The sequence below is a fragment of the Mustelus asterias genome, unplaced genomic scaffold (assembly GCF_964213995.1).
Source record: "Mustelus asterias unplaced genomic scaffold, sMusAst1.hap1.1 HAP1_SCAFFOLD_124, whole genome shotgun sequence".
Taxonomy (NCBI): Eukaryota; Metazoa; Chordata; class Chondrichthyes; order Carcharhiniformes; family Triakidae; genus Mustelus; species Mustelus asterias.
The window spans coordinates 152,731-224,338 of record NW_027590162.1 but is presented as its reverse complement, the minus strand read 5'-3'; the positions used below and the strand labels follow the sequence as shown (position 1 = coordinate 224,338).

General features: G+C 45.7%; 4 protein-coding genes, 1 long non-coding RNA gene and 3 other non-coding genes across 9 annotated transcripts; 4 read left to right on the top strand and 4 right to left on the bottom strand.

The window, feature by feature from the left end:
* The first annotated feature begins 11,857 nt into the window (after positions 1 to 11,857).
* Positions 11,858 to 11,939, top strand: trnas-uga (transfer RNA serine (anticodon UGA)). The gene has a single exon. It is a non-coding gene; the product is annotated as a tRNA-Ser (tRNA).
* A 26,193-nt stretch (positions 11,940 to 38,132) lies between these two features.
* LOC144484715 (histone H2A-like) lies at positions 38,133 to 38,522 on the top strand. The gene has a single exon (XM_078203154.1). The coding sequence runs from the start codon at positions 38,133 to 38,135 to the stop codon at positions 38,520 to 38,522; it is 390 nt and encodes a 129-aa protein (XP_078059280.1).
* Positions 38,523 to 39,346: 824 nt separating this feature from the next.
* LOC144484736 (histone H3) lies at positions 39,347 to 39,757 on the bottom strand. The gene has a single exon (XM_078203169.1). It carries the CDS (start codon positions 39,755 to 39,757, stop codon positions 39,347 to 39,349), a length of 411 nt encoding a protein of 136 aa, XP_078059295.1.
* Positions 39,758 to 41,104: 1,347 nt separating this feature from the next.
* On the bottom strand, positions 41,105 to 41,416 carry LOC144484700 (histone H4). The gene has a single exon (XM_078203143.1). The coding sequence runs from the start codon at positions 41,414 to 41,416 to the stop codon at positions 41,105 to 41,107; it is 312 nt and encodes a 103-aa protein (XP_078059269.1).
* A 1,262-nt stretch (positions 41,417 to 42,678) lies between these two features.
* On the bottom strand, positions 42,679 to 43,314 carry LOC144484698 (histone H1-like). Its single transcript, XM_078203142.1, has one exon. The coding sequence runs from the start codon at positions 43,312 to 43,314 to the stop codon at positions 42,679 to 42,681; it is 636 nt and encodes a 211-aa protein (XP_078059268.1).
* Positions 43,315 to 44,894: 1,580 nt separating this feature from the next.
* Positions 44,895 to 44,966, top strand: trnag-ucc (transfer RNA glycine (anticodon UCC)). The gene has a single exon. It is a non-coding gene; the product is annotated as a tRNA-Gly (tRNA).
* A 328-nt stretch (positions 44,967 to 45,294) lies between these two features.
* trnas-uga (transfer RNA serine (anticodon UGA)) lies at positions 45,295 to 45,376 on the top strand. The gene has a single exon. It is a non-coding gene; the product is annotated as a tRNA-Ser (tRNA).
* Positions 45,377 to 49,313: 3,937 nt separating this feature from the next.
* Positions 49,314 to 69,659, bottom strand: LOC144484724 (uncharacterized). 2 transcript variants are annotated; one of them, XR_013496108.1, is made up of 3 exons: positions 69,516 to 69,659; positions 68,785 to 68,945; positions 49,314 to 49,915 (listed from the first exon to the last, which is right to left on the bottom strand). It is a non-coding gene; the product is annotated as an uncharacterized LOC144484724 (long non-coding RNA). The 2 variants fall into 2 exon arrangements; XR_013496109.1 differs by lacking the exon at positions 69,516 to 69,659 and adding an exon at positions 69,059 to 69,441.
* Between the last annotated feature and the right edge of the window lie 1,949 nt (positions 69,660 to 71,608).

The following is a 71,608-nucleotide window of genomic DNA, read 5'->3' as shown; positions in this document are numbered from 1 at the left end:
AATTCCACTCCCTCGCCTCACAGCCCCAGAGACCTGGGCTTGCTTCTGCCCTTTGGTGACTGTACAAATTTTGTACATTCTCCCCGTGGGTTTCCTCTGGGTGCTCTGGTTCAAAGATGTGCAGGTTAGGTGGATTGACCATGTTAAATGTTCCTTTAGTTTCCAAAGATGTGTACATTAGGCACTGAATCGGTGCTGTTTTAACACTTATTTTGAATTTTTTCCCCTGCTTCTTGATGAACTCTTGAATCGAACATGAAAAACTCTATTATAGAATCCCTACAGTGCAGAAGGTGGCCATTCGGCCCATTGAGTCTGCACTGATTCTCTGACCTATCCACACAACCTCACATATTTACCCTGTTAATCCTCCTAATCTAAACATACTGGGACATATAAGGGGAAATTTAGCATGGTAAATCCACTTACACTATCAATGGAATGTGGGGGGAAACCAGAACACTCAGAGGAAAGCCATGTGGACACAGAGAAAATGTGGAAAATACGTACAGTCACCCAAGGCCTGAATTGAACCTGGGTCCCTGTCATTCCGCAGCAGCAGTGCGAACCATTGTGCCACCCTTCTTTCTCTTCCATAAGACCATAAGACACAGGAGCAGTATTAGGCCACTTGGCCCATCTGCTCCACCATTCAAACATATATTTTTCTCATCCCATTCTCCTGTCTTTTCCCCATAACACCTGATCCCCTTATTAATCAAGAATCTATCTCTGTATTAAAAACATTCAATGGCCTAGCCTCCACAGCCTTCTGCGGCATAGATTCACCGCTCTCTGGCTGAAGAAATTTCTCCTCATCTCTGTTTTAAAGGATCGTCCCTTTAGTCTGAGGTTGTGCCCTCTGGTACTAGTTATTCCTACTAGTATATATTTTGTCACCAGCTTCCTATTGGTGGAAACATCCTCATAGAAGAATCATAGAAACCCTACAGTGCAGAAGGAGGCCATTCGGCCCATCGAGTCTGCACCGACCACAATCCCACCCAGGCCCTACCCCCACATATTTACCCGCTAATCCCTCTAACCTACGCATTTTTTTAGGATTTCAAGGGGCAATTTTTTTTTTTAACCTGGCCAATCAACCTAACCCGCACATCTTTGGACTGTGGGAGGAAACCGGAGCACCCGGAGGAAACCCACGCAGACACGAGGAGAACGTGCAAACTCCACACAGACAGTGACCCAAGCTGGGAATCGAACCCGGGACCCTGGAGCTGTGAAGCAGCAGTGCTAACCACTGCGCTACCGTGCCGCCATGTCCACGTCCATTCTAGCCAGGCTTCGCAGTATCCTGTAAGTTTCAATAAGATCATCCTTCTAAACTCCAACGTGAACACTCCCAGAGTCCTCAACCATTCTTCATACAACATGCTCTTCATTCCATGGATCATTCTTGTGAACCTCCTCTGGACCCTTTCCATGGCCAGCACATCTTTCCTTAGATATGGGGCCCAAACTGCTCGCAATACTCCAAACGAGATCTGATCAGAGCCTTTGCCAGCCTCAGAAGTACATCTGTGCTCTTGTATTCTAGCCCTCTCGACATTGCATTTAGCTTCCTAACTGCCGACTGAACTTGTACGTTAACCTTAAGAGACTCTTGAACAATGACTCCCAAGTCCCTTTGTTCTTCTGATTTTCTAAGCATTTCACAATTTAGAAAGTAGTCTATATCTCCATTCCTCCTTCCAAAGTGCATAACTTCGCAGTTTTCCACATTGTATTCCATCTGCCACTTCTCTGCCCACTCTCCAGACCTGTCTAAGCCCTTCTGCAGAACACCTGCTTCCTCAATGCTACCTGTCCCTCTTCAGTTCCGCTCAGACTCCTTTCCCAAAAGAAAAATACCCAAGCTCTCAATTCTATCTTCATAGCTACAAATCTTTATCAATAGAATCATTCATGTGAATATCCTTTGCACTGTCTCCAATGCCTTTGCAACCTTCTTCAAGTATGGTGTCCAGAACTGGATGCAGTGCTCCAGGTGAGGCCTATCTCGTGTATTTAAAAGCTCAACATGACCTTCTTACTCATGTATTCAATCCTCCAATAAAACATAGGATGCCATTTGCTTTATTACTTGCTTTCTCAACATGCCCAACCACCTTCAATGACCTTTGTACTTAGAAACTGAGATCCCTCTGTTCCTGACTTTCCTTAAGAGTTTCTCCCTTTATTTCTCCACACTCTCAAAATGAATCAACTCACACTTCTCTGCATTGAACTTCATCTAGTTAGGTGCATTGATCCGAACAGGCGCCGGAGTGTGGCGACTAGGGGAATTTCACAGTAACTTCATTGCAGTGTTAATGTAAGCCTTACTTGTGACTAATAAACTTTACTTTAACTTTACTTTACTTTTACACTCGTCTGCCCAGAGGACAGCAATGGAATCATTCACTCAGCGTCTATACATTCTTCTGAACTCCAGGGTCTCTCAGCCTAATTCACTCAGCCTCTCATCATAGAACAACTTCCTCATTCTGGGGGGCAATCTAGTGAACCTGGTCTGTACTGCCTCCAACTCAAGTTCTATTCTTTCTCAAATGTGGAGACAATAGCTGTACACAGTATTGCAGATGTGGTCTCCATAAAATCCTGTACAATTGCAGCAAGACATCTTTCTTCATCTACTCCAATCCACTTGCAATAAAAACAAACATGCCATTTGCTTTTCTAATTGCTTTAATGGATAATCCCGATTGTGCTCCGAATTCTCTTCAGCATTTTAAAATCCGTCACATTTCAACCTCTCTTCAGCTCTGAAGAAGAGTCCTGCAGACTCGAATTATTAACTCTGTTTCTCTCTCGATAGATGTCGCCAGACCTGCTGAAGTTTCTAGCATTTTCTGTTTTTATTTCAGATTTCGTCCCTCTGCCATCCTCACATCCTTTTCGACACATATTTGTTTTTTTTTTAACTCGCTCGTTAGACTTCTGATTCCCCACCAACTCTCTTGCCATTTAATCATTGCTGCACTTCTCCTTGTTTAGAAATGACAAGAGAACAGTTCCCACTCGATTCAGTGATGAGTGATGAATGAGAAGTTGTGACAGAAAATGAACATCTCCGCCTTCTCCCTGTAACCCTGCACATTCTTCCTTTTCAGATAACAGTCTAATTCCTTTGGAACGTTTCAATTGAATCTGCCTCCGCCACATTCTCCGGCAATGAATTCCACACATTAAGCACTCACTGTGTGAAAAATGTTTTCCTCGTGTTCCTATTCCTTCCCTTGTTCATGATGTTCAAACTGTTCTCTCTCATTCTTCATCATTCCATGAGTGGGAACAGTTTGTCCCTGTTCACGCTGTCCAGACGTCTCATGACATTTAATACCTATAAGTGGAACCCCTGATGGGGTGGTAAGATTGTTAAACCAGTGGACATTAAGGCACTGATAAAACTCGCATTCACTTAAATGACTTTTAAATACGTTTATGAACAAGAAGCAATGTGAGATGCAGTAATTGATTCAAATGAGTAATTATGATTGTAAAACACATATGCTGATATTTTGAATGGATTATTATTGACTTTGAGGAAGTTACCAGTTGGCAGTAAACCAGCCCAGATGACACTTTGTCAAAGGGTCATCTGGACTCGAAACATGAGCTCATTTCACTCCTTACAGATGCTGCCAGACCGGCAGAGATTTTCCAACATTTTCTCTTTTGGTTTCAGATGACAGCATCCGCAGTAATTTGGTGTTATTTTAGAGTTGTACTGTTGCACCTCATTTAGAGTTGTAGGACTGAGAAACCTCACTAATGAAATGGATTAGATACTTTGGAACTGTTTCCCTTTTACTTTTCATTGTCTCTCTATAATCTTCCTACCAGAATGAATCACTTCACAATTCTCAGCTTTGAATTTCATCTGTAACTTGTCCACTCATTCCGTCAACTTGTCTAGATCCTTTTCTGAAGTTTTACACTCCCCTCCTCACAGTTCACAATGCTTCCAAGTTTCACATGGTCCACAAATTCTGAAATTGTGCCCTGTGCACCATTACCTCGGTCAGTAATATATCCTGGCGCATGTTCACAGTATCTACAGCTTGTGTGCATAGCAAACTGGTTTGAGGCTTATAACAGGGAAGACGAGCCGATGCAAATACCTGCCTGCATATTCCACGTAAATGTTGCAGAATTGTCGTTAAGTGAGTTTGTTATCATTGTTGATAGGAAGTAGCAGAGAATGGTTTCAACCCATCGACCTCTGAGCTATGGGCCCAGCACCCTTCCCCTGCGCTACTCTGCTACAGAAAGCCAGCACTCATTGCCAATCCCTAACTGAACTTAAGAAGATGGTGGTTCGCTGCTTTCATCAACTGCAGCAGTCCCTTGGTGTCGGTACAGCCACAGTGCTGTTAGCCTAACAGTCTTTCAGGATTTTGCCACTGCGACAGTGAAGAAGCTATGATGTATTTCCAAGTCAGGACGTTGAGTGGCTTGGAGCGGGGTGGGAGGGAAGGGGGGTGTTTGCAATGCTGGTGCTCCCATGTATCTGCTGCCGCTGTCCTTCGAGACGGTAGAGCTGGTGGCTTTGTGGGTGCAGCCTAAGAAGAGTAGATGAAGAAATATTGCTCCCATTGCCAGAGGAAATAAGGATGGTTTTTAATGCGCTGAGTGTTTAGGACCTGGAATGCGCTGCCTGAGAGGGTGGCAGAGGCAGCATCAAATCAGGGCTGTCAAAGGGGAATGGGATCAGCACCTGAAGTGAAAGGATTTGCAGGGTTCTGAGACAAGGACTGGGAAAGGCATGAACTGAGTTGTTCTTGCACAGACCAGCACACAGACAAAGGGCCGAATGGTCTCCCTCTCTCTGTTGTATCCATTCTAAGATTCTATGGGTAGGAGTGTTGGACTCTTTCTGTATTGCTCTGTATCTGGTGTGACAAATGTGTGTGATATTCATTATAAATCTATCTGAGAGACTTCGAAAATCTGTACACATTCTACATGGAAGATACCTAATTGAAACCGGGCCATTTGTAGTAATTAGTACATGATTTCACACGATCCTCTACTCAAAATCTTCAATGTAACATCATCTGCTTATCTCTGAAATTCATTCTCCATCGTCTCATTTCCGAGATTTCCCTTTAGTTCATCGATGCTAGTCGACTCAACTGCTCCAGGTAATAGAAAACTCCAAGTTATACTGACTACATGGGAAAGTACATTAATATTGATTTCTCTCTGGGATTTAATACTGACATCCAATCATTAATTCCTGTTTGATCTGTCTCTGCAACAGCGACAGTTAATGTGCGTTTTTCCGCTGTACTGCGATTCTGTATTGCGACCAGTAGATGTCAGCACACTCTGGTAGACTGAAGTTTAGATACAACAGACAAGAATTTTTCACATTATATTGAACCTGGACGGAGGAATTTAGAAATACTAAATCTGTTGACCATATCATTTTGAAATCTACCAGTACGCTGCTTCCCTCTGTATTCATCATTTAAATCCTGATACATCAGCAAGGCGAGGCTTTTTAAGTGAAAGTATCAGTGCCGGGAGGCATTTTATTTTGAACCAAGTGGCATTTTGAATCATTGTTGTTTAGCATCGTTAGAATTTCATGAAGCAACAGTTTAACTATTAGTACAAATCTATTAAAGCATATATTACACAAAGTTTTACCCTATTTATGATTGGGGACGGTATATAGAGAGAAACTTGCTTTCCTTGCTATATATTACTGACCTATATCTGGGTGCACAGGTTTCAATCTCAAAATTTGCCAGTGGTGCAAAACTTGAAAATATTATGAACTTTAGTGAGGAGGATATTGATAATCTTCAAGAATATATAGACAAGCTGGTGGAATGAGTAGACACGTGACAGATGCATTTTAATTAATGTAAGGAAGTGTGAAGTGATACAGTTTGGTCCGAAGATCGAGGAGAGGTGAAATAAAATAAAGGGTTCACCTTTACCCTTCCTAATCCCTATTGCACCTTTACCGTGCGAAGATTCCACAGTCTATTTACCCATTTCAGAACCCATTCAATATCCAGCCTGCAGTCTGCATTGCACCTTCGACTTGTACAGTGATCATTAAACATTTAGCACTCCCACTTTCTTATGTACCTTCACCTTGCAATGTCTCCCTGCTCCGTCTCACAAGCCAGTCAACTTCTCACCTCCACTTTGTCCATTGCCCATGGTAGGCTTATCCTGATGTCGAGATGCCGGCGTTGGACTAGGGTAAACACAGTAAGAAGTCTCACAACACCAGGTTAAAGTCCAACAGGTTTATTTGGTAGCACAAGCCACTAGCTTTCGGAGCGCTGCCCCTTCATCAGTTAAGTGGGAGTTCTGTTCACAAACAGGGTTATCCTGCCCAGTCCCCAATGTGTTTCACTTTGTTCAGTTGTATTGCCCAGATTGCATAATGTTCCAACTTTTCTATTCTCCATTAATAATACATGAATAAACAGAACCATCCCTTGATTAAACACTGTCACCTTTCAATGTTTAGCGGGTGAGTTTCATGACGTGCTGTGTGTGATTTCCGCCTTCATGCTCCGGTACAAATTTAGTCAAAGGAAAGTTATCCAAATGTATCCTCAATTCCCCTTCTCATTCACAAAGAACTGAGCGGGTGATGGATACAGTTTCAATAGTCGCTTTAAAAGATAGAGAATGGATTTACAAATTTAAAATCCAAGGGTGACATCAATGCCTGAAGTGGTTTTCAGGCTGTGGCGACGAGAATAACAATGCAGATGATCAATCTGAATTGTTCAAAATCATAGAATGGAGCATCCATTGTGGATGAAGGGAAACTTTAAACTGTGCAGCTGTGCTGTGCTTCAGAATCTTGTTTTACAGAAATCTCCATTAATCAAAAGTTGTGCCTCAGCTACTGAGCATTTCCAGCATTTTCTGTTTGTGTTTCAGATTTCCAGATTCCAGCTTTGTGTTGTGTTCTGTGCAGGTGTTTAACTGGAGCAGGGAACGGGTTCTGATCAGCCCTGTGACAGGTAGAGTAGAATGTGTCTCCCGACTATCAAACCTGCGAGATTTGACTCCAAGCTGTACAGGAGAATAAGAAAGAGAGAGAGGGAGGATCATTCTGTGATGGACAGATTTCCTGTATAGAGGACAAAAACAGCTGCTTCAACAGACACAACATGTCTCAACATGACTTGCAATCAATAAAGTCGCTCTTAACAGTCCTTGACATTTGAACTATGAGATTGTTGAACTGACCAATAGTTTCCACATTGTCAAAAATCCATATATGGACAAGTAAAGTGAACTTCCAGCACACGGCTCTGTGACTCAATGGATAGCACGTTGGACCTCGAAATAATGGCAAGTCAGCCATTCAAAGGTTGTGGGATTGAGAGCCAACAGAGTCGGATTTTGGATCAGGTTAGTCGCAAACAGTTTGCTGCTTCATTGATGTGATTCAGCTTCGGCACCGACATTTCCTGCTCTGCCATCTCTCCATGCTGCTTCTGTTTACTCGGCTCCCAGGGAAACCACTGACTCGAAAATAAAGCGCAAGTCCCAGGGCCTTTCTTAAAGTTCGACACAACATTCGCTGGTTGGGTTAGAAATAGTAACATGTTTTTCAATTAGATATTTCGCTTCTTTTGGAAGATAAAGATTTTAAAGTACACACAGACACAACAACAACTTATAAATAACTACAATCTATAAATAAATATCAGTGCCCTGCAACCTGGTGGTGTTAGTCTGATGTGTCTGCTGCGCTTGTACTTCTGGGCTGTAGTGGTCGTGGGTTTGGAAGGTGCTGGCAAAGGAGTCTTGCTGAGTTGCTGCAGTGCATCTTGTCTATGGTGCACACTGCTGCCATTGTGCGTCGGTTGTGGAGGGAGTGATTTTTTATGCATGGGAAGCGAATGAATTGGGATGCTTTGTCCTGGATGGTGCCAAACGCCTGTAGTGCTGTTCAAGCTGCATTCACCCAGGCAAGTTATCTCAGGAAACCAGATGCTCCGGTTTCCTCTCATAGTGCAAAGGTGAGCAGGTCATGCTAGATTGCCCCTTGGTCCCCAAGGTGTTCGTATTAGCAGAGTGGGTGTGTGGTGCAGCAGGGATAGGTCCTGTGTGCGATTCTCTGTCGGAGAGTCAGGACAGACTCGATGGGCAGAATGGTCTCCTTCAGCACTGTCGGGATTGTGTGATTCTAAGGCCATTTGACTGTGTTAGAAATTTCCTGAGAAAAAAATGGAAAACTAGAATTTACAGCATTGGGTTTATTGCAGATTAAATGTTTTTTGCTGCAAGATGATAAAAATACTTAGGTATTGTAACTTGCGCTGTTGCAAATATCACTAGAAAGGAATATAAGGCCCTGCTGGGATTTGAACCAAGGATCGAGTCTTTTTAGGAGGCAGGCACTTTTAACCAACTAAGCCACAGAGCCTGATACTGCTACTCCTGCCAGAGCGGAATACTGCAAATACGTGCCAGACCTGGTCATATTTGTGAAAAAAGCGATACCACCAGATCTGGAACGTATCTGTGAAAATAGAGATAGTTCACATTTCAGATGCAGACCTTTCACGGGAATGACCGGTTCTCTCTCCACAGATCGATTCATGAAAGAAAAATAACTGAATCCCACAGTGGCCCATCAAGACTGCACCGATTTCCCTGGAAACCTTTCAAATCCGCCTTTCCCCGACACCCGCCCACCAGGGTCTCAGGGGAAGTGTTCCTCAGGAATTCACAAAAGAAAGCACATCAGACGGAATCACACACATCACTCTTCCACTCAACATTGAGTGGTTTATCGTGAGCTGGTTCCACTTACTGTTTTCAGGCACGCATCTGGTATAAAATTAGCCGTGTTCAGGATGTGATTCATACACACAGTTTTCTGCTCTGAAGGCAGATGTGCTCCTTCTGTGGCACGAGGTGATTTTTTAAAAAATACTTCATTCATACGGGATATGTGTGCCGCTGGCCCGAGAAGCATTTATTCTCCAAATTACTTATCTTTGAGTAATTGGCGATGAATTCAGACTTGAGCCACTGCAATCCATGTGTTGTATGTGCACATATACTCCTGTGAGGGAGGGAGTTCCAGGATTGTGAGCCAGCCATGGGAACGGCGATATGTTTCCAAGTTCCATGTGGGGGTAGGGCCTGGGTGGGATTGTGGTCGGTGCAGACTCGATGGGCCGAATGGCCTCCTTCTGCACTGTAGGGTTTCTATGATTTCTATGAAGTCAGGATGGTGTGCGTCTCGGAGTGGAACTTCCAGGTGGTCGTTGTTCCTCAGCATCTGCTGCTCTTGTGCTGCTCGGTGAGAGATTTCTTGGGTTTGGATGGTGCCTCCCGAAGGAAAACAATCACCGTCAGAAGTGGGATGGGAACTCACAACACCAGGGAAGACTGCAACCTGTACGCAGTACCTTAGACCGCCCGGCCATCCTGACTACATTGACAAAACCTCTGCACAAACTGATTTGAATTCCATCTTCATTGCCATTACATTTAAAACTCGATGTGTTTTTTTCCATTTTTAAACCCCAGCCTGGATCTGAGTTCCATCCTTCCCCAAACTGAGGAGCTTCTCATTGCTGCATTGCTCTGTTTGCTCAAATTAACAAAGACCCAATCCCCGCCCCACCTGTTCCTTACACAAAGGTGTTGAGATTGTAACATCTGAGCAACGTGGAGTATCCAATAGGAGAGTTACATCCTGGCGACAGGAATATCTCTCCGCAGCAGCTTTCGGAGCCGCTGAATATTTCCAGCATTTCCTCTTTCTGATTTTGTGCATTTATTACAGGAGTTCATTTACTGACAACACAAAACTTGTCTCTTGGACGCAACGCATAACACAGGTTTTCTGTGATCTTCACACAGACAAGTTCACTCTTCACTTTCCAACACACATGCTTTAAAATCGGCTGTTTCCACACTCAGCACCCTGCGGCATTGCCTTCAACCCTCACCCCACCCTCCACCCGACCACCAGGGTCTCAGAGGTACAAGTGCTTCTCAGGAATTCACAAAAACAAGGGGATCACAGTGTTTCTGAGGGAATATAAAGGGTTAATCCACACTCACAAACAGACTGATTATGTGAGAACCTCCCTCTCTCTCTCTCTCCCTCACACACACACACACCACCACCACCACGGCAAGTGGTGAAATTTAATAAAAATAAAATTCAATAAAAACATCTGGAATTAAAAGTCTGATTACCATGAATCAATTGTCTTAAAAGCACACAACTGCTTCAGTAATGTCCCTTCAGGAATGAATTTTTACCTGGTTTGGACCTGAATGTGTCCCCCGACCCTCAGCAACTTTGGTGACTCTAAGCTGCCCTCTGCGGTGACCTATCAAGCCGCTCAGTTCAAGGGCAATTTAGATGGGCAATAATTACGGCCCAGCCAGCGACACCCACATCCCAGGAATGAATAAACAAAATAAATCGGTGATTCACAATGAGGGGATACAGAAAGTCAGTTGCAGTATCAAAGATTGACAGATGCAGAATTAATTTACAAACTATGTTTCAGTTCCGGAAGCTGACAGTCGGAACAAGTCACTTCTCCAGGCACAGTTCAACTGATCAAATCAGAAAGATCCCAATCCTCATTGAGCAGCAGATAATGCAAAACACAGTCTGAATACAGACAGATGCACCTGAGAAAGCATTCCTTCTGGTTGCCTCACAGCTTGGTCTGGCTCCTGCTCTGTCCAAGACCGCAAAAAATCTACAAAGTGTCATAAACAAAGCCAGTTCATCACGCAAGCCAGCCCCCCATCCATTGACACTTCCCACTGCCTTGGAAAAGCAGCCAGTTTAATCAAGCAGCGACACATCCTGGACATATTGTCTTCCACCGGCTTCCGTCGAGAAAAAGGTACAAAAGTCTGAGGACAGGCACTAACCAACTAAAGAACAGTTTCTTCCCTGCTGCCATCAGAATTTTGATTGGACCTATCTCGTATTAATTTGATCTTTCTCTACAAGTTGCTATGACTGTAACACTACATTGTGCACTCTCTCCTTTCCTTCTCTATGTATGGTATGCTTCGTCTGCATAGCATGCAAGAAACAATACTTTTCACTGTGTACTAATGCATGTGACAATAATAAATCAAATCAAATAAAATCAAAGAGTATGACACAGATATAAAGGTAAAGTCGCTGTAGTCGCAAATGACCAGAGGCTGCTCCTCCTCTCAAAGGGGAGAGCTTACTGGTGGTGATTTAGCCTAAGGATTACCACACCTCAGGCGAGGGGCAAGGTTGAGAATTTCCAATGTGCTATCTAATAGCACATCTGCATTTTCTTTGCAATAAATTTGCATCAACGTCTTGATTTCGTTTTAAATCCGAGGATACTGTGCGGTTCTCACAGGCTATCCTGTCACCTTCAATTATTTCAACACATGTTCACACATTTCCCGCTGTTCCTGCACCCACTTTTGGCATTATACGCTTCATTTTATATTGACACTACGGTCTTCCCACCAAAACGCGTCACCTCATTCTCCATCTGCCACATGTCATCCCATTCCACCAAGCTGTCTGTGTCCTTTTCGAGTTTTTTTCTGTAACTCTTTTCACACCCACAGGACGCCCCAAAATATTTCACTGACAACAAAGTATTTTTGAAATATAGTCAATGTCCCAATGCTGAACTTTTGATGTGTCTGTTCGACAACGTCAGAAATTCCCATATGGGGATGGGAAGTAACTGATGTAGGTGTGGCTCTGTGACGCAACGGAGAGCGTCTCATTGTTTGGTAAAACATTCAACGGTAAAGCTTGAGGGAATCAGCTATTAATAAGCTGGTAAGTGAGCTGGTGGCTACAGCTGCGATGGCCGAGTGGTTATGGCGTTGGACTTGAAATCCAATGGGGTTTCCCTGCGGAGGTTCGAACCCTGCTCGCAGCGAGTGTGTTAAAAGCTGTTTCTTCTCTTCAGCCATTTCTTGAAAACTGGTTGCCATTCCTATTGGATTTCGTGAAGGCATCGACAAAATATTGAGTGAAGTGATGGAAAAGAAAACAATAAGAATAGCAGTTTTATTTTTGTATTTTGGGAGCGGATCGTGGCTCTGGGAGGTGTAGGGTGTGAGGACATGAATAGGACACGATTCACCGCCCAGTTAAACGCCGAGGGAGCGGGTGGAGGCATCCTGGATTCAGGAAGTTGGAGTCCATGTCAGGAGTGCCGTTTTGGAAAGAGGAATCAGGGAAACAGTTGTGACTGAGGTGAAGAAACTAGGAGAATGGGGATGGGGTCCTTACAGGGAGCGGGGTATCAGGATCTGCACTCAACAAAGAACAAAGAACAATACAGCACAGGAACAGGCCCTTCGGCCCTCCAAGCCCGCGCCGCTCCCTGGTCCAAACTAGACCATTCTTTTCTATCCCTCCATTCCCACTCCGTTCATGTGGCTATCTAGATAAGTCTTAAACGTTCCCAGTGTGTCCACCTCCACCACCTTGCCCGGCAGCACATTCCAGGCCCCCACCACCCTCTGTGTAAAATACGTCCTTCTGATATCCGTGTTAAACCTCCCTGCCCCCTCACGCCCCCCCTCCCCCCACACGCCCCCCGCCCCTCACTTTGAACCTATGACACCTCGTGAAAGTCACCACCGATCTGGGAAGAAGCTTCCCACCGTTCACTCTATCTATGCCTTTCATAATTTTATACACCTCTATTAAGCCTCCCCTCATCCTCCGTCTTTCCAGGGAGAACAACCCCAGTTTACCCAATCTCTCCTCATAGCTAAGACCCTCCATACCAGGCAACATCCTGGTAAACCTCCTCTGCACTCTCTCTAAAGCCTCCACGTCCTTCTGGTAGTGTGGCGAACAGGACTGGGCGCAATGTTGCAAATGCGGCCGAAGCAACGTTCTATACAATCGCAACATCAGACCCCAACTTTTATACTCTATGCCCCGTCCTATAAAGGCAAGCATGCCATATGCCTTATTCACTACCTTCTCCACCTGTGACGTCACCTTCAAGGATCTGTGGACTTGCACACCCAGGTCCCTCTGCGTATCTACACCCTTTATGGTTCTGCCATTTATCGTATAGCTCCCCCGTACGTTAGTTCTACCAAAATGCATCACTTCGCATTCATCTGGATCGAACTCCATCTGCCATTTCTTTGCCCAAATTTCCAGCCTATCTATATCCTTCTGACGTTACTCGACGTGTGAGTCGGTGGGGTTTTAATTACTGGCGGTCAGTCTATCTAGAATTGGAGACAGAGAGGTCAAGGAAGGTTAGAGAAGTGTCGGAGATGGACCATGTGAAGGAGCGAGGGTGGAAATTGGAAGCAAAAGTTCCAGCTGTAGACGAGAGCAGGAAGCGGCACCGATACAGTCGAAGATGTAACAGAAAAAGAGGTGCGGGAGAGGGGCCTGAACAGGACTGGAACAAGGGATATTCCACATGCTCCATCAAAGTGACTGTGGCCTAACGGATGAGGTGTCTAATTTCCAGTGCTTTCAGTGCTGCTACCTGAAAATTACGGGTTCAAGCCCGGTCGCTTTATACAGAAATCTGGTGGAATCTCCTGGAAACCGAGCTCTCGCCCGTTAACTGCAATCCACTGTTCCTTCCAAACATTGCAAGGAGCTTTCTCAGATTCCTTTCCTTGTAACTTTGTTCATTTAATTCTCACTCATCTTAGTATTTTTAAATTCGAACTGTTCCACAATATCTGTTTGATCTGGATAAATTATTGATGTTCCCAACGAGAACAAAATGCTTTGTATCAATCGGCTAATTGAAATTCTGTGGCGGGAATTCAAATCTCCTCAGGAAGAGGTTTAATAATGAACTGAATGAACTGCTTTTGTTTACAGGGGTGAAAGGTTTGGTCACTGGGCACTAATATTTGGGGATAGGGAGTAAATCCCACCACGGCAGCTGGTGAAATTAAATTCACTGATTTAAGACATAGAAATATGGATAGAAAACAGAAACAGGAGTAGACCATTCAGTCTAAATAAACCTGGAATTGAAAGCAAGTTTCAGTAATGGCGGCCTTGAAATTCCCGTCGATTGCTTTCCCACAGAAAACATCTTCACAGAACAACAGAGAACATTTCACACCACAGGCAACACCTTTACAGAACAGAGGAAACTTCTGCTTAAGACTGATCATATTTACACAACCGAGAACACATTTACACAACAGGGAAGAATTTGACAAGAACCACAGTGAAGATCTGTCAACGGCAGAGTCCCAGTTCCGCAGCGGAGAGAACAGTCACAGGAAATGCATTTCAAACCAGGGCCTATCTTTGTATAAAAGAAAACACATTTTCATAAATAATTAGTATCTTGCTGCTTTTCTCGGCTCCTTTTCTGTCTGTTATTGTGTGTGTGCCCTGAGAGCCTCTTACTGCTTTTCTGTGTGTCTTTCTCTATCTGTTACATTCGAGGTGATGTTACGTGTTATTCGCCCGCCAGGGTGAGCTTCTTAATTTCAACCAATAGTTGTCTGGCTCCCGCGCAATAGTAATAGGCAGGAAGCGACCGCGCTTCGGAGCAGAGTGGCACAGCGGGAGCGTGCTGTGCTAATAACTGAGAAGTTGCTGGATCGAAACCATCCTTTGCTATTGTATTCTCACTCGTATCAAAAAGACGTATTCCGCTGCTGTCCAATTGCATATCAGGGTTTTCTTGACAGTAAATTTGCTTCGTCATCTTGATTTGTCTTACCGTGGGTGATACAGCGCATTTGTCACAGGTTCAGCTCAGTTGGCTGGATAGCAGATTCAACCAACAGCTCTGGATCAATTCCCGTATCGGTTGAGATTATTGATACAGGCCCCGCCTTCTCAGCCTTGCTCCCCGCCTGAGCTGTGAATCCTCAGGTTAAATCATCACCATTTCGCTGTCCACTTTGTTGACACCGAGAATCATCTCGGACCATGGGCTTGCTTTAAGGTTGCAAAATGCTAAAATATGATCTGTGCGTGGAAACCGGAAGTATACCTAAAAAATCATTTTATCATAATTTGAAATTTATAATTTCGGACACAATTGTAAACAATCAATTTCCCAGAGACAAAATCCAAAGACCAACTGTAGTAAAGCGCCGTGAGCCTGATGTGATTTGAACACGCAACCATCGGATCTGGGGTCAGCCGAGCTACCGTTGTGCCACAAGCTCGCGCTAACGGCTTTTTTTCGACATCTGGCTCATTTTCTGTGAATTGACAATCAAACAGGTATCAGAGAGGATAACTCTCTCTCTCTTTACTTTCTGTGGATTTGAATCGAATGGAAGCGAACCGAGATTAACGAGAGGGCAGAAACACAACATTATCCTGCGGGAGAAATGCGTTCTTTCTAACGGGTGTTAAGAACAGGACTGTCAGGAGGCACAGACAAAGGAGAATGGACCCACTGATCATTTGTGTAAAGTGTTCATGAAAAGATCAGCCATGATCTTATTGAATGGCGGTGCAGGCTCGAGGTGACAAATGGCCGACTGATGCTCCACACTTTTATAATCTCATATTCTTCTTTGGATCCAATACTATTTAATTATTTTGTAAGACATGATTGGGCCACTTTCCAGTTATGTTTACGTGCCAGAAAGGAATGTATAACTCTTTCATTACATACAACTATGCCTTAAATATGAAACATTAAATATTAGCCATTGCCTATCGACCGTTATGCCATTTTATGAATCTATTGATCCGTAATCTATTTTAGCAAACTCACCTCTCATAACTTCCTAGTTTACTTTATTTAGGTTTGGGATTCTCGTTCAGGATTGGATCTGAGTCATGCTTCTGGACTGATGGGAGATGTTCCACAAAGCAGTCATTCAATCTACCAATGCAGAGCACATCATTAGCAGTGAAATTTTAGAAAAAATATAATGTTGCAAAAGCTAATTCTCCTGCATATAGACACTGAACTGTGAGGAAAGATAATGCGGCCTTCCATTCAGGAACTTCTGATAGTTCTTCCCTTTCCTCAACCAATCCTCTCACCGCTCTGTGGTTGGCAGGGTTCTCAAGTGTGTCGCTCCCATGTCCCACACGTGGAGCATTTCCAATCAGTTCACAATGATGATGAATTTCTGATAAAAGTTTCTAGTCACCTGCCATTTTCATTCTGCATCTCACTCTCACATGGATCATTCTGTCCTGGGTCTTTCCTGGTGTTCAGAGCACCTCTCCTCCATTCAGATTTTTCTTACTTTATGTATCTGGTGATTATCCCTTTCACTGTGTAACTAATTCTTATTATTTAATGCATCTGTGCACGTCACAGATATTCCATTTCATTCTTTTTCACATGAGCCCCTCTCCTCTCCATTTGCCTGTAATGTATTACATTTCTAACTTCAGACAGTTCTGATGGGCAGATGTTGATCTGAAATATTTGCTATTAACTGTTTGTCTCTGCAGCAGCTCACTTGTTATGTAATTACAGAACTTCGAAACTAAATTCATACTTCCTGCATTCATACCGTTTGAAGTCAGTACGAAGGTTGAGAGGAGTTTTCAGAGAGGTGAGTAAAGTCGTGATCAGTTTCAATGGAGTAAATTGAAAGAAAATGTTTCTGTGAACCACTGGCACGGGTTCATTGTGAATGATATAAAAGAACAAAGAAAACCGTCAGGGAACACATTTGTCGTTACATTGGGCAGCAAATTGCTGTGATCTTGAATATGATGCCTGTAATAGAAGCCAATTAGAATGAAAAGTAAATTCAAAATGTCATTGGACAAATAAGGATAGGAATACATTTTGAGGCTGTATTTTAGATAAGAGGAAGTATTGCACGAAAGGGCGAGGAAATCTCTTTCGGAATGCTGATGGGTTTAAATTTAATTCCTTGTGCTGTTTTATTCAATGTAATGGTGGCCTGTGTAACTAATTAAGAAGTCTCACAACACCAGGTTAAAGTCCAACAGGTTTATTTGGTAGCAAATACCATAAGCTTTCAGAGCTTGCTGCTCCTTCGTCAGATGGAGTGGTCTCTGTTCTCCAACAGTGCACAGACACAGAAATCAAGTTACAGAATACTAATTAGAATGCAAATCTCTACAGCCAGCCAGGTCTTAAAAGGTACAGATAATGTGGTTGGAGGGAACATTAAACACAGGTTAATGAGATGTGTATTGTCTCCAGACAGAACAGCTGGTGAGATTATGCAAGACCAGGGGCAAGCTGTGGGGGTTACTGATGATATGACATAAATCCAACATCCCGGTTTAGGCCGTTCTCATGTGTGCGGAACTTGGCTATCAGTGTAACTAACCCAGGAAGAGTTTTAATAACACCAGGTTAGAGTCCAACAGGTTTATTTGGCAGCAAATACCATTAGCTTTCAGCGCTCCGAAAGCTAATGGCATTTGTGACCAAATAAACCTGTTGGACTTTAACCTGGTGTTGTTAAAACTCTTACTGTATTTACCCCAGTCCAACGCCGGCATTCCACATCATAATTAACCCAGGATGCAGCGCGCGGGTGAATACGGTCTATCTCATTCAGAATGGTCCGCACGGCGCAGCTGCCGTTCGGCCGCGTCCACGGAAACCGTCTGTCTGCGCGGAGCATGCGCGGTGCGGTTCCCGGAAGTTCAGCGGGGTCGCGCGTGGACGCAGTAATTCCGAGTCAGAGGTCGGAGCAGAGGCGCCCGGGTCCGGCGGACGTGCGGCGAGGGACCCGGGGGAGCGGCACCATGAAGCGGATGGTGCAGCGAGGCCATCCTCACCGCCCCATATGGAACAGTGTGAGTGAGAGGAAACCGAGAGCAGTGGTTAATGGTTGTTTCTCAGACTGGAGGAAGGTTTCCAGTGGAGTTCCCCAGGGCTCGGTGTTAGGAGCCCTGCTCTTCCTGATATATATTAATGACACACACCTTGGTGTACAGGACACAAGCTCAACATTTCCACACGCCACCAAACTTGGAGGCATTGGCAACTGTGAGGAGGAAAGTGGGAAACTTCAAAAGGACACAGGCAGCTTGGTGGAATGGGAGACAAGTGGCAGTGGGGAAAGTTCCAGCACCGATTGCCCCGCGGCTGCCCCTGGGGAGCGTGCCCACTCTCAGTGCCTGGGCAAGTCAGTGTGTTGGATAGAGCGCTTTCTGGGTGCAGAGAATTGTTTTCATTCATGTGATGTGTTCATCACTGGCTTGGCCAGCATTTATTGCACTAATTTCCCTTGAACTGAGTGGTTTGTTAGGCCATTTCAGAGGGCATTAAAGAGTCAAAAACATACTGTGGGTCTGGAGTCACAGGTCGGCCAGAACAGGTCATGTGGGTGGATTTCCTTTCCTAAAGGGGTATCAGTGAACCAAATGGGTTTTTACAACATGGCCATCATTAGACCTTTAATTCCAGATTTTAATTGAGCTCAAATTGCACACTGTGCTGAGGTGATAATCAGTTCCCATTGAATTGCACTGGACCTCTGGGTCACTCATCCAGTGACAATACCACTACACCATTACCTCCTCATGTGGGAACTGTGACCGCCACGAGCAGATATCAGCAAGTAGTTTATTGTAGGCTGATTGTCAGTGAGCTGAAACATGAACTCTGTTTCTCTCTTCACAGATGCTGCCTGACCTGTTGTGTATTCCAGAATTTTCACCTTGTTTCAGATGTCCAGCGTCCACATGATTTCACCTGTGAATTATTGCAGCTGTTGCTCAGAAAACTGAGGCCTGAAATAGACAAATTAAGAGCGATTTTGAATCAAGCTGGATGTTGGTTTTGGAATTCGGCCCCTCAGTTTCTGTGAAGGTATGTTTTTGTTTGGGTGACTTTGGTCTGTAGAAGCAGGAGAAAGTGATGGGTTTAATTCTGAGTAAATTTGAGAGCAGTAGGGTCAAAACACTTCTGATCAAAGATCATTAACTGTGTCTTGTACAGTTAAAGAAACATTGCACACTCACATACAATAAGTGTTGGACAGAGAATCAATTCCACATTGAAATGCAGGATCAGACTGAGTTAATTCCACACTGAAAACTGTAACAGAGACTGAGAAAAGGAGTTAGTCCCACACACACACTACCAGAACATAAGAAAAAGGAGCAGGAGAAGGCCATTCAGCCCATCAGGCCTGTTCTGCCATTCAGTAAGATCATGGCTGATCTGATTGTGGCCTCAACTCCACTTCAGTACCTGTCCCCATAACCCTTGATTCTCTTGTAGCTCAAAAATCTGTCTAACTCAAGATTGAATCTATTCAATAACAAAAATTAAGGTTCCCTTAAAATAAGTAATTCCTCCTAATCTCCATCTTAAATTGGAGATGCTTGATCTTTAAACGGTGCCTCTAGTTCCAGTTTCCCCCTACACATTGCAACATCCCAGTCAGCATCTACACTGTCAAGCCCTTGAGAATCTTATATGTTTTAGTACGATCCTTGCTCATTCTTCTCCACTGAAAATTGGCCAGACTTGTTTAACTTTTCCTCATAAGGGAACTCCTTCATCTCAGGAATCAGCCTCCACTCGCTACAGTTTGCTAAGCTGACAGTGACCCACTTCCATACACTAACAGACACTGACACAGACATTATTATCAATTGATTGAGTCAATTCCACATCTACACACAGTAATAGTGTGACAGAGTGTTAATGCCACACTGCAGTAAAGGATAAAGAATGGAGAAGAGTTAATTCCAGCTTCATGTCCAAATCAGAGATGAACAGTGTTAATGCCCCATTCACATACAGTAATAGAGAATAACAGATAGAGAATTAATTCTATATTCACATACGCTAACAAAGATGGACAGAAAGGTAATGGCTAAATTCAGCACAGTCCCAGATGATCATCGGCTGCTCTCTCCTTTCATGAATATCCTCAGCTGGTACAGGAATATGAACCCACGCTGTTGGGGTTGCTCTGCATCACGGTCCCGCTGTCCAGCCAACTGAGCAAATCAACCCCCAGGGTAGGACAGAGAACAAAGAAAATTACAGCACAGGAACAGGCCCTTCGCCCTCCAAGCCTGCACCGACCATGCTGCCCAATTTAACTAAAACCCCCTACGCTTCCGGGGACCATATCCCTCTATTCCCATCTCATTCATGTACTTGTCAAGATGCCCCATGAGAGGTAATTGCAAACTGAAACACAGGAACAGAGACTGGCGAATCAATTTAATGCCACACTCACTTGCACTAATACAGGCTTATTATTAATCATATTATTAATAATTATTAATAATAATATTAATAATTTATGAGATGGGAATAGAGGGATATGGTACCCAGAAGCGTAGGGGGTTTTAGTTAAATCGGGCAGCATGGTCGGTGCAGACTTGGAGGGCCGAAGTGCCTGTTTCTGTGCTGTAATTTTCTTTGTTCTTTGTTCTCTGTCCTACCCTGGGGGTTGATTTGCTCAGTTGGCTGGACAGCGGGACCGTGATGCAGAGCAACCCCAACCGCGTGGGTTCATATTCCGGTACCAGCTGAGGATATTCATGAAAGGAGAGAGCAGCCTATGATCATCTGGGACTGTGTTGAATTTAGCCATTACCTTTCTGTCCATCCTTGTTAGCGTCTGTGAATATAGAATTAATTCTCTATCTGTTATTCTCTATTACTATATGTGAATGGGGCATTAACAATCAGAGAATTAATCCATCCTCAAATAAACTGACAGGAAGAAACTCACTGTAGTTCTTCCCTGAAATACAGTAACAGAGACTGACAGAGTGAATCGTGCTCTCATGTACAGATTGACAGATAGCGGGAATGAGTTAACTCCACATTCTCATACAGTAACAGAGATGGACAGATAGAGTGTGAATTCCACACTCTAATGGTTCTCACTTGAAGAATTCTTCTGACATGCATAGAGTCATAGAGGTTTACAACATGGAAACAGGCCCTTCGGCCAAACTTGTCCATGCCGCCCATTTTTTAAAAAAAACTCAAGGTAATCCCAATTGCTCGCATTTGGCCCATATCCCTCTATACCCATTGTACCCATGTAACTATCTAAATGCTTTTTAAAAGACAAAATTGTACCCGCCTCTACTACTACCTCTGGCAGCTTGTTCCAGACACTCACCACCCTCTGTGTGAAAAAATTGCCCCTCTGGACACTTTTGTATCTCTCCACTCTCACCTTAAATATATGCCCTCTAGTTTTAGACTCCCCTACCTTTGGGAAAAGATATAGACTATCTAGCTGATCCGGGCCCCTCATTATTTTATAGACCTCTATAAGATCACCTCCTACGCTCCAGAGGAAAAAGTCCCAGTCTATCCAGCCTCTCCTTATAACTCAATCCATCAAGTCCTGGTAGCATCCTAGTAAATATTTTTTGCTCTCTTTCGAGTTTAATAATATCCTTCCTATAATAGGGTGACCAGAATTGCACACAGTATTCCAAGTGTGGCCTTACCAATGTTTTGTACAACTTCAACAAGACATTCCAAGTCCTGTATTCAGTGTTCTGACCAATGAAACCAAGCATGCCGAATGCCTTCTTCACCACTCTGTCCACCTGTGACTCCACTTTCAAGGAGCTATGAACATGTACCCCTAAATCTCTTTGTTCTGTAACTTTCCCCAATGCCCTACTATTAACTGAGTCAGTCCTGCCCTGGTTCAATCTACCAAAATGCATCACCTCACATTTGTGTAAATTAAACTCCATCTGCCATTCATCAGCCCACTGGCCCAATTGATCAAGATCCCCTTGCAACTGGAGATAACTTTCTTCACTGTCCACTCTGCCACCAATCGTAGTGTCATCTGCAAACTTACTAACCATTCCTCATATATTCTCATCAAATCATTAATATAAATGACAAATAACAGTGGACCCAGCACAGATCCCTGAGGCACATCCCTGGTCACAGGCCTCCAGTTTGAAAAACAACTCTCTACAACCACTGTCTGGCTTCTGTCAAGAAGTCAATTTTGTATCCAATTAGATACCTCACCCTGGATCCTGTGAGATTTAACCTTATGCAACAACCTACCATGCGGTACCTTGTCAAAGGCCTTGCGAAAGTCCATGTAGACAACATCAACTGCACTGCCCTCATCTACCTTCGTGGTTACCCCTTCAAAAAACTCAATCAAATGGCCTCTTCATTGTTTCATTATACTTTCTATCTTCCTCATCCTCCAAGGAGCCCTGGCTTTGGTTCCCCTCCCTTTCACCCTGATTGGAATGTACCGAGTCTGTACCTGAAACATCTCCTGAAAGATCACCCATTGTTCTGTTACAGTTTTTCCTGTCAGATTTTGGCTCCAGTTTACTCTGGCTCAATTCCAGCTCCTCCCATTGAGGTTAGTCCTCTTCCCATTCAGAAGTGCTCCTTTAGATTGTTCCTTGCTAATATCAAGCTTGTGACATAATGATCACTGTTACTCAAGTGACCACCTCCAGACACTTGGATCATGTGGTCAACCTTCCTGTCAGTCTGTGTGAGAATGGAATTAATTCTGTATCTACAATGAATGATCTGCCGATAGATTTGCTGCTCTATTTCCTTCTCACCACACCTACCTTTTACCCTTCTCTCTATTCTGTTCACATTGTATTGAATAGTAATCGCCCGGTTCTCTCCATTCCCAGACCGCATTTTCAACATTGACACTCTCTTGTGTTCCTGTGTGGCTATTTGTGCTTCTAACTCACCAACCTTATTCACCACACTGTCCACTATGTTACCAAGATTGCTGGCATAGTGGACAGTGAAGAAGGTTATCTAGGATTGCAACAGGATTGTGATCAATTGGGCCAGTGGGCTGACGAATGGCAGATGGAGTTTAATTTAGACAAATGCAAGGTGATGCATTTTGGTCGATCGAACCAGGGCAGGATTTACTCTGTTAATAGTAGGTCGTTGGGGAGAGTTATAGAACAAAGAGATCTCGGGGTACAGGTTCATAGCTCCTTGAAAGTGAAGACACAGGTGGACAGAATGGTGAAGAAGACATTCAGCATGCTTCGTTTCATTGGTCAGAATATTGAATACAGGAGTTGGGACGTCTTGTTGAAGTTGTACAAGACATTGATCAGGCCACACTTGGAATACTGTGTACAGTTCTGGTCACATTATAGAAAGGATATTATTAAATAAGAAAGAGTGCAGAAAAGATTTACAGGATGCTACCGGGACTTGATGGTTTGAGTTATAAGGAGAGGCTGGATAGACTGGGACTTTTTTCTCTGAAGCGTACGAGGCGGAGGGGTGATGTTATAGAGTGTTATAAAATAATGCGGGGCAAAGAGCAGCTAGATAGTCGATATCTTTTCCCAAATGTAGGGGAGTCTAAAACGAGAGGGCAGAGGTTTAAGGTGAGAGGGGAGAGATATAAAAGGGTACAGAGGGGCAATTTTTTCACCCAGAGGGTGGTAAGTGTCTGGAACAAGCTGCCAGAAGTAGTAGTAGAGGTGGGTTCAATTTTGTCTGTTAAGAAGTGTTTAGACAGTTACATGGGTAAGATGGGTATAGAGGGATATGGGCCAAATGCAGGCAATTGGGACTAGATTAGGGGTTAAAAAACGGGGTGGCATGGGCCAGTTGGGCCAAAGGGCCTGTTTCCATGCTGTAAACCTCTGACTCGATGACACTTTGTGTGATTACACACATGCTTTCCAAACCTATCCTTGTATTCCACTGAGATTCCTTCTTCATCTACTCCTACCTTATATGATTTGATTTATTATTTTCACGTGTATGAGTATACAGTGAAAATGACTGTTTCTTGCGCACTATATAGACAAAGCATACCTTTCATAGAGAAGGAAAGGAGAGAGTGCAGAATGTAGTCATAGCTAGGGTGTAGAGAAAGATCAACTTAATGCAAGGTAGGTCCATTCAAAAGTCTGGCAGCAGCAGGGAAGAAACTGTTCTTGAGTCAGTTGGTCCGTGACCTCAGACTTTTCTATCTTTTTCCCAATGGAAGAAGGTGGAAGAGATAATGTCCGGGGTGAGTGGGGTCCTGAAATCTGCTGGCTGGCAGCAGGAAGTGTATAAATGTGAGGTGATTCATTTTGATAGGACTAATTTAAATGTGGATTACAGGGTCAAAGGTAGGGTTCTGAAGACTGTGGAGGAACAGAGAGATCTTGGGGTCCATATCCCAGATCTCTAAAGGTTGCCACTCAAGTGGATAGAGCAGTGAAGAAGGCCTATAGTGTGTTAGCTTTTATTAACAGGGGGTTGGAGTTTAAGAGCCGTGGGGTTATGCTGCAACTGTACAGGACCTTGGTGAGACCACATTTGGAATATTGTGTGCAGTTCTGGTCACCTCACTATAAGAAGGATGTGGAAGCGCTGGAAAGAGTGCAGAGGAGATTTACCAGGATTCTGCCTGGTTTGGAGGGTAGGTCTTATGAGGAAAGGTTGAGGGAGCTAGGGCTGTTCTCTCTGGAGCGGAGGAGGCTGAGGGGAGACTTAATAGAGGTTTATAAAATGATGAAGGGGATAGATAGAGTGAACGTTCAAAGACTATTTCCTCGGGTGGATGGAGCTATTACAAAGGGGCATATCTATAGGGTTCGTGGTGGGAGATACAGGAAGGATATCAGAGGTAGGTTCTTTACGCAGAGAGTGGTTGGGGTGTGGAATGGACTGCCTGCAGTGATAGTGGAGTCAGACACTTTGGGAACATTTAAGCGGTTATTGGATAGGCACATGGAGCACACCAGGATGATAGGGAGTGGGATAGCTTGATCTTGGTTTCAGATAAAGCTCAGCACAACATCGTGGGCCGAAGGGCCTGTTCTGTGCTGTACTGTTCTATGTTCTATACAGAGTCAATGGATGGGAGGCTGGTTTGCGTGATGGATTGGGCTACATTCACGACATTTTGTAGTTTCTTGCAGTCTTGGGCAGAGCAGGAGCCAAACCAAGTTGCGATACAACCAGAAATAATGCTTTCTGTGGTGCATCTGTAACAGTTGGTGAGAGTCGTAGCTGATGTGCTAAATTTCTTTAGTCTTCTGAGAAAGTAGAGGCGTTGGTGGGGCTTTCTTAACTATAGTGTCGGCATGGGGGGGACCAGGACAGGTTGTTGGTGATCTGGACACCTAAAAACATGAAGCTCTTGACCATTTCCACTTCGTCCCCGTTAATGTAGACAGGGGCATGTTCTCTCTTATGGTTCCTGAAGTAGATGACAATCTCCTTCATTTTGTTGACATTGGGGGACAGATTATTGTCACCGCACCAGTTCACCAGATTCTCTATCTCGTTCCTGAACTCTCTCATCATTGTTTGCGATCCGGCCCACTGCGATGGTGTCGTCAGCTAACTTGAAAATCGAATTGGAGGGAAATTTGGCCACACAGTCACAGGTGTCTCAGGAGTATAGTAGGGGGCTGAGAACGCAGCCTTGTGGGGCACCAGTGTTGGGGATGATCGTGGAGGAGGTGTTGTTGCTTATTCTTTCTGATTGTGGTCTGTGGGTTAGGAAGTTCAGTATCCAGTCGCAGAGAGAGGAGCCGAGGTCCAGGCCACGGGGCTTGGAGATGAGTTTTGTAGGAATAATGGTGTTGAAGGCTGAGCTGTAGTCAATAAATAGAAGTCTGCTGTAAGTGTCTTTGTTATCTAGGTGTTCCAGGGCTGAGTGCAGGGGCAGGGAGATGGCGTCTGCTGTGTACTGTTGCGCTGGTAGGCGAACTGTAGTGGATCCAGATAGTCTGGGAGGCTGGAATTGATTTGTGCCATGTCTAATCTTTCGATGCGCTTCCTAATGATGGATGTCTGAGCCACTGGATAATGGTCATTGAGGCACGCTGCTGAGCTTTTCTTTGGTACTGGGATGATCCTCGTCGTCTTGAAGCAGATAGGGACCTGAGATTGTTGTAAAAAGAGGTTGAAGATGTCTGCGAATGCCCCTGCCAGCTGATCCATGCAGGATCTGAGTGCTCGTCCGGGTACCCCATCCGAGGCAGTCACTTTCCTTGGGTTGACCTCTGAGAAAGCTGCTCTGACATTTGCAATGGTGACCTCAGATACAGATTCATCTCAGGCTTCCAGGGTGGAGGGCGTGCTCTCGCTGACCTCTTGCTCAGAGCGGGCACAGAATGCATTGAGCTCATCAGGGAGGCGTGCGTTGGAGCCGGTGATTTTCTTTTTCTTTCTCCAGATATTCCTCTTTTCCACTTCTATATAATGGTGCCCATCCTCCTGCCAGTTTAGTTCAAACCCTCCTCGTCCACATGAGTGACCCTCTCCATGAGGACACAGGCATTGAGTACAGAACCATGCAAGTTATGCTGAGCCTTTAGAAAACTCTGATTGGATCACAGCTGAAGCATTGAGTCCAGTTCTGCTCAGCACACTTGAGGAAACATGTGACGGTGGTTCAGCGGGTGCAGAGGAGATTGACCAGAATGGTTTCAGCAATGAGGGGTTTTAGCCACAAAGTTAGGTTGCAGAAGCTGGGGTTGATCTTTTTGGAGCAAAGCAGATTGAGAGAGAGATCTGATCGAGGTGGACAGGATTATGGCTGGTGTGGTTCAGGTAGACAAAGAAAAGCTGATTCCATTCACTGATAGTATAAGGAGCAGGGGGCACAAGTTGAAGGTTTTGGAAGAGACAGAAAGGAGAACTTCTCATGCAGCGAGTGACAACCTGGAAGTTGCTGTCTCTGAGGTTGGAAGCCGAGATGATGAATTATTTCACAGAGGAATTTGGATGGACATTTGAGGGAAATAAACTTGTCGGCTATGGGGATAGAGCAGGAGAATGGGACTGACTGGATTGCTCCACGGAGAACCAGCATGGACTGGATGTGGCGAATGGCCTCCTTCCATACGGTAATGACTCTAGTTCCAGTCTCCCCTGGTTTGCTGTGATTGGACAGTGAAGATTGGAAGCAGAGGCAGACAGTCAGGATGTGGGGAGTTAGACAAAGAGCAGCTCTTGCAGGCACCAGGTGAGAAGGAGGATGGACACATTTTAAACAGAGACTGTTTGGTTTTGATTACGATCTGGTTAATCACACGGGAGCAATGAATGGAAACATGAACATTACAAATGTCCCTGCTCCATCCGGTTATCCCATTCATGGAGCAGTGCAGGGTTTCAGTTCTATCTGAATGTCATTGAATTGCTGTAGCGCCTACCGCCACTGATCATGCATCTCGTACACAGACACTGAGGACTGCAGTCACACATTGACAATGTTTGTATCACTGGGGTTCCTTTGTGGCTGTTCATTATGATTATGTAGTGAGATTTATAAATTACTAAAACTGCTCTTTTAAATTTATTTGCAAGACCAGAGATCCTCTGACCTCGGAAGGAAGACCCCGACCTGGCAGTGACCCGGAGAATCCGAACACGTGGACCCAGCCGTGACCCCAAAGACCCCATCCACTAACCGGCCTTCAACCCGTCCACGCCCGGAGTGTGGTGTGAACACCCTCCAAACTCAAACCGCAGCCCGACAGCGACCCAGAACTCCCAACCGCTCAGACCCGACTGCCGACGCAGGAACCGTGACCATGGCAACAAATCCTCCACCCACACACCAACCAAAGCAGAAACAGGGTACAGCTACACCCTTGATCCCACAAACTAAACACCGTCTCACAGGCTCGACAGGAAGCAGCCACCCCAGGAAGCGTGGGAAACGCGCAGGCTTGCAGGTGAGACTGAAACAATGTGGTTCCAAGGCCCCTCTCCCCAGCTTACTCCTGGCAAATGTTCAATCTCTGGAACACAATCTAGATGAACTTAAAACCAGACTCACTTTTCAAAGGGAACTGAGAGACTGCTGTGTGCTCTGTTTCACGGAGACACAGACCACACCTGCTTCACCGGACAGTGCCCTACAACCTCAGGGCTTCTCCATCCACCGAATGGACCGTACAGCGGCCTCAGATAAGGCTTGCGCAGGTGGCGTCTGCCTTCTAATCAACAACTCTTGGTGCTCCGGTGTCACAACACTGGCGAGTTTCTGCTCCTCGGACCTAGAATACCTGACGCTGAAATGCTGCCCCGACAACCTTCCACGGGAGTTCACCTCTGTTATCCTGACAGCAGTTTACATTCCACCCCAGGCAGACATGAAGGTCGCGCTGGATGAAATATCTACCACCACAAACAGCCTTGAGACAAAATATCCCGAGGCCTTGTTCATCGAGGCCGGGGACTTCAACCAGGCCAATCTCAAGAGTGTCCTACCAAGGTACTACCAACATGTCACCTGTCCCACCAGAGGCCCAAACATCCTCGACCACTGTTACACAAAAATCAAACATGCCTATCGTTCTATCACCCGCCCAAACTTTGGCAAATCAGATCACAAGGCTGTGCTCCTGCTCCCAGCTTACAAGCAAAAAACTGAAGCAGGAGAATCCGATTAAAGAAAGTCACGCATTGTTGGTCTGAGGAATCGGTGATCTCCTACGTGACTGCTTCGAGTCAATGCACTGGTCAATATTTAAAAACTCTGCAAGCACCCTGAATGAGTACGTCACTACAGTAACTGACTTCATTAGTAATTGCAGAGAAGACTGAGCCAATGAAGCAAATCCATGTTTTTCCCAACCGGAAAGCATGGATGAACAGGGATATCCACTGCTTCCTGAAGTCCAGGTCCGAGGGGTTCCAGTCAGGGGACCCTGAACTGTAAAGAAATCCAGATGTGATCTACAGAGAACCATCAAAGATGCCAAGTGCCAGTACCGGACCAAGCTAGAGTCCTCGGCTCGCCACATGGACTCCCACCGTTTATAGTAAGGTCTGAAAGACATAACAGGCTACCAGATGAAGGATGGAGAATTGCCAGCGACAATGCCCCTCTCCCTGATGAGCTCAATGCATTCTATGTCTGTTTTGAGGAAGAGCGAGGATGCCCTCCACTCTGAAAGCCTTGGCCGAACCTGTATCCGAGGTCACCATCACAGACTTCAGATCAGCCTTCTTGAAAGTCAACCCACGGAAAGCGACTGGCCTGGATGGGGTACGGGGACAGGCACTCGGATCCTGCGTGGACCAGCTGGCAGGGGTATTCGCAGACATCTTTAACCTCTCCTTCCACCAATCTGAGGTCCCTCTCTGCTTCAAGAAGATGACATCATCCCTGTACCAAAGAAAAGCCAGGCATCGTGCCTTCATGACTATTGCCTGGTAGCTCTGACATCCATCATTATGAAGTGCTTCGAAAGATTAGTCATGGCACGGATCAACTCCAGCCTCCCAGATTGCCTGAATCCACTACAGTTCACCTACTGCCGCAACAGGTCCACTGTCGATGCCATCTTCCTGACCGTACACTCAACCCTGGAACACCTGGATAATAAAGACTCATGTCAGATTCCCATTTATTGACTACAGCTCAGCCTTCAACACCATTATTCCCACAAAACCCATCTTCAAACTCCATGGCTCGGGTTTGGCTCCTCCCTCTGTGACTGGATCCTAGACTTCCTAACCCACAGACCGCAATTAGTAAAGATAAGCAACGACACCTCCTCCACGATTATCCTCAACACCAGTGCCCCACAAGGCTGTATCCTCAACCCCTTACGATGCTCCTTCTCCCCTTATGACTGTGTGGCCAAATTCCGCTTCAAATCTATTTTCAAGTTTGCTGATACCACCATAGTGGATCGGAGCTCAGACAATGATGAGACGGACTACAGGAATGAGACAGAGAATCTGGTAAATTAGTGTGACGGCAATAATCTCTCCCTCAATGTCAACAGACAAAGGGGATTGTCATTAACTTCAGGAAGCAGAGTGGAGGACATGCCCCTGTCTACATCAATGGGGATGAAATGGAAATTGTTGAGAGCTTCAGGTTTCTGGGTGTCGAGATCACCAATAACTTGTCCTGGTCCTTCCACCCTGACACTATAGTTAAGTAAGACCTCTAATTTCTCAGGAGGCTAAGGAAATTCAGCATTTCCGCTATGACTCTCACCAAGTTTTACAGATGCACCATAGAAAATACCCTTTCCAGATGTATCACAGCTTGGTATGGCTCCTGCTCTTACCAAGACCGCGTTAAACTATGAACAGTTCTTATAGTAGCGCAGTCCATCACACAAACCACCCTCCCATCCATTGACTCCGTCTGCACTTCCCATCACATCAGAAAAGCAGTCAGCATCATCAAAGACCCCCACGCACCCCGGACATACTCTCTTCCACCTTCTTCCAACAGGAAAAAGATACAAACGTCTGAGATCATGTACCAACCAACTCAAGAACCGCATCTTCCCTGCTGCCATCAGACTTTTGAATGGACCTGCCTTATATTGATCTTTCGCTGCAGACTAGTTATGAATGTAACACTACATTCTGCACTCTGTCATTTCTTTCTCCCCATGTACTCTATGAATGGTATGCTTTGCTTGTATAGCGCACAAGAAAAAATACTTTTCACAGTATGCCAATACATGTGACAACAGTAAATCAAATTGAAAAAGGGCTGTGTATTATTCCCTCACCTGTAATTGGGTTACAATGAGTAAATTATTCCTGACAGGCAAATCATTGAATCAATCAAGGTTAGTTTGAAGTTTCCTCACCTGAGTCGCAATGAACAGTGCAGTGAGCTCCTCACACACACTATGTCTGTTCTCTCAGAGTGCATCAATTCCACAGTCTCAGGCAGCAGAACCGGTTGCAGAGACACATTTTCAATCCAACAATCAATCAGAGCAGGAGAGACAGACATTGTTTCCATGTCATCCCAAGTCAGTACCACTGACAGGTAGATACATAAATCCCAGTCCAAATTCTCACCCGCTATCAGATTGTCAGTGTGTCAGTCCTACAATATTGTAGCATTAGTTGCAATTCAATTGAATACCAGATAGAACTGAATGATAGTATAATCTGAGACACACACTGATTATTGTAATAAGGATACATATAAATTGGTGCAAACTGAGATACAGATCACATACCTGACTTATACGCGGAGGGTAGAAATTGTAATAATTCTCTCAGTCAAACTGAGTTCAACATTCAAGTATAAAGTTCTCCCAAACAGAGTGAATGATGAAGGCATCAATTTGATGATTAAAATGTGAATTACACTTACCTTTACTTAACAATGGCGTGTTAGATGAAAAGATGCATGATCCTCCACAATTATGCTGACACAGAAAGTGATTTAATACAAGGCAAAAATTAGAATTAAAAAAAAAACCTGCAGCATCAATGGCCTGTTTCTGTGCTGAAATTTCAATGTGGAATGAATCCAGACTGTTAAACTGTCCCAGAGCCTGCGGTTATGTAATGAATCCCACACTCAGAGTAACAGTGACTGACAGATTCAGAATCAGTCTCCAGCACATGTCCATTACCAGACACTGACAGATACAGACTGTTACTGAACTCACTGACAGCACCTGAGCCTGATCCTGAATGACACGAATCAGTCTGACACACAGATATGGTACTACTGATAGAGTCCAGAAATCATCACAAACCCACATAGACTGATGAATGTGCCCAGACGACACACCCCATATTAAACAAAGGGAGTTACAGACCCACATTTTCTTACAGATTTTCCACATTCCCATAGAGAATCACTGAATTTTACTAAAATAATCCTACACTCATATCCAGCATGAGGTCCTGGCAAACACAGAATGAGTTCCATATTCGCATCCAGCACCAGTATCTGACATAGGTAGTCAACGCAGTCAAACAGCCCTCTTCACCCACCAACCCCCCCACACACCCCACACACACACACTATTTGCACAACTGAAAGAAGCCACTTGGCCTGTCAAATCTGTACTGACTCTCCAAGTGAGTAATGCACCTTGTTCCATCCATCCACCTTCTCCCCACATTTCTGCACATTCTTCCTTTTCAGGAAATAATCCAATTCTTTCTTGAATGCCTTGATTGAAGCTGCCTCTAGCGCACTGTCAGGCCCCACATCCCAGATCATAACCACTCGCTGCATGAAAAAGTTTCTCCTCATTAATCTATTCCTTCTTTTCCCAATTTCCTTAAATCTGTTCCCTCTGCTTCTCGATCCTTCCCACAATGGGAACAGTTTCTTCTCGACCTACTCTGTCCAGATTCCACCTTATTCTGAATATTGTTATTAAATCTCTTTTCAACCTTCTCAGCTCCAAGGAAAGTGGTTCCAACTTTACTAGTTGATCTCAGGAACTGAAGTTCTTCATCCTTCACAATGTGTCTCATTTACACATGCTCGAGGCTACACACATTCATATGGAGGGCCCTGTTCTCCACAGGCAAAAGGAACGTGTCCAGGCATTGTGCCTATGTTGAATTGAACAGAAATATACAGGGCTAAGTTTTCTTTGTGCCCTCCCCATGACAACGTCTTGACCAATTAGAGTTCACTTGTCAACGCTCAGCATCCTTTTTTTCCAGCACTTGTTCCTCCCTTTGACATTTGGCATTCTTGCATTTGTTCTTATGAGTGCAAAATCAGAAGCTTCAACAGGCTGTCTCTTTTTTGTTTGGCAGTTATAGAATGGGTAAAGCACACAAAGAGACCAGTCTGCCCATTGATCTGTACCTACTCTATTCAAAAGCAACTCAGCTACTCCCACTCACCCATCACGTCCTTAGAGCCTTGTTTTTATTTCTCTTTTCTGTTAATTTCTCCTTTTTCTGTGTCTCTCGTGCCCATCGAACTAAAATAATCGATCCACACGGAAAGAATGTATTCCCTTCATAAACACCAATCATATCCCCTCAAAATCAATGCTTCGCAGGGTTCAATGTCTGAGGCAGTGCTGCTGACAGCTTGTTTCAAGAACAATATTGATAACTCGACATCAGCTTCATTCAGCAACACTGTTACAAAGCAGCTTTAATCAATCCTCAGTTGTATCTTAGGATCTATCCCACTGTAGTCAGCTCCAATTCTCTTCTTCATTACCCTTTCCATTCTCAGATTTAGTTGTCCTGAGCTGTCTGGTCCCCAATCCAATTCTCCTATTGAAATATAAGTGTTTTCATTTGATTCAACTTCTGAAATGAGCAATTAACTAGTTTGGTTTCAGCTTCCTTCTTTTAATTCTGAGGAGCTGCTGTGGTTTGCTTGGATTCAAACATCATTTTCCAAATTCAGGATGTAAATCCTGGACAAACATCCAGAGGGTCAGTGATCACTGGTGGCTGCAGGAGATGAGTTTTTTTATTAATTCACAGGAATAGGGCCCAGTTCTAATTACACTCTCACAGACACCACCATTAACTAACAGAATTAATCCCGCTCTCACAGACAGCACCACCGACTGACAGAATTAATCCCACTCTCGCACACAGCACCACCGATTTACAGAATTAATCCCACTCTCACACACAGCACCACCGACTGACAGAATTAATCCCAATGTCACATACAGCACCACCATGTGAAATTATGAATCCCACTCTCACATAGAGTATCACCAATTGACAGAATTAATCCCACTCTCAGAAAGAGTACCACCGACTGACAGATTGAATCCCACTCTCCCAGACAGCACAGAGGATAATCAGATGCAGAATTGGTTTGAAAGATTCCAAGGTACTGAGAATGATAAAATAAATCGCACAGACACCATCAGAGAGTGAGTAAATCCCACACAAACACACTGAATCAGAGTGAGTAAATCTCACACTCTCACATTGTGTCAGAGAGTGACTAGATCCCACACACACATGCTGTATCAGAGTGAGTAAATGCCACACACACACTGTATCAGAGAGTGAGTAAATCCCACACAAACACACTGCATCAGAGAGTGAGTAAATCCCACACTCACACACTGTCAGAGAGTGACTAAATCCCACACACACACACTGTATCAGAGAGTGAGTAAATCCCACACTCACACTGTATCAGAGAGTGAGTAAATCCCACACTCACACTGTATCAGAGAGTGAGTAAATCCCACACTCACACACTGTATCAGAGAGTGAGTAAATCCCACACACACTGTATCAGAGAGTGAGTAAATCCCACACTTTCACACTGTATCAGAGAGTGAGTAAATCCCACACTCACACTGTATCAGAGAGTGAGTAAATCCCACACTCACACACTGTATCAGAGAGTGAGTAAATCCCACACACACTGTATCAGAGAGTGAGTAAATCCCACACTCTCACACTGTATCAGAGAGTGAGTAAATCCCACACACACTGTATCAGAGAGTGAGTAAATCCCACACTCACACACTGTAACAGAGAGTGAGTAAATCCCACACACACACACACTGTATCAGAGAGTGAGTAAATCCCACACACACTGTATCAGAGAGTGAGTAAATCCCACACTCTCACACTGTATCAGAGAGTGAGTAAATCCCACACACACTGTATTAGAGAGTGAGTAAATCCCACACACACACACTGTATCAGAGAGTGAGTAAATCCCACACTCACACACTGTATCAGAGAGTGAGTAAATCCCACACTCACACACTGTATCAGAGAGTGAGTAAATCACACACTCACACTGTATCAGAGAGTGAGTAAATCCCACACACACACACTGTATCAGAGAGTGAGTAAATCCCACACTCACACACTGTATCAGAGAGTGAGTAAATCCCACACTCACACACTGTATCAGAGAGTGAGTAAATCCCACACACACACACACTGTATCAGTGAGTAAATCCCACACTCACACACTGTATCAGAGAGTGAGTAAATCCCACACACACACACTGTATCAGAGAGTGAGTAAATCCCACACTCACACACTGTATCAGAGAGTGAGTAAATCCCACACTCACACACTGTATCAGAGAGTGAGTAAATCCCACACACACACACTGTATCAGAGAGTGAGTAAATCCCACACACACACACACACACTGTATCAGAGAGTGAGTAAATCCCACACACACACACACTGTATCAGAGTGAGTAAATCCCATACTCTCACACTGTATCAGAGTGAGTAAATCCCACACTCACACACGGTATCAGAGAGTGAGTAAATCCCACGCTCACACACTGTATCAGAGAGTGAGTAAATCCCACACACACACACTGTATCAGAGAGTGAGTAAATCCCACACTCTCACACCGTATCAGAGAGTGAGTAAATCCCACACTCACACACTGTATCAGAGAGTGAGTAAATCCCACACTCTCACACTGTATGAGAGAGTGAGTAAATCCCACACACACACACTGTATCAGAGAGTGAGTAAATCCCACACTCACACACTGTATCAGAGAGTGTGTAAATCCCACACACACACGCACTGTATCAGAGTGAGTAAATCCCACACTCACACACTGTATCAGAGAGTGAGTAAATCCCACACACACACACTGTATCAGAGAGTGAGTAAATCCCACACACACACTGTATCAGAGAGTGAGTAAATCCCACACACACACACTGTATCAGAGAGTGAGTAAATGCCACACACACACACACTGTATCAGAGTGAGTAAATCCCACACACACACACTGTATCAGAGAGTGAGTAAATCCCACACACACACACTGTATCAGAGAGTGAGTAAATCCCACACACACACACACTGTATCAGAGTGAGTAAATCCCACACTCACACACGGTATCAGAGAGTGAGTAAATCCCACGCTCACACACTGTATCAGAGAGTGAGTAAATCCCACACTGACACTGTATCAGAGACTGAGTAAATCCCACACACACTGTATCAGAGAGTGAGTAAATCCCACACTCACACACTGTATCAGAGAGTGAGTAAATCCCACACTCACACACTGTATCAGAGAGTGAGTAAATCCCACACACACACACTGTATCAGAGAGTGAGTAAATCCCATACTCTTACACCGAATCAGAGAGTGAGTAAATCCCACACTCTCACACTGTATCAGAGAGTGAGTAAATCCCACACTCACACTGTATCAGAGAGTGAGTAAATCCTACACTCACACACTGCATCATCGAGTGAGTAAATCCCACACTCACACACATTCCCAGAGATTCACTGTTCCGGAAGGAACCCACACTCCCGCACAGTCCCTCTGAGGAGAAGGGTCCCTCACACCGACAGCCAGGCGACATTTCCCGGTGCATCTGAAATACTGGTCCTGGAGAGATTCTTTGTCAAATGTATTTCCTGATTGTAGTAAGGAGGCTTGTGATTGGCGGAAAGGCTTCAATCTGATTGGTCTATTGACATATTCACTCAAATGAACCCCTGATAAGTGAGTTTAATAACTTTCAAAATGTCCAATCACAATCATTGCTTTCCCAATTCCTCATTAGCATAGATCTGTGGGACTGTCTATTTACAGTAAGAAGTTTAACAACACCAGGTTAAAGTCCAACAGGTTTATTTGGTAGCAAAAGCCACACAAGCTTTCGAGGCTCTGAGCCCCTTCTTCAGGTGAGTGGGAATTCTGTTCACAAACAGAACTTATAAGACACAGACTCAATTTACATGAATAATGGTTGGAATGCGAATACTTACAACTAATCCAGTCTTTAAGAAACAAAACAATGGGAGTGGAGAGAGCATCAAGACAGGCTAAAAAGATGTGTATTGTCTCCAGACAAGACAGCCAGTGAAACTCTGCAGGTCCACGCAACTGTGGGAGTTACAAATAGTGTGACATAAATTCTGATTCTAGGATCGCATGATAAAGACTCAGGAGGAAAAAAGCAGAAATATTTATGTGAAATAGTGTGACATAAACCCAATATCCCGGTTGAGGCCGTCCTTGTGTGTGCGGAACCTGGCTATCAGTTTCTGCTCAGCGACTCTGCGCTGTCGTGTGTCGCGAAGGCCGCCTTGGAGAACGCTTACCCGAATATCAGAGGCCGAATGCCCGTGACCGCTGAAGTGCTCCCCAACAGGAAGAGAACAGTCTATTTAATCAGCGCTCGGAAGGGGTTTGCTTTATTTCTGTGTGAAATTGAAGATGGCTGATGAGAAGAAACCAACATCGAAAGCAGCTCCGAAGAAGGGGGCGAAGAAAGTGATTAAGAAACTGGGAACAAAGGGCGGCAAGAAGCGGCGAAAGTCGAGGAAGGAGAGTTACTCCATCTACATCTACAAAGTGATGAAGCAGGTTCACCCCGACACCGGCATCTCCTCCAAGGCCATGAGCATCATGAACTCGTTCGTGAACGATATTTTCGAGCGCATCGCGGGTGAGGCTTCCCGCCTGGCCCATTACAACAAGCGCAGCACCATCAGCTCCCGGGAGATCCAGACCGCCGTGCGCCTGCTGCTGCCCGGGGAACTGGCCAAGCACGCCATGTCGGAAGGGACAAAGGCAGTGACCAAGTACACCAGCTCCAAGTAAAACTCCCCATGGACTGAAAAAACATCCCAAACACAACGGCTCTTTTAAGAGCCACCCACAATCTCTGTGAAAAAGCTGGACCTGGCTCCTTCCTGTTCGATGATAAGAATGGAAAATAGAATAACTTCCACTGGTGTTTGTGTCTCCTGTCCTGTAATCCAAACACTGACCCAGAATTCACTCACTGCCTTCGCTTTGTGCTGAAAGCTGTTATTATTCTGTTATTTTCACAGCTCCTAAATGACCTCATTAGGGACTGTTTTTCGCGGTAACGGTCCCTTCTCTAAATTCCTGAAATGTCCATTGATTCATCATTTTATTCACAGTAATTCTCCGCAGGGTAACAGTCCGGAGTGGGATTATTACAGAGCGGAATAAGGACAGTGTGAGGACTCGATCCGGCTCCCTGTTTTCAGTGAAGGACACTGGGTTCTGATTGAAGACTAAACGGAGTGTTTTCCTTCTGGGAATGCTGTGAACAGGGATTGATTCCCGCCCGGGACAGTTAGAAAGCGATAGGAGAATGAAGCACATTGAAAGAAAATGTTAAAGCCGCGCCTCCGATTGGTGACGGGAAGAGCTGAATAAAAGCAAATCAATAGAAGGGATTTGAAATCTCTGACTGAGGGCGACATTGATTTGAATTCGCTCCTTTCCCACAATGAAATTGGCGGCTTTTGGAAATGGACAAATTCTCTGCTTCTGCCGGTTGTTGTGGGGAAATCCCGTCCTCTTCTGATTCCAGTGAGCTGATTGGTGAAGAATATAGGCAAATGAGGTGAATAGAGCAGCGGCCAATCAGAGGAGCTGTCAGTTTATAAGAACAGTCAATGCTGGAGAAATTGCTGATTCTTTGTGAAAGTGTTTGTGAGATTGTGCAAATGTCTGGAAGAGGAAAGAGCGGCGGGAAAGCTCGGGCCAAGGCCAAGTCTCGCTCCTCCCGGGCTGGACTGCAGTTCCCGGTGGGCCGTGTTCACAGGCTCCTGAGAAAGGGCAACTATGCTGAGCGTGTGGGTGCCGGAGCCCCGGTCTATCTGGCTGCTGTGCTCGAGTATCTGACCGCTGAAATCCTGGAGCTGGCCGGGAACGCGGCCCGGGACAACAAGAAGACCCGCATCATCCCCAGACACCTGCAGCTGGCCGTCCGCAACGACGAGGAGCTCAACAAGCTGCTGGGAGGGGTGACCATCGCTCAGGGCGGGGTGCTGCCTAATATCCAGGCCGTGCTGCTGCCCAAGAAAAGCAGCGCTGGGACCGCGAAGAGCAAGTGAAGCGGCCATTCTTGAATCTGATAACCCAAAGGCTCTTTTCAGAGCCACTCATTTTACCTGAAAAAGGGCGACCTGGTGTCTATCGGTCAGTTTCTGCACTGCTATTCACAGCACAGCTGTTTCCCGCTTTGTTCTATCAATCCGTACTATTGACGCATACAGTATTTTAATACAAGTTGCTGTTGTTTATCGGGGAAACCATCCCAGTGAACTGAAATGATCCTAATTCCAATATAATTGCTTTAAAATGTGATAGTCGCATAGACATTCACAGAGACAATAATTAACATTTTTCCAGATCCAGTGACTGACTTTGAAAACCGATGAATGTCCTCACAAAGTCAGTCACTGGATCTGGAAAAGTGTTAATTATTGTCTATGCGAATGTGCAAGCGTTCCTGCAATGGTTATATCTGTGTGAGTGGGTTACTGTTTGAGACATGCTTCATATTCTGAACTTAATTGACACAATTTTCAACACTCTCGCTGCGACTCGAAACACGTGCGGAGAAAGTGGATTTGCGGAATTATTGCTCGGAAACTGAAATGATCGCAGGTTTAATAAATACTTTAAAATTAAATTGTGGTAAAATTGTTAACGGCATCGCTTTTACTCCAACCATCAAAGGATTGGAGATATGAATGACCTCAATGCAACGGAGAGTTAATTGTAACATTGAGAGGTGTCAGTATTGGAGTCCTGGGAATATTCTGTCCTGGGAATTCAAACACTAGAATCGTTAACAGGAGATCGCAGCTCTTTCATTTGTCGAGTTGGTGGCTCTTAAAAGAGCCGTTGTTGTTCTTGGTGCCGAGGTCGGGTTTTAGGCGCGTTCCCCGCGGATGCGGCGGGCCAGCTGGATGTCTTTGGGCATGATGGTGACTCGCTTGGCGTGGATGGCGCACAGGTTGGTGTCCTCAAAGAGCCCCACCAGGTAAGCCTCGCTGGCCTCCTGCAGGGCCATGACGGCCGAGCTCTGGAAGCGCAGGTCTGTCTTGAAGTCCTGAGCGATCTCTCGCACCAGGCGCTGGAAGGGCAGTTTGCGGATCAGCAGCTCGGTGGATTTCTGGTAGCGGCGGATCTCCCTCAGAGCCACAGTGCCGGGTCTGTAGCGATGAGGCTTCTTCACTCCGCCCGTGGCTGGAGCGCTCTTCCGGGCAGCTTTGGTAGCCAGCTGTTTGCGAGGAGCTTTCCCTCCGGTCGATTTGCGCGCTGTCTGCTTGGTCCTGGCCATTTTCTGAGCGGATTCAGCACAATCTGAGAGAAGAAGACTATTACTACAGAGTCTGCGCTGCATCCGCCTTTTTACACTCTGTGAGGAACCGCCCCCAGCAGGAATTGGCCCAGGAAGTTTCAATCAAACTGTGACCAGGGAATTAATATCTGTAACTCAGGTTCTAATTGGTTCAGTGGTTTCCTTAACCGCCCCTTTCAGAAATTGGGCCGTTTTCGATGCAAGAAATAACCGTCTGTTTCAAAGAAGACTTTATTCCGTCCTTATTAATATAACCATTACCAGAAACATTGAAGATTTGAAGTCCATCTCCCTCCACTTAGTGCTTTAGACCCTTTCCCCGCTCTCTGGGCTGTTCATTCCCAGAATCTCCCGCTGTTCCACTCGATCCCTGTCCCTCTACTCTCCAGCCCATTCAGATTTCCCCTCCCCTGTCGTTTGTGACATTCGCCGCCGCTTTCAGCGGAAAGGATCAGAAATCTGTCGCTTCTCTGTGTCCCCCTGAAGCCGGTGTGAAAGGGGTTGAGTCTGTTGTTTGTTACAGAGAGTGACTTCATATTTGTCCCGTTTGACATTACTGAATAGAGCCGTTTGCTTCCCGTGGCGGACAAATGAAACCTTTTGTAAAATAATCTTACAGCAGAATATTAATTGAGAATCTATTTTTAATAAGTTAAGAATTTGTCTCAATTCCCTTTCCCGCGCTGAAATTGGCGGCATTTTCCCCAATTCAAAATTTCTGCCGGTTGACAGTTGAAGCCAATGATTGGCTCAATCTTCACATTCGATGCTCTGCGATTGGTTCAGAGCTGCGAATGCGGAGAGGATGGCCAATCAGAAGCAGGCTGGGGTTGGAGCGGCTCAAGCTGCGGGAATTGCGGGTTTGTGAATGACTGAGCGGAAACTGATCAGTTTCACAAAGCGTCAGTTTCAGTGCAGGAAACAACCGTCTGGGGGCAAATAGCATCACAACTGGGACTGGTTCCAGTGAACGATTCACCGGCTGCTGCTACTAAACTCCGCTATTCCAGAGAAAGCTTTTATAAACTCTATCCAAACACTGAGTGATTAAACAGGAGTGATGTGGCGTTTCACTGAGGGCACATGTCAACTGGGGGCTGCTCCGACAATCCACTTAAAAATTTCAAAAACAATCCGCATGGCTGCTCCAAATGAAATGTTAAATTCGGTGATTCCCGCACTGTAACCTAAACAAAACAAACATGCATCTCAAACACTGAACAGCCTGTCCCAGCCCCCGTCCCCAGGTCACTGCTCTCTTTGTGAAGCGGTGAGTGGCTCTGAAAAGAGCCTTTGTTGTGTGTTCCGTAGGAAGGTTGCAGTTGTTCAGCCGCCGAATCCATAGAGAGTGCGGCCCTGGCGTTTCAGAGCGTACACCACATCCATGGCAGTGACCGTCTTGCGCTTGGCGTGTTCAGTGTAGGTGACCGCATCCCTGATCACATTCTCCAGGAAAACCTTCAGCACCCCGCGAGTCTCCTCATAGATCAAACCCGAGATCCGCTTGACACCGCCACGGCGAGCCAGGCGGCGGATTGCTGGCTTGGTGATGCCCTGGATATTATCACGAAGCACTTTGCGGTGCCGCTTTGCGCCGCCTTTACCCAGTCCTTTGCCCCCTTTCCCTCTGCCAGACATGATGATTCTTCACTCAGATCTCTGCACAATATGAGAGAGGAACTCTTTCAGGCTCCTTTTATACAGCCCGCACCGACCTGACTGAGAAAGGCGGAGTGAGAGCAGAGAGGGGAGGAGACAGAGTGAAGATTAAACACAGAGCGGGAGGGAGGAGAGAGCCGGACTGACACACACACACAGAACGGCCCCTGATCTTTCAGCTCCACCTCCAGTTTCTGCAACCGCCAATTTCAACCCGTTTATTCACAATGGAAGCGAAACACAGCTCCCCACACAAACCCTTCCAGAGCCGCCCTTCACACACAAGAGTTTCTACAAACCCGGAGCTTTGAAATATGGAATCAAAACAGAAAATGCTGCAAATAATCAGCAGCTCCGGCAGCTTTTGTGAAGAGAGAGAGAGACAGAGTTAACGTTTCGGGTCGTGACTTTGTTCTTTTGTGTTTTTAAACCTGGCCCCGTCATAATTCCCAGTCAGTCATATTCCGACCTAAACACAGTCGATTCTATAGCAAGAATCTTCCTCCGGAACATCCTCACACACATCTGCTTCTCGCTGTTTGCAAACACTTTATTGAAGCTGTTTGGGGCAATCTCCTGTGTTAAAATTAAGGGAGTCAGGATGGCCGAGCGGTCTAAGGCCGCAGTCTCCTTGGAGGCGTGGGTTCAAATCCCACTCCTGACAGTGACTTTTGGCTAAGAATTGCCGTCTCAGAGCCCCAGGCACCTGGGTTCGATTCCCGGCTGAGGTCTCTGTCTGTGTGGAGTTTGCACATTCTCCCCGGGCTTCCTCCGGGTGCTCCGGTTTCCTCCCGCACACCAAAGTGCCTGTCAGGTTGATTGGCCATGCTAAATTGTCCCGGAATGTCCGGTCAATAAATAGGGTAATGGGAATCCGACCTGGGTGGGATTGAGGTCGGTTCAGACTCGATGGGACGATTGGCCTCCTTCTGCACTGCAGGGATTCGATTAAAAATTAGGCTGCAATGCGGTGTTTAGCCGCCAGTGTTACTGTCTCACACTGAATCTACCAGACATCTTTATTATGAGAGAAAGTGGCGATTGAACAAATGTGAAATTCAAATGAAATTCAGCCTCTGCTGTGTTTTGCTTTAGTCTGAATTTGAAATGATCTCTATTGAGAATGAGCCGGGCCGCGGGACAGGAATCATTTTCTTGCGGGATCAGCTCTTTCCTGAGAGATGTGGGTGGCTCTGAGAAGAGCCTTTGGGTTCAGAGGTTTACAATTTGCTCGGGTTGTTTCACTTCTTTCCTGACGCTTTCTTCGCTTTTGCTGCTTTCACTTTGGGTTTGGCCTTCGATTTAGTCACTTTTTTGACAGACTTTCCGCCCGTCACCTTCTTCACAGGAGACTTTTTCTTCAGGGCTGCTTTCTTCACCGCCTTTTTTGGAGTTGCCGCCTTCTTGCTGCTTGTTTTCTTCACTGTTGATTTCTTCACTGGAGTTTTCTTTGCTGCGGGTTTCTTGGCTGCGGGTTTCTTGGCTGCTGCTTTCTTTACTAAAGGTTTCTTGGCTGTTGGTTTCTTCGCCTTCTTTCCCATTTTCCCCGGGCTTTCCTTCTTAGCGAGTTTGAAGGAGCCGGAGGCGCCCTGTCCCTTTGTCTGCACCAGAGACCCTGTCTCCACCTTCCTCTTGATAGTTAACCTGATCTGGGAGCCGCGCTTCCCCACATCCACTCCGCTGCCAGCCAAAGCTTTCTTTATCGCGGCCAGGGACATCCCATTGCGATCGCTGCAACCCGCCACAACATTGAGGATCTGCTCGCCTAACTTGGGACCGGCTGCCGCAGGTCGGGGAGCCGCCTTCTTCTTCCTGGGAGACTTCACTTGAGCGGGAGCGGCTGGAGGAGCCGTTTCGGCGGCTGCAGTTTCAGTCATATCCGAGAGTGTGTGGAAAATCTGTGTGAGTCAGAACTGGATCCGAAATGAACCCAGTGGTGGCGGCACAGAGCAACTTAAAGGCAGAGAGCGGACGGAGCAGAGACAAGCTGCTGTCAGCTCCCGGCTCCTCCAACCTCTCTGTGTTTCTCTCTCCTCACAAACTCTCCCATTGCAATGAAATTCCGCCACTCCAGAGATCCAGCTCACATCCTTCATGTCTCTGACACACGAATGTTTGCTGTTGAAAAGGTTTCACTCGAACTGAGGACTCCATTTTCCACTGAAACCCGTTTTACTGCTGCACTGATCGCGCTCTCACGCGATAGCTGACATGTTCTCGACTTTGCCACTGAAATCTTCAATTTAGCGAAACAATTGCTTTGAAATCTCACTTTGGGGCTCAGCAGCGGGTTTAGCGGGAATCTTTGATTGAAAAATTGTTTTATTTTACACAAGAGAGACTCGGAGATCTCATGATCAGAACAGACACACAAACACAGTTGGATTAGTCTGACCCGCCCGCTCCTTTCATACACTCTCTCTTCCACAATATTCACATCTACACATTCACAGGACAAAACTTTCACCAACTGTAAGGTCCCAGGGCGGAATTTCTCCTCCTTCCGGCCTTTGCTCCGGATTCCAGGGGGTGAGTTAGTTTTTCACCTCAGTAACTGTTAAACACTCTGAGGCCCGCTCCCCACAGATTGTCTTTGAATTCATTCATGGAATGTGAGTGTCGCTGTCTGGGTCAGCATTTATTGCCCATCCCTAATTGCCCTTGGGAAGGTGGTGATGAGCTGCTTCTGGAACCGCTGCAGTCCATGTGGTGTAGGACCACATCTGTTAACCAGATTCCGTGGCCAGAGCCAATCATATCTGTTTTTTCCTTCCAGTTATTACAGTGATTGCTGAGATCACTGTGTTTGTTTACGATGAAAATACAAATTATCTGCTCTTGGAGTCTCTAGATTTCCTGTTTTATTTGTTTCTCCTGCACTGACAGGTAACAATAAACCAGAACATCAACAACCAGTGACTGCCAGTTAAATAATCATCCCCCACTCGCTGATAATGGAGTTTCTGACAGTGGCAGACAGTTCCTGACCATCCTCCGATTGGACCTGGAGGGAACCAGATTCATTGTCAGAGCTGGACTTTCTTACTGAGGGAGTGGCACAGTCAGGTGAACGATGGAGGTGGAGTGGTGACTGGGAGAGCGTTTGACCAAACGTCAGTTCCTGACCATCACAGTGGTGATTTATTTAATTCGCTATCGCATGTCACAACAGTAGGTGGGCACTCCGAAAATAAAATTCACTGAAGATTTCTAATGGAAAATCAAGCTTCAATTTGCTTTCAGTTGTTTAAATGAAAGGACAGGCCTCAAAATTAAACAATGAGTTCCCAGTCAGAAACAACAGTAAAAAGATAAATTGAACTGTCCAGAAAAACGAGACAAGCCAAGTTCAGTTTCCAAACTGTGCTATGGACACACCTGGTGCGGAATGAAATCAGCAACTCAGGTAGTTCCGTAATTATAACTGATTAAAATAACGATTCCTTGAGCAGAGTGAGCGATGGTGGTATAGTGGTGAGCATAGCTGCCTTCCAAGCAATTGACCCGGGTTCGATTCCCGGCCATCGCATCCGTAATTTGTTTTAGAACCTTATCCGCGAATATTATTTTAAACCGAGTGGACAAAAACAGGGCGAACGCAACATTTGACAATAGTGAATTAAAATAGACCTATCAGTTTTTATTTTTTTCTATTCGGACGTCATTCGTTTCTCATGAAAAAATATTGAAATAGGAAAACAAATCTGACATCAAATGAGTTCTCCGTTCGTGACAAAGATACAAAGTAACGGGAGAGGAACACATTTCAGCTCACACACTGTGCTCTGCACAATCCCGGTACTTGATAGAAGTTAATATGAACATTACTGAGGTTACATTATTTATAGAAATGCGCAGCTGTGATGGCCGAGTGGTTAAGGCGTTGGACTTGAAATCCAATGGGGTTTCCCCGCGCAGGTTCGAGCCCCGCTCGCAGCGGTTATGATTGTGATACTTCCGCTATTTCAGACAACCAAAAAACCTGCTGATTTTTTGGTATGAAGTATTTCGATCGCCATCATGCTTTCAGCTGCATGGTTCCGGGCCGGGTGCAGGAAGGTGAGCTTGGAAAGGGGGGCCTCGGACTGGCATGGACAAGATCGGCCGAATGGGTTCCGAGTCAGAGAGGTTTACAGCATACAGGCCCTTCGGCCTAACTTGTCCATGCCGCCCTTTTTTTAAACCACTAAGCTAATCCCATTTGCCTGCATTTGGCCCACATCCCTGCGTTTGGCCCATATCCCTCTACACCCATCTTACCCATGTAACTGTCGAAATGCATTTTAAAAGACAAAATTGTACCCACCTACTACCTCTGGCAGCTTGTTCCAGACACTCACCACCCTCTGTGTAGAAAAAAGTCATGATGTGGAGATGCCGGCGTTGGACTGGGGTAAACACAGTAAGAAGTTTAACAACAGCAGGTTAAAGTCCAACAGGTTTATTTGGTAGCAAAAGCCACACATGTGGCTTTTGTCCCTCTGGACACTTTTGTATCTCTCCCCTCTCACCTTAAACCTGTGCACTCGAGCTTTCGACTCCCCAACCTTTGGGAAAAGATATTAACTATTCTAGCTGATCTGTGTCCCTCATTATTTTATAGATCTCTATAAGATCACCCCTCAGCCTCCTACGTCCAGAGAAAAAGATCCCAGTCTATCCAGCCTCGCCTTAAAACTCAAACCATCAAGTCCCGGTAGCATCCTAGTAAATCTTTTCTGCATGCTCTCTCGTTTAATGATATCCTTTCTATAATAGTGACTAGGACTGTACACAGTATTCCAAGTGTGGCCTTACCAGTGACTTGTATGACTTCAACAGGACGTCCCAACTCCTGTATTCAATGTTCTGACCGATGAAACCAAGCATGCCAAATGCCTTCTTCACCACTCTGTCCACCTGTGACTCCACTTTCAATGAGCTTTGAACATGTACCCCGAGATCTCTTTGTTCTGCATCTCTCCCCAATGCTCTGCCATTAACTTGGTAAGTCTGCCCTGGTTCAATCTACCAAAATGCATCACCTTGCATTTGTCTGAATTAAACTCCGTCTGTCATTCGGCAGCCCACTGGCCCAATTGATCAAGATCCCTTTACAATTGGAGATAACTTTCCTCACTGTCCACGATGCCACCAATCTTGGTGTCATCTGCACACTTACTAACCATGCCTCCTATATTCTCATCCAAATCATTAAAATAAATGACAAATAACAGTGGACCCAGCACTGATCCCTGAGGCACACCCCTCGGGACTCCAGTTTGAAAAACAACCCACTACAACCACCCTCTGGCTTCTGTCAAGAAGCCAATTTTGTATTCATTAAGATACCTCACCCTGGATCCCGTGAGATTTAACCTTATGCAACAACCTATCTTGCGGTACCTTGTTAAGGTGCCACATGGTACCCTTTGTTTCCCAAATGTATCAGTTAGGGGGATTAGCAGGATAAATATGTGGGGTGACTGAGACAGGTTCTGGGTGGGATGGTGTCTCAGAGTCGGTGCAGACTCAATGGGCCAAATGGCCTCCATCTGCACTGGAGGGATTCTATTGCAGTTCAGGCTGAGATAGACACATTTTGGTTTCTTTGGGAATCAAGGGAGTGAGGAGTAAACTGGAGTTGAACCCAAGATCTGAAACTCTATAAGAAGCTGGTATGCCCACATCTGGAGACTGCACCCATACTTTGGAACCCACACTTTCAAAGAGATATTCAGCTGACAGAGAGAGTGCAATGATATGTAACCAGGAAAATGGAAAGCATGAGGGGAATACCCGATGAAGGATTAAGGATTCTTGAATTGCAATCTTTAGAGAAGGCCGATTTATGGTTTAGTTCAATATTATAAATTGATACATGGCCTTATTACCTAAGCGTCAAAAGATCTTTATTCGCATCTACTGTATTTTGGGTGGGCATCAGTATAAAGTGCAGAAATTTGGTTCATGCGACGATATTCACAATTTGTTTTCCCCACATAGAATTGTTGATATTTCAAATGCTTTACCTGATTTTGATGGTGAATACTGAAAATGTAGTGACTTTTGGAAAACTTGTCAGAAATATGTATGATTTCTATCTTTGTATTGTCTGATGCTGTTGCTGTTGTTTTAATGCTGTGCCTCTGTGCTTCGCACTGTATGGCACTAAAGACACATAACTCATCATTGTATTGAATCATACAATCCCTACAGTGCAGAATGAGGCCATTCAACCCATCAAGCCCTATTCCCGTCACCGCACATATTTACCCTGCTAATCCCCTGACACTAAGAGTCAATTTAGCATGGCCAATCAACCTAACCCCCACAGACAAGGGGAGAATGTGCAAACCCCACACAGTGAACTGGGACTGCAATTGAACCCAGTTCCCTGATGCTGTGAGGCAGCAGTGCTATCCACTGTGCCATCATGCTGCCCTCGAATGGAGGAACATTATTGATGAGCCATGTGGCCAATGTCTGCTCTTATTTCCTGTGTTCTTGTGACTGGAAGAGACGGATCCATGGATACTGAGGGAAATAGGGTGGAAATTGCAGAGGCATTGGCCAAAAGTTTCCTATACTTGCTAGTTATATGTGTGGTGCCAGAGGACTGGAGAATTGCAAATGGTAAACACACTTTTTCAGAAAAGGCTGTGAGGATAAGCCAACTCAATCCAATCAGTTTCACCTCAGCAATGTGGGATATTCTCCAAACAATAACTGCAGATAAAATTAACACTCACTTGTGCTAATGTGCATTAATTAAGGAAAACACATACATAATTATTAAAGGGGAATCATATTTAACTTGCTCGAGATTTTCATGAGGGTAACAGAAAAGGTTGATGAGGGTAATGTGGTTAATGTGAACATGGACTGGCAAAAAGCATTTTATAAATAAAGGGGCACACAGCAACCTTGTGGTAACATTTGGAGCTGATAGAATAAAAGGGACAGCAGCAAAATGGATAGGAATCTGACAGTGACAGGAAACACAGTGGGAAGTATTTTTATTTGGATTGGAGGTCGGTTAAAGTGGGATTCCAGGAGAGTTGGTGTTAGGAATTCTGCTCTTCCTGATACATATTAGAGACATCGGCAATGCTGTACAGAACACACATTCAAACTGTGGTAATTACATAATATGTGACAGCATTGTGAACAGTGAGGAGGTAGTGTTGAAGCTCACAGTTTCTTAGACAGCTCGTGGATTGGCCAAACAAGACCAATTTAAAGCAGAGAAGTGTGAAATGATTTATTTCAGTGGGAAGAAAAGGGAGAGACAAAAGAAAAGAAATGGTACAATTGTAAAGACATGCAGGAACAAGGGACCTGTGGTCAAATGTGACACTAATAATTGCTGTTTAGGTGGCAGGTTGAGAGTGTGGTTACTCAGGCATTTGGGATTGTGAGCTTTATACGTCGGGGCATAGCGAACAAGAGGAAGCAAGTTGTGGGAAACCTGTATCAAACCCTGGTTTGGCCTCAATTGGAGTATTGCACTCTGATCTGGACAGCAGTGTTTAGAAAGGGTGTGAATGCATTAGCGAGGGTGTAATAAATCTCTGGGCGTGAGTCCAGGGATGAGGAAGTTCAGTTACATCGGTAGATTGGAGAATTTGGGTCTTTAGTGAAGAGAAGATTGAGAGGAGATTTGATAGAGGTGTTCAGAATTATGGAGGGAATTGGAAGGAGCTGATAGGGAGAAGCTGTCATGTCCCAGTCTTCCTCTGTCAGGAAGTATTCCCCAAACTGAATGAACAGGGCATTGTTCCCAGTTACACTTCTCCAGCAATGCTAAAAATTCTGAGTATTTGTTTAATGTGAAACATTTATGATAATTATACAAACACAATAAGTTATTTAGAGTAAAGAAGAAACATTAAAGGTGAAAATACATGTTGACGTCCCTCTGCTGGGCTTTTAGTCTTTCCGGTATGGGCCAGTGGTCTGATTAATCCGATGGTGCTTTTCCCAGTCACCTGCGTAACGTGGCTCGAATCCCAGACTTCTAGTTTTTGAACTGCACAACGGAGCATTTAAGAAAGTATTGGGGCTGAATGGCCTCGTCTGTGCTCTCGGTCTCCTTCCACCTGGTGAGCTGATCTGACACCCACCCCAGTGGAGTCGCTGCACATATTGCCTTAAAAATGGTCTCTAAGATAACGGAGTGACTGTGAATCTCGTCACCACTTCCATCCTGACTAATTTCCTCCACTTCAAACCATCCAACAATGTCAGAAGGAGTGAGAACTGGAGTAGGAGACTCCATCAATGAATGAGGTCCCATTTTGACCACTCGAGAATCTGGCCTTGCTCACTCCATCTCTGTTCTCCAGCAGCGGTGACATTCCAGGGTCTTGGCTACTCTGAATGGCCTGTTCGAGGATCGCCTTGCTCCAAAGCAGCTGAATTTTGATGTTTGTCAGCAAGTTGTTGAGATTTGGCTCCTCTTCACCTCCAACTTCAGACCAATCGGGGCTTCCAGGGCTGGTTGAGCAGAAACAACAATAATTGAGGATTTTGCAGTGTTGTTATATTCGAGCAGATTTCCACATGGGGCATTTCATTAAACACCGGCTTTTTCACTTCATAAACAACTGTCGGAATGGCAATGCAATGTATTGGCCCATTTATCCTCACATAGGATTTCGCATGTCATGTTGAAGTTGCACAAGACATTGGTAAGGCCACACTAGGAATACCGTGTGCAGTTCTGGTCACCCTATTATAGAAAGAATATTATTAAATTTGAAAGAGTGCAAAAAAGATTTACTAGGATGCTACCGGGACTTGATGGTTTGAGTTATGAGAGGCTGAATAGACTGGGACTTTTTCCCTGGAGTGCAGGAGGCTTAGGGATTATCTTATAGAGATCTATAAAATAATGAGGGCTATAGATCAGCTCGAAAGTCAATGTCTTTTCTCAAAGATCGGGGAGTTTAAAAGTGGAGGGCATAGATTTAAGATGAGAGGGGAGAAACACAAAAGGGTCCAGAGGGGCAATTTTTGCACAGACGGTGGTGAGTGTCTGGAACGAGCTGCCAGAGGTAGTAGTCGAGGTGGTTACAATTTTGCCTTTTAAAAAGCATTTAGATAGTTACATGGGTAAGATTGGTATGGAGGAATATGGGGCAAACGCAGGCACCTGGACTAGTTTAATGGCAAAATCTGGGCAGCATGGATGAGTTGGGCTGAAGGGCCTGTTTCCAGCTGTAAATCTCTGTCACTCTATGACTCTAGTCCCAATAGGAAATGATGCAGGTTGTCACTGTCATTGCTGTAAGTGGGAGGTGGACAATGCTCACTCACAGCATCTGTATTCCATATGAACAGCTGGCAGGTCGACCACCAAACCGATGGTAAACATTCTGCCAACATCCAGTGAAACTGGGTAACTATGGTAACGGGTCGGTACATTGACAACACAGGACTCTGTGACAATAGCTTCATTCCCAACAGGGTGATGTCACCAGGATCCACAATTCCCCCAGTTTGGAGATTCCTGTCAGGAAGCAAGGAGCAAAGTGTAAGACACCAGAGAAAATACAAGAGATCTTTATTTCTATCGAACCAATCTTTATCTCAGGAGTTCCCAAATGAATGACTTCTTTAAGAGGTCAGAGAGTCATCGAATTTTGCATCACAGAAAGAGGCCATTCAGCCCCTCGTGTATGCACCGGCCATCAGCACCGATCTATTCTCATCCCATTTTTCAGCGCGTATTCACATATACGACCTGGATGAGGGAACCAAATGTAACATTTCCACGTTTGCTGACAACACAAAACTGGGCAGAATTGTGAGTTGTGAGGAGGATGCAAGGAGGCTTCAAGGTGATTTGGACAACTTGAGTGAGTGAACAAACACATGGCAGATGCAGCACAACGCGGCTAAATGTGAAGTTATACACTTTGGCGTGAAAAACAGAAAGGAAAGGATCAGATGAGATCTGATTAAAACATATAAAATTCTAACAGGCTGGACAGACTACATGCAGGAAGGATGTTTTCCGTGGTTGGGGAACCAGCAACATTTACCAAGAAGTGGAAAGCGGAAGATCACCTCCAGTGATAAACAGGAGTTAGAGCATCCGGTCGAGGCGGCTGAGGGACTTCACTGGTGCATTCTGGGAGAAGTCGGCCCAGCAACATTTACCAAGAAGTGGGAAGCTGAAGATCTGGTGTCAAGGAGCGGTAAACCCGAAACACATTAGTGTTTCCCTCGCTCCCTCCTCTAATCAAACAAAAGGCCACCGTGGGAAGGTAAAAGTGAAGGTAAGAGTTTTATAAATTTTCTCAAATAATTTAATTGGTACTCGAAATGTCGGTTGGTGGGGTTAAGTGTTGCACTTCTGGGATGTGGGAGATCCGGGGCTTTCAGCATCTCAAATTGGGCGGGGATCCTGGATTCAGGATTCAATCCTGGACCGGGGAGCGGCGCGGGCTTGGAGGGCCGAAGGGCCTGTTCCTGTGCTGTATTGTTCTTTGTTCTATCTCGGACAACTATGTCTGCAGGAAGTGCACCCAATTGCAGCTCCTTTCAGACCGCATGGATAGGTTGGAGCAGCAGTTGGATGCCCTTAGGAGCAGGAAGGAGGCGGAAAGCATCATAGATAGGAGATTTAGAGACGTGGTCACACCCAAGGTGCAGGCAGATGGATGGGTGACCGCCAGAAGGGGCAGGCAGTCAGTGCAGGAATCCCCTGTGGTCATCCCCCTCTCTAACAAGTATACCATTTTGGATACTGTTGGGGGAGATAGGCTATCAGGGAATAACAGCAGCAGCAGCCAAAGCAGTGGCACCATGGCTGGCTCTGTTGTTAAGCAGGGAGGGACAAAGAGCACTAGAACAATAGTTATAGGGGATTCTATAGTTAGGGGTGTAGATAGGCGTTTCTGTGGACGTGAAAGAGACTCCAGGATGGTATGTTGCCTCCCTGGTGCCAGGGTTCAGGATGTCACTGAACAAACAGAAAGCATTCTGAAGGGAGAGGGTGAACAGCCAGAGGTCGTGGTACATATTGGTACTAACGACATAGGTAGGAGGAGTGATGAGGTCCTGCAGCAGCAGTTTAGGGAGTTAGGTAGAAAGTTAAAAAGCAGGATCTCGAGGGTTGTAATCTCAGGATTACTCCCTGTGCCACATGCCAGTGAGGCTAGGGATAGAAAGATAGTGCAGCTCAACATGTGGCTAAACAGCTGGTGCAGGAGGGAGGGTTTCAGATATCTGGACGATTGGAGTCTCTTTCGGGGCAGATGGGACCTGTACAAGAAGGACGGGTTGCATCTAAACTGGGAGGGCATAAATATTCTGGCCGGGAGGTTTGCGAATGTCACATGGGAGGATTTAAACTAGTTTAGCAGGGGGGTGGGAACCAAAGCAAAGGTGAATTAGCTGAAGGAGAACCAGAGAGTCGGGCCAGTAAGACCCAGAGAAACAGCAGGCAGGGTGGGGTTTATAATCAAAGAGGGTCTGGTGGACTGAAGTGCATCTGTTTCAATGCGAGAAGTGTTACAGGTAAGGCAGATGAACTTAGAGCTTGGATTAGTACTAGGAAATACGATGTTGTTGCCATTACAGAGACTTGGTTAAGGGAAGGACAGGATTGGCAGCTTAACATTCCAGGATACAGATGTTTCAGGCAGGATAGAGGGGGATGTAAAAGGGGTGGGGGAGTTGCACTACTGGTTAAGGAGAATATGATGTGGAGATGCCGGCGTTGGACTGGGATAAATATAGTAAGAAGTCCCACAACACCAGGTTAAAGTCTAACAGGTTTATTTGGTAGCACAAGCCACTAGGTTCGGAGCGCTGCCCCTTCATTAAGGAGAATCCCAAGGCATTTTATACATACGTTAGGAGCAAGAAGGTTGTCAGAGAAAGAGTCGGACCTCTCAAGAACAAAGGAAGGGAATTATGCTCAAAACCCAAGGAAGTAGGTGAGATCCTAAATGAATACTTTGCATCAGTATTCACAAAGAAGAGGGACATGTTGATTGGTAGTGTCTCAGAGGGATGTGTAGACCCGTTAGAACAAATCGCAATTACAAGGGAGGAAGTGTTAGGTGTTTTAGGAAGCATAAAGGTAGACAAATCCCCAGGGCCAGATGGCACCTGTCCCAGATTATTGAGAGACAAGAGGTGAAATTGCTGGGCCTCTAACAGAAATTTTTGTTTCTTCATTGGACACAGGTGAGGTCCCAGAGGATTGGAGGATAGCAAATGTGGTCCCGTTATTTAAGAAGGGTAGCAAGGATAACCCGGGAATTATAGGCCAGTGAGCTTGATGTCCGTGGTAGGGAAATTGTTGGAGAAGATTCTGAGAGATAGGATCTATGCACATTTAGAACTGAATAGTCGCATTAGCGATAGACAACATGGTTTTGTACGAGGGAGGGCATGCCTCACAAATTTGGTTGAGTTTTTTGAGGTGGTGACAAAAATGATTGACGAGGGAAGGGCCGTGGATGTCGTCTACATGGAATTTAGTAAAGCATTTGACAAGGTCCCTCATGGCAGACTGGTGCAAAAGATTAAATCTCACAGGATCAAAGGTGAACTAGCGAGATGGGTACAGAACTGGCTTGGCCATAGAAGACAGAGGGTAGCAGTGGGGGGTTCTTTTTCTGATTGGAGGTTTGTGACTAGTGGTGTTCCACAGGGCTCTGTACTGGGACCTCTGCTGTTTGTGATATACATATAAATGATTTATAAGAAGATGTAGCTGGTCTGATTAGGAACTTTGCAGACGACACAAAGATTGCTGGAGTTGCGGATAGTGATGAACATTGCCAGAGAATACAGCAGGATATAGATAGGCTGGAAAATAGGGCGGAGAAATGGCAGATGGAACTTTATCCAGATAAATGCTAAATGATGCATTTTGGTAGATCTAATGCAGGGGGGAGCTATACAATAAATGGCAGAACCATCAGGTGTATAGACACACAGAGGGATCTGGGTGTGCAAGTCCACAGATCCTTAAAGGAGGCAGCACAGGTTGAAAAGGTGGTGAAGAAGGCATATGGCATGCTTGCCTTTATTGGACGGGGCATAGAGTATAAAAGTTGGCATATGATGTTGCAGTTATATAGAACGTTGCTTCGGCCACATTTGGAATACTGCGTCCAGTTCTGGTCGCCACACTACCAGAAGGACGTGGAGGCTTTGGAGAGAGTGCAGAAAAGGTTTACCAGGATGTTGCCTGGTATGGAGGGTATTAGCTATGAGGTGAGATTCAGTAAACTAAGGTTGTTCTCCCTGGAAAGACGGAGGTTGAGGGGCGACCTAATAGAAGTTTATAAAATTATGAAGGACATGGATAGGGTGAACAGTTGGAAGCTTTTTCCCAGGTCAGAAATGACAAACACAAGGGGTCACAAGTTCAAGGGGGGCAAGGTTTAATACAGATATGCGGGGGACATATTTTACACAGAGGGTGGTGGGGGCCTGGAATGCACTACCAAGCAAGATGGTTGAGGCAGACACGCTAGGATCATTTAAGACTTATCTAGATAGCCACATGAACAGACTGGGAATAGAGGGATACAAACGGATGGTCTAGTTAGGAACACATGATCGGTGCAGGCTTGGAGGGCCGAAGGGTCTGTTGCTGTGCTGTGTTGTTCTTTGTTCATCAGGTGAGTATGAGGAGAATATCGCAGCTGTACTCCGGGAGGTCACCTCAGAGGGCTCATACAGCGAGGCAATATGGGTAGAGCTCAGGAATAGGAAAGGTGTATTCATAATGTTGGGGGTTTACTATTGGCCACCCAACGCCAGCGGGAGATAGAAGAACAGAGATGTCGGCAGATTTTGGAAAGGTGTAAAAGTAACAGGGTTGTTGTGGTGGGAGATTTTAACTTCCCATATATTGATTGGGACTCACTTAATGCTAGGTGCGTGGATGGGGCAGAGTTTGTAAGGAGCATCCAGGAGGGCTTCTTGAAACAATATGTCGATAGTCCAACTAGGGAAGTGGCCATACTGGACCTGGTATTGAGGAATGAGCCAAGCCAGGTGGTTGATGTTTCAGTAGGGGAGGAGTTCGGGAACAGTGACCACAATTCAGTCAGCTTTAAGGTACTGATGGATAAAGATAAGTGTAGTCCTCAAGTTAAGGTGCTAAATTGGGGGAAGGCTAATTACAACAATATTAGGCAGGAACTGAAGAATGTAGATTGGGGGCAGATGTTTGAAGGCAAATCAATATCTGGCATGTGGGAGGCTTTCAAATGTAAGTTGATAGGGATTCAGGACCGGCACATTCCTGTAAGGATGAAGGATAAGTATGGCAAGTTTTGGGAACCTTGGATAACGAGAGATATTGTGAGCCTAGTCAAAGAGAAAAAGGAAGCATTTGTCAAAGCTAGGAGGCCGGGAACACACGAAGCAAGTGTGGAATACAAGGAAAGTAGAAAGAAACTGAAGCAAGGAGTAAGGAGGGCTAAAAGGGGTCACGTAATAGCATTGGCCAGCAGGATTAAGGAAAATCCCAAGGCTTTTTATACATATGTAAAGAGCAAGAAGGTAGCCAGGGAGAGGGTGGGCCCACTCAAGGACAAGGGAGGGAATCTATGCGTGGAGCCAGAGCAAATGGGTGAGGTATTCAATGAGTACGTTGCGTCAGTATTCACCAAAGATAAGGACTTGGTGGATGATGAGTCTGGGAAAGGATGTGTCGATAGTTTGAGCCATGTTGATATCAAAAAGGAGGAAGTATTCAGGTTCTTGAGAAACATTAAGGTAGACAAGTCCCTAGGGCCTGATGGGATATACCCCAGAATACTGAGAGAGGCAAGGGAGGAAATTGCTGGGTACTTGAGGGAAATCTTTGTATCCTCACTGGCTACAGGGGACGTCATGATGTGGAGATGCCGGCGTTGGACTGGGGTAAACACAGTAAGAGTTTTAACAACACCAGGTGAAAGTCCAACAGGTTTATTTGGTTGCAAATACCATTAGCTTTCAGAGCGCTGCTCCTTTGTCGGATGGAGTGGAAATCTGCTCTCAAACAGTGCTCTCAAAATGGATTTCCATTTGTTTGAGAGCAGATTTCCACTCCATCTGACAAAGAAGCAGTGCTCCGAAAGCTAATGGTATTTGCTACCAAATAAACCTGTTGGACTTTAACCTGGTGCTGTTAAAACTCTTACAGGGGAGGTCCCAGAGGATTGGAGAACAGCCAAGGTTGTTCCTTTATTTTAGAAGTGTAGCAAGAATAATCCAGGTAATTACAGGCCGGTGAGCCTGACATCAGTGGTAGGGAAATTATTGGAGAGGATTCTTCGAGACAGGATTTACTCCCACTTGGAAATAAGTGGACGTATTAGTGAGAGGCAGCATGGTTTTGTGAAGGGGAGGTTGTGTCTCACGAACTTGATCGAGTTTTTCGAGGAAGTAACAAAGATGATTGATCAGGGTAGGGCAGTGGATGTTGTATACATGGACTTCAGCAAGGCCTTTGACAAGGTCCCTCATGGCAGACTGGTGCAGAAGGTGAAGTTGCATGGGATCAGATGTGAGCTGGCTACGTGGATACAAAACTGGCTTGGTCACAGAAAACAGAGGGTAGCAGTGGAATGGTGTGTTTCTGAATGGAGGGCTGTGACAAGTGGCGTTCCTCAAGGATCAGTGCTGGGACTGTTGCTGTTTGTAATATATATAAATGATTTGGAGGAAAATGTAACTGGTTTGATTTGTACGTTTGCAGACGACACAAAGGTTGGTGGATTTCCGGATAGCGATGAGGATCATCAGAGGATTCAGCAGGATGTAGATCAGTTGGAGACTTGGGCAGAGAGATGGCAGATGGAGTTTAATCCGGATAAATGTGAGGTAATGCATTTTGGAAGGTCTAATACAGTTAGGAAATATACAGTAAATGGCAGAACACTTCAGAGTACTGATAGGCAAAGAGATCTGGGTGTACAGGCATACAGGTCACTGAAAGTGGCAATGCAGGTGGAGAAGGTAGTCAAGGAGGCATACGGCATGCTTGCCTTCATCGGCCGGGGCATTGAGTTTAAAAATTGGCAAGCAATGTTGCAGCTTTATAGAACCTGAGTTAGGCCGCGCTTGGAATATAGTGTTCAATTCTGGTCGCCACATTACCAGAAGGATGTAGAGGCTTTGGAGAGGGTACAGAAAAGATTTACCAGGATGTTGCTTGGTATGGAGGGCATTAGCTATGAGGAGAGGTTGGAGAAACTTGGTTTGTTCTCACTGGAGCAACGGAGGTTGAGTGGCGACCTGATAGATGTCTACCAGATAATGAGAGGCATGGACAGAGTGGATAGTCAGAAGCTTTTTCCCAGGGTGGAAGAGTCAATTACTAGGGGGCACAGGTTGAAGGTGCCAGGGGCAAGGTTTAAAGAAGATGTACGAGGCAGATTTTTTACACAGAGTAGTGGGTGCCTGGAACTCGTTGCCAGGGGAGGTAGTGGAAGTGGATACGGTCGTGACTTTTAAGGGGCGTCTTGACAACTACATGAATAGGATGGGAATAGAGGGATATGGTCCCGGAAGGGTAGGGGGTTTTAGTTCAGTCGGGCAGCATGGTCGGTGCAGGCTTGGAGGGCTGAAGGGCCTGTTCCTGTGCAGTAATTTTCTTTGAATGTTGAACAAGGGGGCTCAGTCTTAGGATACGGGGAACACCATTTAGGAATGAGATGAGGGGAAATTTCTTCACTCAGAGGGTGGTGAACCTATGGAATTCTCGGCCAAAGAAGCTGTGGAGACCAAGTCACTGCATCGGTTCAAGAAGGAGAGCGAGATTGTTTTTAGATTTTAATGGCATCAAGGGGTATTGGGAAAAACAGAATATGGAATTGAGATAGAGGATCAGCCATGATCACATTGAATGATGGAACAGACACGAAGGGTTGAATGGCCGACTCCTCTTCCCAGTTTCTGTTTTCAAGTTCTGATGAAAGGTCACAAACCTGAAAAACTAACTCTGTTTCTCTCTCGAAACAGATGCTGCCCAATCGGCTGAGCTTTCTTTTCTGCTTTTATTGCAGATTTCCAGTGTCTGAACAGAACCCAACCAGAGACAGCACCTTCAGTAGAGAGGAACCAGTGAGTGCAGAACAGAACCCAGCCAGAGTCAGCACCTTCAGGAGAGAGGAACCAGTGAGTGTAGAACTGAACCCAACCAGAGACAGCACCTTCAGGAGAGAGGAACCAGTGAGTGCAGAACAGAACCCAGCCAGAGTCAGCACCTTCAAGGGATAGAGAGGTAACTAATCTAAACCCTGTATTCAAAAACAGAGGTAGAGAGGAAAGAGGGAACCAATGACCAGTCAGCCGAACGTCAGTCGTAGGGCAGCTGCTCAAGCCCATTACCAAGCGTTTGGAAAGCAGTGTTATGATCAGATAAAGTCAGCATGGATTTACAAAAGGGAAATCATGCTTGATAAAACTACTGGAATTCTTCGAGGATGTAACTGGTTGAGTTGACCAGGAAGAACCGGTGGATGTTGTTTCTTTAGAATTTCAGAAGATTTTCGACAGGGTCGCTCCTAATGTTTTTAATTGTTAAAGGTTACAGTTTGTTTGTTAGTAGGTTTACATTAACACTGCAATGAAGTTATTGTGAAAATCCCCTCGTCGCCATACTCCGGCGGCTGTTCAGGTAGACTGAGGGAGAATTTAGCATGACCAATGCACCGAACCAGCACGTCTTTCAGACTGTGGGAGGAACTGGAGTACCCAGAGGAAACACACACAGACACGGAGGGAACGTGCAGACTCCACACAGACAGTGACCCAAGCCGGGAATCGAACCTGGGTCCTTGGCGCTGTGAGACAGCAGTAGTAACCATTGTGCCGCCCCTCTACTATGTAAAGGTAAAGTACATGGGATTGTGGGTAGCGTCTTGAGATGGATAGAAAGCTGATTAACAGACAGGAAGTAAAAACATGGCATAAATGGGTCTTTTTCCAATTGGAAGGCAGTGATTAGTGGAGGACCGCAGGGATCAGCGCTAGGACCCCAACTGTTCATATTATATATTAATGATTTGGACGTGGGAACTAAATGTATTATCTCCAAATATGTAGATGATACAATATTGGGTGGGAGGGTGAGCTGTGAGCAGCATGCAGAGATCCTTCAGCGCGATTTGGACAGGCTGAGTGCGTGGGCATCTGCATGGCAGATGTAGTATAATGTGGATAAATATGCGGTGACCACTTCATTATTCACTTCAGTAGCAAAAATAGGAAGGCAGATTATTATTTGAATGGGTGTAAATTGATGAAGGTGGATACTCAGCGAGACCTCGGTGTCCTTGTGCATCAGTCAGTACAATCAAGTCTTAATGCATAAGACTTTGGTTAGGCCACATTTGGAGTATTGTGTACAATTCTGGTCGCCACACTTCCAGAAGAATGTTGATACATTGGAAAGGGTGCAGAAGAGATTTTCCAGGATGTTGCCTGGTTTGGAGGATACAGACTATGAAGAAGGTTGAACAAACGTGGATTGTTTTCTTTGGAGCATCAGAGGACGAGGGGGGACCTGAGAGAGGTTTACAAGATTATGACAGGGTTGGATAGAGTGGATTGTCAGAGTCTTTTTCCCAGGGTCGAGCGGTCAATAACTCGAGACAAAGGTGAGAAGGAAAGTTTAAAAGAGATGTAAGGAGCAAGTTTTTCAGACAGAGAGTGGTGAATGCCCGGAACGTGCTGTCAGAGGAAGTAGTGGAAGCAGATTCTGTAACAACGTTCAAGAGGCATCTGGATAGATACATGAATCAGCAGGGAACAGAGGGATATGGACCACATCGAGGCAAGAAAATATTAGATTAGAGAGGTGTAATAAGTCTGCGGAGGCAGAAGTTCCTTCATCAAAATGCCCTTATTTACACCTCTAACAGCAGTACACCGAGTGCTTACAGTTAGCAGTCTACCTCCAGGGGTGTTAGAGGAATTGACACTCCCAGTTAAGTACAAGGCAAAGACTCACTGATTGGCCCATCAATTGGATCCTTATTCAGGGAGTTCATTCTCCAATCGGCCAACCTCAATGGCCTGATTGAAGTCATTACAAGAGGCATCTGCGTCGGCACAGACTTGGTGGGTGAGAGGGCCTGTTCCTGTGCTGTACTCTTCTTTGTTCAGTCCCTGAAAGTAAGTGCATAGGTACAGAGACAAAAAGACGGCAAATGTTACGTTGGCCTTGAGAGGGAGGGGATTTGTGTCGAAGAAGAGGGATGTTTTACTGCAGTTGTATAGGGCAATGATGAGGCCACACCTGGAGTATTGTGTGCAGTTTTGGTGTCCTTATCTGAGGAAGGATGTCCTTGCTACAGGGGGAGTGCAGCGAAGGTTCCCCAGGTTGCTTCCTGGGATGGCAAGTGTCATATGAAGAAAGATGAAGTTAGTTAGGATTATGTTCACTGGAGTTTAGAAGATTGAGAGGGGTCTCATAGGAACTTATAAAATTCTAACAGGACGAGAAAGGGTAGATTCAGGAAGAATGTTACCGATATCCTTTGTGTAAGGATAAAGGGTAAATTTTTAAGACCGAGGTGAGGAGAAATTTCTCCACCAGAGAGTGGTGAATCTGTGGAAATCGCGAATGCAGAAAATAGTTGAGGCCAAAATGTGTGATGTCAAGAAGGAATTAAATGTAGCTCTTGGGGCTAAAGGGATTAATGGATATGGGTGGAAGGTGGGATCAGGAAAGAGAATTTGATCAGCGATGATCATAGTGAATGGTAGAGCAGGCTCAATGGGCCGAATGGCCGACTCTTGCTTCTATTCACTGTTTAAAGAAAACAAAGAAAAGTGCAGCGCAAGAACAGACCCTTCGGCCCTCCAAGCCTGGACCGAAATGATGCCCGAACTAGACTTAAAAAACCTGACTTAGTCCGTATCTCTCTGTTCCCTCCCTATTCATGGACCAATCCAGATGTCTCTTACATGTTGTTCATGTGCCTGCTTCCACCACCTCCTGTGGCAGCATGTTCCAGGCATCCACCACTCCGCATGAAAATTCTCCCCCACACATCTCCCTTAAACTTTCCCCCTCCCACCTTGAACATGTGCCCCTTGTAATTGACACTTCCACCCTGGGAGAAAGCCTTTGATTATCCACCCTGTCTGTGCCTCTCACAATTTTGTACACCTCTATAAGGTCTCCCCTCAGCCTCTGTCTTTTCAGTCAAAACAATCCGCATTTATTCAACCTCTCCTCAGAGTCAACACCCTCAAGACCAGGCAACATTTTTCTATGTGTGAGAGAAAGGAACCAGAATTTGTGGAACGAGCATTAAAACGCGAGAAGTCCCGGGTTCAAATCCCGGACGAGCCCAGTAGGGTTTCTTTTGCTCATTGTTCCACTGGAGCAAGCAGAGAGGGAGTGATTTGTGGCAGGAGTGCTGGTGAGAGATTTATTTAATTATTTATTTTGTTAGTTAGTGTGTTTTTTGGCCTTTATTTTGAGTACTATTTTTCTTAATTTTAAACTGAAAATCGGAAGTGGGCTGCTAAGGAGTCTGGGAAGGGTTTTTTAAGCGCGCAAAGTACAAAAGGTAGGCTGCAGTATGCAGCGGGCAGCGTCGGGAGCGGGCAGGGGAGTGATTGGGAAGCAGAGTGTGAGCTATAAGCGCTTTGGCTCACAGGGCTTCGGGGGACAGGGCGAGCAGGGGTGAGTTTTAATTCTTATTTACTTTTCTGTGTACTTTGGTATAAAGGGTCAAATATGAGTGTGAAGCCAGTGCGTTGTTCCCAGTGTCGGATTTGGGAGGTCCTGGAGGCACCTGGCCTCCCGGACATCCACATCTGTGAGGGGTGTGTCGAGCTGTGGTTCCTGAGGGACTGTGTTAAGGAGCTGGAACTGCAGCTCAAGGATCTTAGGCTGTTAAGGGAGAATGAGGAGGTGATAGACAAGAGCTATCATCAGGTGGTCACACCAGGGCCACGGGTGGAGGGCAAGTGGGTGAGGGCCAGGAAGGGTAAAGCTCGGATGATTGAGAGCACCCCAGTGGATGTGCCCCTACACAACAAGTACTCCTGTCTGAGTACTGCTGGGGGGGACAGCCCGCCTGGGGGAAGCAGCAGTGGCCGTGTCTTCGGAGTGGAGTCCGGCCCTGTAACTCAGAGGGCTAAGGAAAAGAGGATGAAGGCAGTGTTAATCGGGGACTCAACAGTAAGGGGGTCAGACAGGCATTTTTGCGGAGGCAGGCGGGAGTCTCGGATGGTGGTTTGCCTCCTGGGGCCGGGATCCAGGATGTCGCTGGTCGACTCCCAGAAATCCTGAGGGGGAAGGGAGAGGAGCCAGAGGTAGCGGTACATGTTGGTACCGCTGATGTGGGAAGGAAGGGGGAAGGGGGTCATGAAAAGAGAGTATAGGGAATTAGGGAGACAGCTGAGAAGGAGGAAAGCAAAGGTAGTAATCTCAGGATTGCTGCCTGTGCCACAGGAAGGTGAGGGCAGGAATGGAGTGAGGTGGAGGATGAATGTGTGGCTGAGGGACTGGTGCAGGGGGCAGGGATTCAGGTTCCTGGACCATTGGGACCTCTTTAGGGGCAGGTGTGACCTGTACACACAAAACGGGTGGCACTTGAATCCCAGGGGGACCAATATCCTGGTGGGAAGGTTGGCTAAGGCTACTGGGGAGAGTTTAAACTAGATAGGTTGGGGGGAGAGGATTGAGACAAGGTGACTGGGAGCGGGGAAGTTAGCTCGCAAACAGAGAAGGGTTATAGACGGTGCAAGAGGGAGGATGGACGGGGGATAGAGAAGGGGAGAGCTCAGACCAAAGGATTGAGATGTGTTCACTTTAATGCCAGGAGTATAGTGAATAAAGGGGATGAGCTCAGAGCGTGGATCGATGCCTGGAAGTGTGATGTGGAGGGCCATTACGGAGACTTGGATGTCTCGGGGACAGGACTGGATACTCCAGGTGCCGGGATTCAGATGTTTCAGGAAGGACAGGGAGGGAGGCAAGAGAGGGGGTGGAGTGGCACTGCTGATCAGGGATAGTGTCACAGCTGCAGAGAAGGTGTATGCTGTGGAGGGATTGTCTACAGAGTCTCTGTGGGTGGAGGTTCGGAGTGGGACGGGGTCGATCACTTTGCTGGGAGTTTTCTATAGGCCGCCCAATTGTAACAGGGAGGTGGAGGAGCCCGACAGGGAAACAGATCCTGGAGAGTTGCAACAATAGCAGAGTTGTTGTGATGGGAGACTTTAATTTCCCAAACATACATTGGAATATCCTGAGGGTAAGGGGATTGAATGGGGAAGAGTTCGTTAGGTGTGTTCAGGAGGGTTTCCTGACACAGCATGTGGACAATCCGACAAGAGGAGAGGCTGTACTTGATCTGATACTGACCAATGAACCTGGACAGGTGTCAGATCTCTCAGTGGGAGAGCATCTTGGGGATAGCGATTATAACTCTATCTCCTTTATGCTTGCATTGGAAAAAGAGAGGATCAGGCAAGCTAGGAAAGCGTTTATATGGAGTAAGGGGGAATATGAAGACATAAGGCAGCAAATACGTGGAGTAAATTGAAAGGAGGTATTCTCGGGGAAATGTACTGAAGAGAGGTGGCAGTTTTTCAAGGAATGTCTGTCTAGAGTTCTACAGGACAACGTTCTGAGCAGACAGGGAGGAGTTTGTAGGTTAAAGGAACCGTGGTGCACGAAAGCTATGCGGGACCGAGTCGAGAAGAAAAGGAAAGCGTACAAAAGATTCAGAGAGCTTGGCGAAGATAGGGATTTAGAAGAGTATATGGCTTGTAGGAAGGGACTAAAGAAGGAAATTAGGAGAGCCAGAAGGGGTCACGAGAAGGCCTTGGCAGGTAGGATTAAGGAAAACCCTAAGGCGTTCTCTATAAATATGTGAAGAGTAAAAGGATGAGACGTGAAGGAATAGGGCCTATAAATGGTGAAGGTGGGAAAATCTGTACGGAACCAGTAGAAATGGGGGAGGTGCTTCCTGAGTATTTTGCATCGGTTTTCACAGAGGAGACGGACCTGGGTGGATGTACTGCGGGCTTGCGGTGGACTGAAAAGATTGAGTATGTGGGCTTTAACAAAAAGATTCTATGATCTATGATCTAAGGTTGTGCTGGAATCTTTGAATGGCATCAAGATAGTTAAGTCGCCGGGTCCGGATGGGATGTAGCCCAGGTTACTGTGGGAGACGAGGGAAGAGATTGCAGAGCCTTTGGCGATGATCTTTGCGTCGTCGATGGAGACGGGAGAGGTGCCGGAGGATTGCGGATGTGGTTCCTATTTTCAAGAAGAGGAATAGGGATAGCCCAGGAAATTACTGACCGGTGATTCTAACCTCAGTGGTCGGTAAGCTGATGGAGAAGATCCTGAGGGACAAGATTTATGAGCATTTAGAGAGGTTTAGTATGCTCAAGACTACTCAGCATGGCTTTGTCAAAGGCAGATCGTGCCTTACGAGCCTGGTGGAGTTCTTCAAAAATGTGACTAAACACATTGACGAAGGGAAAGCGGCAGATGTGGTTTATATGGATTTTAGCAAGGCGTTCGATAAGGTCCCCCATGCAAGGCTTCTAGAAAAAGTGAGGGGGCATGGCATCCAAGGGGCTGCTGCCCTGTGGATCCAGAACTGGCTTGCCCAAAGGAGGCAGAGAGTGTGTATAGATGGGTCTTTTTCTAAATGGAGGTCGGTCACCAGTGGTGTGCCCCAGGGATCAGTTCTGGGACCCTTGCTGTTTGTCATTTTCATAAATGACCTGGATGAGGAAGTGGAGGGATGGGTTGGTAAGTTTGCCGACGACACGAAGGTTGGTGGGGTTGTGGATAGTCTGGAGAGATGTCAGAAGTTACAGAGGGACATTGATAGGATGCAAGACTGGGCGGACAAGTGGCAGATTGACTTCAACCCAGATAAATGCGTAGTGGTCCATTTTGGCAGGTCAAATGGGATGAAGGAGTACAATATAAAGGGAAAGACTCTTAGTACTGTAGAGGATCAGAAGGACCTTGGGGTCCGGGTCCATAGGGCTCTAAAATCAGCCCCGCAGGTGGAGGAGGTGGTTAAGAAGGCGTATGGTGTGCTGGCCTTTATCAATTGGGGGATTGAGTTTAGGAGTCCGGGGTTAATGATGCAGCTATATAAGACCCTCTTGGAGTACTGTGCTCAGTTCAGGTCGCCTCATTGCAGGAAGGATGTGGAAAAGATCGAAAGGGTGCAGAGGAGATTTACAAGGATGTTGCCTGGATTGAGTGGCATGCCTTATGAGGATAGGCTGAGGGAGCTCGGTCTTTTCTCCTTGGAGAGACGTAGGATGAGAGGAGACCTAACAGAGGTATATAAGATGTTGAGAGGCACAGATCGGGTGGACTCTCAGAGGCTTTTTCCCAGGGTGGAAATGGCTGCTACGAGAGGACACAGGTTAAGGTACAGGGGAAATGTTCGGGGGAAGTTTTTCACACAGAGGGTGGTGGGCGAGTGGAATCGGCTGCCGTCAGTGGTGGTGGAGGCAAACTCAATAGGGTCTTTTAAGAGACTCCTGGATGAGTACATGGGACTTAATAGGATGGAGGGTTATAGATAGGCCTAAAAGGTAGGGATATGTTCGGCACAACTTGTGGGGCCGAAGGGCCTGTTTTGTGCTGTAGTTTTTCTATGTTTCTATGAATCCACCCAGAGACATCACCTTCAGGGGAGGAGCGAGAGGGACCAGTGAGTGTAGAACTGAACCCAGTCAGAGTCAGCACCTTCAGGGGAAATACATTAATGAGAATAGGTGGAGCAGATGACTGCATGGCTGGAGAGATTATATAGCAGGGAGGGTTTTAGATTCTTGGGGCATTGGGACCATCTCTGGCTGAGCTGGGACCTGTACAAGTTGGACAGATTACATCTGAACAGGAATGGGACCACCATCCTCACGGGGAGCTTTGTTCGTGCTGTTGGGATGGATTTAAACTAAATTGGCAAGGGATGGATCCTGACAGGTAGTGATAGAATCTTCAGGTTTGAAAAGTGGTCAGGGACAGGAGGGAGTGACTGCAGCTGAGGCAGATAAGGGGACTCAGAGGGCAACTATGGTAGCCTCTGCAACTGTCCAATAACTTTGAGCATCTTTCAGCTTTGGATGAGAGTGGGGGCTGCAGGGTGAATGAGCTGACTGACCTTGGCACTGTGGTACAGGATGCCATTCAAGTGAGGGAAGCACATTAGAATGAGTGGACACTATAGTGAGGGGAAGTGACATTGTTCTCTGCAGCAAGGAGCGAGAATCCAAGTGGCTGTGTTGCCTGCCTGGGATGGGTGGCAGGATTCAGGACAACTGCTCCTGGCTGGAGAGGAACTTGCAGTGGGAGGAGGAAAGTCCCTTTGCCGTGGTCCACATGGCAACCAATCATTCAGGTAGAATGAGGGAAGAGGTTCTGCATGGAGAGTTTGAGGAGCTTGGCACTAAATTAAACAACAGAACCTCCGAAGTTATAATCACTGGATAATTGCCTGCACCTTATGCAAATTGACAAAGGATACATCAAATTAGAGAGATGATTTCGTGGTGGAAAGACTGATGTGGGAGAAGTGGGTTTCGGTTCGTGGGCACTGGTTTCAATACTGGGGAAAGGGGGAGCTGTACAGTTGGGACGGCCTACATCTGAACCATGCTGGGGCCAGTGTTCTTGCAAACTGCATAATTAGGTAAGTGGAAAGAGCTTTAATCAAAAAGGGGCAAGGGGAATGGTGTGGTGGTTCTGGGGAGGGATATGTAGGCTAACTAAGCAAGAAGATATGGCAGCATTGCAAGACAGCTCTTTTGGTAATGATGCCCAGAGTGTGACAGGAAGGGACACTGTGTACATACAGCAAAAGAAAATAGCTGAAAATAGAGGCAAAGGGAAGAAAAATGGGAAAAGGGCAAAATTAATGGCACTTTATGTAAATGAAAGTTGTAATTTGGCACAAAATGTACAGTGAACCAATAAACAAATGACACAAAATGAGCTAAAATCTTCTTGCCATGACAGAGATTACAAGGAGATCAAAGCTGGTGACAATATATTCAGAGGTATGTGACTCTGTTTAAGGACAGGCAGGAAGGAAAGTGTGTTGGGGGAGCTTTGTTAATAGGAGATGGAATAAGGACAACAGCAAGAAATGATCTTGGGTCAGAAAACGTAGAATCCATAAGGGTGAAGGAAAAAATAACAAGGGGAAGATACTGGTGGGAGTAGTCTGTCGGCCCCTGGCAGTAGATATACTGTAGGGTGGGGAATGAATCAGGAGATAACGAGGATATGAAGGAAAAGGCAGTATATTAATCATGGCTGACTTTAATCTTCCTGTGGATTCGGACAATCAAGTTTGCAGAGGTAGCCATGAGGAAGAATTCAGAGTGCATTCGGCACAGTTTCCATGAAGAATATTTTGTGGATCCAAGCAGAAACCAGGCCAGTTTGAAAGATTGTAATGTATAATGAGACAGCTTTCATAAAGAGTCAGAGTAAAAGCTCCGCTGGGAAACAGTGACCTTAACATGGTGGAGTTCAGCATTCAGTTCTGGAGTGCAAACTTGCGTCAGAAGCAACTGTGCTCAACTTAAATATGGGTAATTACAAAAGAATGAGAACAGAGTTGGCTGGACTGCAAAAGATGATTAGCAGAAAAGACGATCGCTCAGCAATGACATACGTTATGAAAATAGTTTTTGACTCACAACAAAGATATATACCAGTGATGAACAAGGATTCTGAAAGGGAATAAATCAACCATGGTTAACCGAGGAAGTTAAGATTGCATTAAACTGAAAGAAGAACATAGGATGTTTCATATATTCGTGATAAGACAGAGCATTGGGGAAGTTTCTAAAACCAACAAATGATGACCAAAAAAATACTAACGTGGGAGAAGATGAATGACAAACGTAAATGAACAAGTAATATAAAAAGAATCAGAAAGAGTTTCTTTAAATATATAACAAGGGTTATATATTTAAAGAGAGAGGCTAAAGTGAACATAAGCTCCTGAGAGATTGAGACTGGGAATTAAAAGTGGGGAACCATAAAGTGGCAGAGGAGTGAAATAAATAGTCTGTGTCAGGACGGCCGAGTAGTCGAAGCTGCTGCGTTCAGGTCACAGACTCCTCTAGAGGCCTGGTTTCAAAGACATCAGTCGTGACATTGATTAAGGGTGGCAGTGGCAGGAAATCATTGCAGGTGATATTTTGCATATCGCCAGAAAGAAAAGATCAGAACAGGGTAAATGCAGTCTTACCCAGCTAAACTATCCCTCCTTATCCTTCTCAACCTGTCCACACCTTTGACATGGTTGACTGCACTATCCTGCTCCAATACCTTCCCACTGTCAGGTCAGTGTGCACAGCAGATGAAGATGTTAATGTACCTGACATCCTGGGAAAACTAATGATGGATGAAGGGCTGGGCCTCAGTAAACAAGTGTAGAGAAGGCTGGAGTTCTCAATCATCTGCACCTCAAGCGGCAGCTCCTCCATCTCAATGTGTGTGGTGAGATCAGGCCATTCTGCTCAGTCAGGAACACCCAGACTGACGATAAGAGAGAGAGAGGCGTTAATTAGAACCAAACAAGAAGGGAGATTCAGTCAGAGGAACCAAGCCCCACCCCCAAAACAGAGCACAGGATGATCCCAGGATCTAACCGTGGCCTCTGCAAAGTGAGTTGCTCTAACCCGGAATGGCACTGAGCCCCACACATAGAGCACAGGAAGATCCCAGTCTCTGTGCTGATTGGCCTGACTCCAGGGAGTTTGCAGTGCCGCCACTGCTGAGACTGGGGAACTGCAGCGTGACATGTTTACACAGGAAGCTGTCATTGGAAACCCTGAGCTGCGGATTTCTAAAATCCTACAGTGTCGAAGGCAGTCATTCGGCCCATCGAGTCTGCACCAACCACAATCCCACCCAGGTCCTATCTCCATAACCCCATGCATTTACCCGAGCTGGTCTCCCAGACACTCAGGGGCAATTTAGCACGGCCAATCCACCGAACCCACACATCTTTGAACTGTGGGAGGAAACCGGAGGAAACCCACGGGGAGAACGTGCAGACTCCGCATAGTCAGTGACCCAAACCGTAATCGAACTCGGGTCCCTAACCACGGTGCCGCCCTATTCACAGCCGGGCAGGACGGGATTCCCGCTGCCGAAACCCTTCCCCCATCCGGAGCTCCGCCGCGGGCTCAGGATCCGGGCCCGGGGACTGAAGCCACTCGCGGGACATTTGCTGCCGCTCCGCGCGGTGTCTGATGGGCCTGTGACCGGCAGCTGGGAAAACCAATCGGAAAGTGACGCATCGCGGTTATCCAATGGCCGCTCTGCGCCCACTGAGTGACAGCTGCATTATCCAATCCGTGAGCTCCATAGTCAGAGGTTCGAGACCATTGAAAATGACGCTCCAATTGTACCCAATCACAGACCGCGTTGCTAACAACACACGCCCCTAATGTGATGGACATCTTCTCGACCCAATCGTAACGCAGTGTCCAATCGGAATGTGCCGCTCGTGCGCGACTCGTGCAGCGTCACTCCCAACCCAGCGTCATTGCGTCATTCAATTCGATCCGGAGCTGAAACCAATGAGAAATCAAAGAACTTGTGGCCGAAATAATCCTTAAAGTGGAACCGCTCACAGAATTATGGTTGTCCAATTATAATTATTTGATGGCAGTTAAAGCGGCAAAAGGACTGCGGAAAGTCAGAGGATGCAAAAGCTGAACCCCGCGGGAAAGGAAGGAGGAAATAAATGAAGGGAACAGGTGACAAAAAAGAACTGGGTGGAAGGCAAGCAAGAAGCAGCGGCGTTTAGAGAGGGAATTCCAGAGCTGCGACCCAGAGAGCTGAAAGTGCGACCATCACTGGTGGAGTGAACCAAGAGGTGGAGATGCCGGCGTTGGACTGGGGTGAACACAGTAAGCAGTCTTACAACACCAGGTTAAAGTCCAACAGGTTTATTTGATAGCAAATACCATAATCTTTCAGAGCACTGCTCCTTCGTCAGATCTGACGAAGCTTATGGTATTTGCTACCAAATAAACCTGTTGGACTTTAACCTGGTGTTGTGAGACTTCTTACGGAGTGAACCAAATCAGGGATGCTCACGAGGGCAGAATCAGAGGAGCTCAGATATCTCAGAGGATTGTTAGGCTGGAGGTGATGAAAGGGAGGAAGAGCTGAGGACATGGAGGGTTTTGGAAACACGGATAAGAATATTAAAATTGAGACATTGTTTAACCACGGGTCAGTGTTTGTCACTGAGCACTGAGTTGATGCATCAACGGTATTTGGAGTAAATTCAGATTTAATGATGAGAACTCAATTTGCAGCTTTCTGGACACAGCAGCACAATAAATCGCATTAGAAGTGGACTACATGGCCCCTCAAGCCTGCTGCACCATTCAATAGGATTATGTTTTAGATTCCCAAACCACAGAATCTTTCCAAAGCAGTAACAGCCCATTTGGCCGATCAAGTCTACACTCCCGTATTGAAAATTGCACGCTGTCCAATACCACTCTCCCGCCTCATAGCCCCAGAGACCCGGGTTTGGTCCTGCCCTTTGCTGACTGTGCAAATTTTGCACATTCTCCCCCATGAGTTTCCTCTGGGTGCTCTGGTTCACTTCCATGGTTCAAAGATGTGCAGGTTAGGTATATTGGCCATGTTAAATGTTCCTTTAATTTCCAAAGATGTGTACATTAGGCACTGAATCGTTGCAATTTTTACACTTACTTTGAAATTTTCTCCTCGTTCTTGATGAACTCATGACTGGAACATGAAAATCTCTATCAATGAATCCCTACATTGCAAAAGATGGCCATTCGGCCCATTGAGTCTGCACTGATTCTCTGACCTGTCCACATAACCTCACATATTTACCCTGTTAATCCTCCTAATCTAAACATACTGGGAGACATAAGGGTAAATTTAGCATGGTAAATCCACTTACCCTATCAATGGAATGTGGGAGAAACCAGAGCACCTGGAGGAAAGCCACATGGACACAGAGAAAATGTGGAAAGTACGTAAGTCACTCAAGGCCTGAATTGAACCCGGGTCCCTGTCATTCTGCAGCAGCAGTGGGAAAGCCACCCTTCTTGCTCTTCCAAAAGACCATAAGACATAGGAACAGAATGAGGCCACTCAGCCCATCGAAACTGCTCTGCCATTTTTCTCATTCCCATTCTCTTGTC

Bases quoted from the DNA above. Each gene is read 5' to 3' on its own strand.
- LOC144484700 (XM_078203143.1), bottom strand. From the start codon at position 41,416: ATGTCTGGCAGAGGGAAAGGGGGCAAAGGACTGGGTAAAGGCGGCGCA.
- LOC144484715 (XM_078203154.1), top strand. From the start codon at position 38,133: ATGTCTGGAAGAGGAAAGAGCGGCGGGAAAGCTCGGGCCAAGGCCAAG.
- LOC144484698 (XM_078203142.1), bottom strand. From the start codon at position 43,314: ATGACTGAAACTGCAGCCGCCGAAACGGCTCCTCCAGCCGCTCCCGCT.
- LOC144484736 (XM_078203169.1), bottom strand. From the start codon at position 39,757: ATGGCCAGGACCAAGCAGACAGCGCGCAAATCGACCGGAGGGAAAGCT.